Genomic DNA, 72,089 nt, shown 5'->3' with positions numbered 1-72,089 from the left:
TTTAGGGGGTTCCAGTTGGTCCCCGCCCGGCTGATTAGGAGTTGGGAACCAAATGGATCCTGAACAGGTCTGTGACTGTAAATGGCCAACCTACAAGCTTACGGTGCGTTTTAAGCTTGTAGATCGGCTGTTTCCGATGTGCGACAAAGCGTAAATTAGCCTAGCCGCGCGTCGGATAATGCCAAGTCACCAGACATGTAATGGACTTGTAGAACGGCCAACCCCTCGCTGCCTTTGCGCGACGCAGTCACACGACAAAGCAATGTACAGACTCAGAGTTATAAAAATAACTCTGAGCATTTTGAAGTGTAGATTGGAGTCCAAGAGATTAAAACTAAATAAATATCAAAACGGGAGTTTATAGTCTTAATGGATATCAAAAAGGGGTCCTTGAAAAAAAAATCACTGGTCTGGGACACCAAAGCAAACCAAGATGGAGCTAAAGAATATAGGCCCCGCTTTATCGATAGATTTGTGAATGGTGTGAACATCTCTCTAGTATCCACTGTGAGCTTTTCTTCCAGAACATTTGAAATATACAGAGTTTCGTCATTAAATCATTTCACGTTGGCAGGTGTAAATGTGAAGCTCTGTGCGTAAGGTTTTACGGAGCTCACTAACTATTATTACAAGGTTCCTCTGCCGTGGTCAGGTGAAGACCTAACCAGAAGGCTGGCCACCTGCTAAGTCTGGGCACCTCGATATTAACCCATTAAGACCTGAGGCCGTTTCTACGAATGCCTTCTAAATTAGTAATTCTCAAACAAGCTAAATGTACAAGCTCACAGCGCGCCGAAATGTGCTCCGAAATTGTATATATCTGCTATTTGTTTAGTAGCCAACGAAAAAACTAAAATGAGACTGCTGCTTTCCTGGTTTTAATGGGTTCAATTGGCTGTTTCTTCCAAAAAGAATAAACTTATGCTTTGGACAATGGTCTGAAATAATTTGGTGAACGTGATTTGCGCATGCTTTAGCTTAACCTTTGACATCTAAGGCCTAGTATTTCAACAAACTGAGGCCAGCCAAACATGCAAACTTTACATTACTTCAGACCATTTTCCCCAAAGAATAGTTATTCTTTGCTTATTCCCTTTTTATTTTATTTTTATTTTTTGGAAGAAAGAAATATACCCGATTTCACATTGAGGTGCCCAGATTTCTTGGGGTGCCCGCTCTTCTAGTATCCGGTAAAGATACGTAAAAGCTGTTACAAGGTTTGGACTATGTTACAACGACCGCGCAAGCAGTCCTCAGTTCAGGTTTTATTTAGTTAATTTGAGTCGCTTGCCGTTTTCTCTTTTTTTCTTTATTTGTGCTGCATCTGTTTTGAAAGTTTTTTCAAGGCCTATTAATTAAAATTGAAGTGAGTAATGAGACGTTAGTTTACAAAAGCCACTGAAAACCCTCTCAACCAAAGTGTGCCTCAGCAGGCTGAACGAAAATGACTTTGTCTCAAGATTGTGGACAATAAAGCACCATATCCACCCACTCCAAGCCCTGTCCCTGTCCCAAAGTCTTGTCTTTGCTCTGTGCACAGCAGCCATATTGTAAAGAATATTACTTCCTTCAATCCTTCACAGGTGTTACCAATGATACCAAATAGACTCGTACAGTCGATTTGGTTCCATTTGTACTCTGTCCGAGTTATGGTGGTCCCTGAACCACTGTGCTACATTAAATGGAAGAGTAGAGTAATTGGTAACGCCTGTTAAGGTAGGGGCCCAATTTCTTCCCGATATGACTGCTGTGCATAGATTCTATTTAGGCATTTACAGACACTCTTATCCAGTGTGACGAACAAGTACAACTGTCCTCTTGCGTCCCGTGGTCGGCCAGGCCTTGTTCAAAAGCAAGAAATTTACAATTTGACATTGGCCATGTTCATCCAGAGAACTGATGCAAAACTAGAACTGAATAATAGCATGGCATTTACAAAAGGGAAAACCTGTTTCCTCTAGTTCTCCAAGATGATTTTCTGCAACTTTGTGTCTTGAGTTGAATCTGCCTCCAACCCCCTCAGGACAGGACAGAACATGGGAAAGTAATATGACCATTTTATTTTGTTTTTACTGGATAAAAAGTATTCTCTTGTCTAGCTATTAAGTTGTTTCACTTGACTGTTGAGGTGCACTTGATGAGTGGGCTTGCTCGGTGTACACGAGGTTTGTGCTTTCAAGGTTCCTGGCCCAAGTTATGTCGCTGTCGGGTGGAAACCTTGCCGGTTCAATATTTATAAAACCCACAGACGGGCCTTTTCACTTAAAAGAGAACGTGTTGTGAGCTTGTAGATCGGCTAACGTTTTGCTACAATTTGTGTGACAATGTATTGGCGTTAATTTACAAAAACTCAAGTTGAAATGTGGAGGTTCCTGCCCGACAGCAACTATTCTATTCTTTTCCTCTAGGGGGCTCTGTTGGGTTCATCTTGGAGTCTCTGCAGGCTGGAGCTTCCTTGGAAATGTTAAAACTGCTATAATTTTTTGTTCCTCCATACATTTATATAAATGTCTGGACCGTCACCGCAATGACTCGTCATATAATGTGCATATTCCAAACCTGACTGTGTTTACTTTTTTCTTTTTCAGTAGGGTGAATGAATGCGCCAAATAACCTGAGTGTAGAATGTGTTCTTAAATAAACATTGTGAAAATTGATAAATAATAAATAATGCGAAAAGCTGTGGTTCGAAAGCACCAAGTGGTATTTTGTTATAACAAGTCTTCTATAGCTCTAATATTCGCCAGTGAATCCAGCAGGCTTCTACTGAGAAAGACCTGTTCTACCCTGTTTGTCTATCAGCAGGGGAAGCGCTACCCCAGTCCTGAGTTAATAGATGTACCGGTATACAGTCTCATCAACAATGCTTGCTTGGATGGATGCTAGAAGAATATACTGTATGTACCGTCTCAGTCTGAATATATGAATTTCTGTAGGCTACAGCCTGTCAAGTGAAATATGCAAATCAGTTTATGTACAGTTTATCATCGGTGAGTCTGTAAGCAATTCATTTATGAATGGATACACATGTCAGCAGTGAGTAGGCCTATCTGGATGAATTCAGTCTTATCAACAATGAATATTAATTGAGTGAATATACATTATGTATAGTCTTATCAGCAAGTTAACCTATCCTTTAAAGGCATCTGTCAAACCTCTGCAATATTATGTAGGCAGAAGCTGCACACACACAGGTTCCGCTTGACACCGCAGTCATGGTTGCCGCTCTGAGAAATCGTTCTATACTGGCCTGCAGCCAAACCAGCCTCCACTCAAGGAAGGAACCTCTGTCAAGCCAGCCAGCCACCCAGTCGTTTCTGCCTGCATGTGCCCTGCCCTGTGTGTGGTAATGTGGTTCTTTTTGAGCTGAGAAATCCTCTGACAGCAGTTTCCTTCTTTCTTATGTTCCAAACTGAATCATTGTAAAGGGCCTCATTAAAATGTTTACAAAATGGGGGGAAATGGGTTGCTCTCTCTTCTGAATGGCAAGTTCTAGTTGACCGATGGACGAAGAATAGCTAACTTGAAAAACTCCCACTTTGTTATATTCCACACCGATTGGCTATAATTGGCTTCTAAAATTTGCTGGAGGAGCATCATTTGACAAGAAATTACCGGTATACGGAATCGTCATAAAGGCTGGAAGGGCCAAACGCCCAAAGTGCACGTTTTTTGTAGTGAGTAAATTCCCAAGAGTCGGGTTTCAGGTTGCAAAGTAATTTCTGACCTGGGGGATGCTAAGGTCAGAGATATGTCCTTCCTCCATTCTTAGTTCGTAAAAGCATTGTGTAATATGAAAACATCATACTGTTAAAAAAATAACAGTGACAGAAAAAGTTACAGAATATACCAATTGTTCCAAACCACACAGAATTAAAGGCCCTCTGGAATGCTACAAACTGAAACTTTCTAGTGACCAATTCCATCTAATGTGCATTCTGGAGCATTTCAGCTTACCAACCAGTTTCAGGATCTTTTTTTTAACAACAAATTGCATATTTTGTCACGGTTCAAATCAATACATTAATTGCAATGTAAGTCCTGTGAAAGAGGAAGGACACACCCCATAACAACACACATATAAACAGGCAGAAATAGAGGCAGGTGGTTTCAGCTTGGCAGTTTTCATTGAGCTGCTGTGTGTTTGGTCTGCTGTGCTCACAGAAGCTATCAGAGGTTCTCCTCTTTTCTTCAAAGCCAGGCTCAAAGGTAGGCCTATAGATGCATTATTGACTGGCAGCATTCATTTACTCAGGTTAAATGACAACTTTTTTTTACAAGGGTTTATATTTTAGATTGTAATTGGAGAAAAGAAAAGATGAGTGTTAAAATGTTTAAATTTACGTCTAAAAAGCCATAAAAAGACATATTTAGCCACTTGTAAGCATGACCCCCACCCACTGAAATCAAAATCATTAAAATCGCTAAAACGATCTAGCAGTAAATTAAAACATTTTAACACTCACCTCCTACTTTTCTCTAATTACATCTAAAATATGAACCCTTGTTGTAATGAACCAACGTTGTCCTTTAAACAATGTATTCTTTCCCTTTCGCACATTGATTGGCAAAATATACTTAAGCTTTTGCTCTCTCTCTCTCAACGGTAAGCTTGCACTGACATATCAATGAACTATTAAAAGATGAAAAGAAAACAGCAGAGTAGATATCCTCATCAAAGCTGCAATAGCTGCTGCAGAGAAGAGCCCTGGATTCAACATCATAAACGACTATAAGCTCTCCCTAGGTTAGTTGGTTAGTTGCAGTGATGGGCAAGCTACTTGTAAAATGTAGTTACCTAAGCTACAAGTTACACTCGATTAAATATAGCTAAAGCTACAGTGAAGCTATACCCAAAGAAATGTAGTTTAACATAGATCATTTGCATTTCTCTCTCCACAAATACAGAATGTTGATTTAGATAGCATGTTGTTTACAGATGCTAGGTCAATTGTTTATTAATAATAATAATACATGGTGTGTTAAAACAAATCATATGCCTTTGTTTTGTTATGCTAGGTTTTAGGACAGTGGAGATTATGAACACAACTGCCCTGCCCCCACCTGGTCGTCCTCTCTACGTGAAAGCCTTCCCCATCGCGTTAGCGGTCATTTTCAGCCTGGTCTTTGTGCTGGGCGTGTTGGGGAACGGTGTTGTCATCTGGGTGACGGGCTTCAAAATGAAGAAAACCGTCAACACAGTTTGGTACCTCAACCTCGCTGTGGCCGACTTCATCGTCACAGCCTTCCTGCCCCTGAGAATCACAGAAACAGCTCTGGACTGGCACTGGCCTTTTGGAAGATTCATGTGCAAAATGAACGCTCTCATTTTCTATGTGAACATGTGTGCCAGCATCTTCACCCTGGTGGTCATCAGTGTTGACAGATGTGTGAGTGTGGTGTGTCCAGTGTGGGCCCAGAACCACCGCAGTGTCAGGAAGGCGTCTTGGGTGAGTCTGGGTGTCTGGGTGCTGGCCTTGGCTCCCAGCTCCCCTGACTTCATCTTTATGGACACAGAGCCCTCTGACTATGATGAAGACATCATCTTTTGCGATTACAACTATGTACCCAACGGTAACAACAGTACACCGGAAGTGAAGCAGTTGTGGGCATTTAGAGCTAAGGCCACAATCCTAACTGACCTCCTCATGGGATTCGTGGTCCCTTTCACTGTCATCGTCTCCTGCTATTCTGTCATCATCTACCGACTCAGGAATAATCGTTCACTGGCTGGCCAATCAGGTCGCTCCTTCAAAATCATGGCAGCTGTTATCACCACATTTTTCCTGTGCTGGGCTCCCTATTACACCATGGTTGTGATTGACTTTGTGGATGTGATGGAGCCCAGTTTAACACTGAATGAGGTGCTCTTCTTCGGGATCCCCATAGCCACCGGCCTGGCACTCCTCAACAGCTGCCTGAACCCTCTTCTCTACGTGTTCATGGGTCAGAATTTCAGGGATGTTTTCCGCAGCTCTGTCCTGAAGGTGATGGAGAAAGCCTTGGCTGAAGAGCTGCCTCAGACCAACACTTCTACAAACCCAGAGAGCACCAGTCTCGAGACTAACTTGATCGACACACAGGTTTAGAGTTGTCTTTGAATATTCTCTAAAGCTTTTTTCATAGCTAAAAGATCCAGGGCACACCTAGATATAAGGTGTGTACTTTTTGTCCAATGTTTGACCAGTTTTTATATAGTTTGTTGATTACTTTTGATGCAGTAATGGTCTTTTTTCTTTCTTGAGGTATTAAACTGGTCTTAAAAGTCATTTAATTGTGAACCCCCCCCCCCATCTATTGTTCTCCCTGCTCTCCCTCCTTCTATTTTGTCTCCCTTCATAAATAATACAACATAAATATGGAGCTTATGAAGAAATATATATTTCAGCAACTTCTTTAACCATGATGTTTTACAATAACGTTGATTTTGATTCAGGTTTCAGAGTTTGTAATTGAACACAGTCATTAAAAAAAACTTTTAATTTAGTGTTTTTTGTGTTTTATATTTCTACACCTCTATACCTCTTATCTTAATATTAGACACACATTAAAGTAATTTAGAGATTTTAATCCAAAGCAACTTACAATAAACACTGAAAACTAAAATATATAATAAACCAAAATGCAAACTCTAAACACGACCATCTCCCTCCATTGGCTTGATAGTCCTGTAGGTGCGAATGTGCACTTTTTCTATTCCTAGCTATCTTGGAACACAACACAGAGCCAAAAAGAGTTTGCTTACTGCCACAATTGCTGCAAATCAATATAGGCCTACCATGATCAGCAGCCTGTTGAGGGCCTCTCTCTCTCTCTCGTAAAAATGATGGGATTTGTTTGTGATTTTATCTGGTGAAATTGCAGAAGTTGTGAACTATGCAAAAGGTTTGTGAAAAGTTGTGCAATGCGCAAAAAAGGACAACCTTTTTTTTTTACAACAAGGGTTCATATTTTAGATTGTAATTAGAGAAAGAAAAGATGAGTGTTAAAATGTTTTCATTTAGAGCTTTCTATTGTTTTAGCGATTTTAGTATTTTGATTTAAGTGGGTGGGGTTAGGGTAGGCATGTGTACACGTGGCTAAATATGTATTTTTAGACACAATAAGCCGGCAATTTCTTTGTTACTATTTACACTAGCCTCCATAAGTCACATGCAAATCTAAATAATTGAAATCACTAAAACAATAGAAAGAAGTAAATGAAAACATTTTAACACTCAACTTTCCTTTTCTCTAATAACTATCTAAAATATGAACCCTTGTTGTAAAAAAAACAAAGTTGTCCTTTAACATCGGTATGGTCAGACAACGTATTATATGCACACAGGCTCGTCCCTTTGACAAATCCCCCTGTTGTGACACTAAAGCGTTTGTAAACGTTGTTGAGGTGTGAACTTGGGCGTTGTTTTGCATCAATCGATGTCCGTTCGTGTGACATTTCTCAGAAAAGATACTTGATGGCACTGTGGTTAGCACATCATGTGCAGACTGATAAGCGTTGTAAATGCATCCTGCTTCACACTGAACTCACAGTTATCATTCTTAATTCAATTCAAAAACGTTATTGCCATGAGAAAACGTATTGTATGTATACTTTGCATTATCTCATGGACTGGTATCCCCAACCCACAAACTACTGAGAAGCGTCAGTCACAGCGAGATGCATTGTGAGCTTCAAATAGCCGAAATGTATTTAAGGCTGTAATCTCTCAAGAACTATATGTAGTGAAGCGCAGGAGCGGGAATCGAACACCACTATCCCACTCGCCAGTCCGACACACAAACCACTGTGCCAATAGAGCTGAGCTCGATTGGCAGGGCGTTTGCGGGTCGGTTTATTGGCTGGGGCTACAATCACCCCCTCTGTCTTTTGAAGCGCGTCCTCGCGCTTCACACTTCACGCCGCGGACCACCGCTCACGACATCCCTCATGTCCCTCATGCAAGGATATCACGCTCCTCATCCTGCCGACAACGCCAAATTGTAGTGAAGCGCAGGAGCGGGAATAGAACACCACTCTCCCACTCGCCAGTTCGACACACAAACCACTGTGCCAATAGAGCTGAGCTCGATTGGTAGGGTGTTTGCGGGTCGGTTTATTGGCTGGGGCTACATAATAGAAGAATTATAGTTTAGTGATCTGTTAAAAAAACAAAAAAAACAAGCGAAAAACAAATTATTTCACAGAGAAACCCAATTTCTTTACACGCACACTTGGGGGGGGGCCTGCTTGAGAGATAAGGAAGGAACAAACCACCCACACACGACAAACACACTTCTTTCTAGTCTAAAGCCTCTTTTCCACTACGAGGCGGAACCAGGACTTTCCAGAACCTGAGCCCATTCTTTTGGTTCTGGTTTTGTTTCCATAGCGCACGGCCCAGTTTCAGACAAGGTTCTGGGAACCTTTTTACAATCCTGCTCTTGATGTACTACTATATTTGCGTTCTGGGAACCTATGGACGGGGCCAGCAGCTCTGCTTCTCTTTTTTGGGACCTTCCCGGTTAGTTCTGGTTATATGGAAACGTAAGAAGAACTTGGTCCCGGAACTTCACTGGTTCTTGAAAGTTACAGAACATGTTTTGGGGCCCAAACCAAGTAATTTTAAAATCACCATATTTCTGTCTCTGCTTTGAAGGTGGACTGGAGTGATTATACCATACAAGAGAAGAAGGCGCTTTGGTCTGCTTTGCTCGTCCACTTCCCCACTATCCTCATGTTCCCTGTTTACAAGACCATCTTTCGCCAGCAGATCCACAACATCCCGGTGCGCGAGGCAGTGGGACAGCTCTGCAAAGAGGGGAAGGTGAATATGTTCAGGGGGATTTTACCTGCCTTACGGATGAAGAAGGTTCGCCTGATAGTGTACAGTGTCCAGGACAACCTCCTCCACCTGCTCTCCTCCTCTTCACCCATCATCAGCATCCCCCCTTCTGCTCGCCCGGCACTGGCAGGGTTGGGTGCGGGTGTGGTGGATGCTATGATCTCTACACCATTTGAGCGTGTCCAGAATGTGTTGCAAAATGGAGCGTACAACCTGCCTGAACTGAGGAGAGTTCTGGAGAGGCTGGGCTCTCAGAGTTGGGCCTTGGGGTTCTACAGAGCCTTCTTGCCCATGGCGGCCCGCAACGCCTTGGGGAGCGGTCTGTTTTTCGGCCTGAGAGGCCCTATATACGAGGCTGAGGAGATTATGGGTCTCTCCTCGATGGGGCTCCCCCCGATGGCCTCGTCCTTCGTGTCTGGCACCCTGACCGCCATGGTCGTCAGCCTGCCCCTGTACCCGTTGTCCGTGCTGGTGGCCAACATGCAGGCCCAGGTGGGCGGGGAGACGGTGGGAGTGAGGGCCTGTTGGAGTAGGCTGTGGGATTCTCGGCAGCGGAGTGTGGCCCTGCTGTACCGCGGCGGCTTGCTGGTTATTCTGCGATCATGCATCTCATGGGGAATCACCAACATCATCTATGACAAACTGCAAACAAAGGGCGTGCAGCCAGAGATGTTAAGTACCTAGATACCGTAAAAGACAGGAACTATGTATCATTTTATAGCATTAACCTTGCAGTGCCCCCATGATGCATTTATAAGCTATCTCCTAAGTGGGCGCAGCTATCCCACGATCTCACGTCCTGTGATAGTGCTGCCAGATCTAGCAAGATTGTGTTGCTGACACAGACCTGATATGTCTCCCATTTTAATGTCACAAGGTTCATTTCATGGTTATTAATATGTTAGCTCCTCCTATCAGTGTTAAATGGATATTTCACATCACAACTTTTGCTAATTTTATCATCTAATCAGGCTTTTGGGAACACCCATGACAGTTTTTGAATTGCTTGATTCAGTATTTAGATAATTGATAATAATTTTCCCCCATTTGCCCCCTTCCTTTACAAACCCATCATAACTTCAAACTCCATGTTAACCATGATAGATTCAATGAAAACACCCATCCTTTTTTCTGGTGACTCCTGACACCCCCCTATGGGATCCTCAGAGTTACTACAGGGGGTCCTCCAAATCTTTGTGTGATAGAAAACTTTTTTTCTCCTTTTTTATATTAACCACTTGAACCCTAGCGTCCATATTCGTAGAACTTTAGCCAAAAATAGCAGATCTACAAGCTCACAAAGCCTTGCGCTGCGAGGCATTGGGAGCTTGTAGATTGGCTATTTTCGGCAAAGAGGTTTGGTGTAGAGGGGGATAAGAGCAGACCAAATACAGAGTGAAGGTGAAGTTTATTATGTATCGACGGTTCAAGAATCCAAAATACACTGATGATGGTGCTGTCATTGTGCTGTAAAAAGAAAAGATGAAACTATATGGAATCTTTGTGGGGGTCCCTGCTTCATCTCTATCTCAACTAAGGGGTCCTTGGCCTGAAAACGTCTTTTAAAGGCATCTCTGTAAAGGCATCTGCCAAACCTCTGCAATGCATCTGTCTTCTACACTTCTACAATGTAGAAGAAACAGTTACCTCTTTCACCTTCACATTTGTCCCCTGCAGTGCTACTACTGTGGTGCTGTATGTATAGACCACCTTCCAGCGCACTGCCGTGTAGCTGCGATGTCGGCTTACAGCCGTGCACACACACATACCATAGGTGCCGCTTGACACAGCAGCCAAAACCAGCCTCCCCTCAAGGAAGGAACCTCTGTCAAGCAAGCCAGCCAGCCACCCCCTCAATTCTGCCTGCATGTGCATGTGTGTGATAATGCAGTTATCTGCGGTTAAAGCTGAGAAATAATCTGACAGACGTTTTCTTCTTATGTTCCAAACTGAATCATTGTAAAGGGCCTCATTAAAATGTTTACAAAATGGGGGGGAATGGGTTGCTCTCTCTTCTGGACGGCAAGCTTGAGCTGACCGAAGAAGGCAATATCTACTTTAGCTCTCTCTCTCTAAGGTTGTGCTGACATATCGATGAACTAGTTAAAAAATGAAAAGAAGAGAGCAGGGTACATTTTCTCGTCAAAGCTGCAATTGTTGCTACAGGTTTCAACATCATAAAAGGGGGCGGACTAAGCTCTCCCTACAGGGGTCATCATCACTCATCACCATTTAAATGCCAATGACATTTTGATGAATATTTCATTTTAATCACGGACCTACAAAATAACTGGCCAATAATTTTACCAGGAAAAAAAAGGAAAATAAATGTCATGTGGCAAAATGGTTGAAATTTCTATTCCTTAGTTTAGTTATTTTTCTTGGTTCTCTGTCTGCTGGAAATGTCAAGTCAAAATGATGAGTGCTTACTCCAAGAGTTCTCTTTCTTCACCATCACTGAGCAGTTGTTGCTGATGAGACGAATACTTATATGACAGAGCTTCATCCAGTTCCATGTATGGTACACAAATACTGTACGTTTGGCTGAGATTTCACTTCCTTATTTATTTTCCTTTGTGCTGTGTCTGCTGTAAAAGGTCTAGTAGTCTTGTGGTTTGTCAGTAATAATTATTTGTTGTGTATACTATGTCTTTTGTCTCTTCCCAAACTCATTCTACTGCTTGTCTCATTAGTTGCGATTAGATTGTCCATATTCTATACAACAGACCTCTACCTGTGTATATAATACAGAAAAATAATGGACACATAAAACCAATTTTTACCGTTTAAAAGCAATACAACCGGTCAACCGCATACTTAATATCATTAATAATCATTAACAGTCATCAACAGATCATATCAACAGGTTATAAGCTGGTTTCGATACACAGTTATCCACGTAACTGAAACAGAATGCAATTAATACTGATCAATCAGTATATGGCAAGAATATATCAGTGTAAATGTACAGTATGTGTTTTTTTCTCCAATATACATTGTAATTGTAATTGTGTCTGTCCAGTATAAAAATATAGGCCTATACAAGTAGTGTGTTCTGTCCAATATAAAGAACTATAGTGTGTCTGGGGACCTGTCACAATTAGTAAATAATCGTCTAGTCACAATTATTTGACAAAAGAATAGTGGAAATAGCAGTCACAGTGTGACACACTGTGAGCTTGTAGATCAGCTATTTCCACTATCAATGTTCTTTATTAAGTATAACATTATTTCTTTGTATAAGTTATGTGTTATATCTGCCATGTGCAACTTTAAAGCCTAACCAAACAAAAATGTAATTGTCAACGACAAAAACACAATTAGATCGTTAATCACAATTATTTGAGTGACAGTTGTGATAATCGTGCAAGCCCTATGTGTCTGTCCTATAGCTATATCTAATTATCTATAGACCTAGAAGCAGGTATAAATGCAGGGTGTAATGCAGGCACAATGAAGACGTTTGCCCTCAATGCTTTCTGGCATGGCATCAGTGGTGGAAAAGTACTCACATTCTTTACTCCGGAATTCGAAATTGTAAAAAAAAAAAAGTATTGGCAGCCACATGTACTTAAAGTACCAAAAGTAAAAGTTCTCATTATGCAGAATGTCCCATTTCAAGTTTTCAACATCTTTTGAAAATAGCAGCTCTATAAACTCACAATGTGTCGCATCGTGACGCATTGTGAGCTTGTAGATTGGCTATTTTGTAATGGCTGAAATGTATATAGGGCTGAAGTGGTTAGTGTATGTTTTGCAATAATAATCAAAATCTAGAAATTAACTAAGTTAATTAAAAAGGATGGTCAAACAGTATATACGTGTAACATTATTTCATTAGCATGCATGAGTGATATGTTTTTGCATTGCCTGCTTTGTTCAGCTTTGTTCTGGGAAACTTGAAATGTCCTCATCTGTAATCTATAATTAGATATTATTGCAACCGAAGGTTGCAGTTTAGTGTGTGAAACGGCACATCATATCATGTCTCCGTCTGGACGTGTACACTTCTTTACTGTCTATGCGTTTTCCGCTCTGACATCACTGTGATGTCAGGGGAACCACTCTAACAGAATCCCTTTATGCCCATATATGTTTTTCTTTTTGTTTTTCTTTTTTGAGATTTTTCTTTTGAAAATGTGTTGAAATTAATATAATAATTAATAACAAAATGTAGGAAACAAAAAATGTAAGAGACGCATAAAAATTACTCCAGTATCTGGCCTATACTCCTGTTCGCAATTTGGTGTGAGGGGAGTTTCTCACCTGAACTGAGTCAGTGGGTCCCTAGACATGAAAAATCACAGAGGTGCTCGTCCGCCATAGTGCCATGAATGGCACAATGGCCAAATCAAATATGGCCGCCATCGGCTATAATGAAAATCCAACTTTTGTGTATATGCACAAGCAATACCTCCATTCTGACTAATTTGGGTGCGGGGAATTCCTTTCTGATATTGTTTTGACCATTTTGAGTGATTTGGACCTTGAAAGGTCATGGTCAAGGTCATTTTGTAATTCCGAAGACCATGGCCACAACTTGGTGCTGTAGGTCTAAATCAACTAATTCTGACATGTATAATTCATTTCTGGTATTGTTTTGACCATTAACTCTCCTACTGCCAGATTATTTATTTATTTATTGGGTCTGGCGCCATCAAAAAGCGGCTTACCTTTGCGACGTTATAGTAGATAGACAGACAGACATTTATTTATTTTTTTTTATTTTTTTTGGTTGTGCAATAGTGCACTTTGGTCTGCCAGGCAGCAGAGGGCGGCGTCATGCGAGAATGAATGTGAATTTGCCTGTTATGTGTTGAAGAAGAAGAAGACCAGTCACTGGCCACAGAGCCTTACAGCCGGAGGAAATCAACAAGGAAGTGAATTGTTCTCCGTTGATCTAACGCATAATGGATTTTTTACACCATCACCGCGGAAAATGTGTTTACAGTAGACGGCCGCGCGACCCCTCATCAGCTTACAGTCATCAGACGAACGAACCGAACGAGCGCCGTATTGGCATCGAGGTTCTGTAAAAAATGGGGCGAACGTTAACGTTCAAAGCGTGGGAAGAGTTAAGGATCATCTTGTCTTTGAAATATCAATATCAATGCCATTTTTCAAAAACGATTTTGTCTTTACTAGCACTTTTATTTTATTTTTTCATAATAGTTTGTTTTGTTTATAACAAAAGACATACTAGTGATAAATATAAGTAAACACCCCCATTTAACTTTAAAGGGGGACTTTAAATGGGTGTTTAAATGAGCAAATAAGACTATTTACGAATAAAAGTGACAAATAAGATCACATAACAAAATCACACACAAAATTAAATAACAATTTCCCTCAAAGTGCACCATATTGTGATTCTATGTATGCAAGTTAGTGTGATGTGCTTTTACAGGATGGATTTGCCATTGTTCCATCACAAAATATGATGCACAGAACTCCATCACCAAGGCAGCCATAACGTTGAGTGTCACGCTTCAGACATGGCAGGAGCATACTAAAGCCAAAGTGTTCCTTCCATCCATCAGGGCTTGACATTGACTTTTTGAGGCACTTGTCCTTTGGACAAGTACATTTCTCATTCACTTGTCCGGGCACAAAAGTCACTTGTCCGGATAAACTGAGTCAGACATTGAAATAGAATGAATAACAAAAGGACTGCTAATGACCCTCCTTGCTCCCTCCACTCCATAGTATATATAGTATATGGGCAGTCCATAGTCTGCATACAGCACAAAGGACAAGCCTAATGTCATGACCTGATCCATGTTCTATTGGTTCTAGTCTTTCCTCAGGTTCCTTGGCTGTTGCAAGCAGGTGGCAAGAAATGCACTAGAAAGGTGCCTTGTTGGTCTCAGCTGTTTGTACTTCTCTGCTACCAATGCTGTGTCTTGTTCTGTCAAAGTCTTTTCCTCTCAGTCTCCAAAGTTTGTTAGATATATTGTACTTGGTCAGAAGCCATAACTGCATGTTTAATCCCCACTTGGCCCATGCAGTCATCTCCAGTCTCCAAGGCATGGCATCTTCAAGTGCCTTGATCACTGTCTTAGCTCATGGTGCTCCAAGATGAGAGACTGCTCGATGCAGTGGAAGCATATTCCAATTCTCACCAGTGCCATACTGCAGCCAGTGCTTGTAAATATGGGGTGTGGTATAGCAGTTACGCGAAGGAGACAACAACTCTCTGGGGTCCGCCATAATTCCGACATCCCATTATTCCGACCATTAGGTTAGTGAAGGTTAGGGTTAGTTATAATGGAGTCAGTACATGCACCATGTGTCAGCCTCCTCAATCCTATTCAAGATGTCTGGGATCTCTACTCCACCTTTGTCATCTTCATCATAGACAATGGTAAATGGACTGCATTTACAGTAAATAGTGCTTTTCTCCAAAGCACTTTACAATTCACCCATTAACACAACATGAAACCATGCAAGGTTCCAACCTGCTCATCGGGAGCAGTAAGGGATTCAGTGTCTTGCTCAAGGACACTTCGACACATAACCAGGAAGAGCTGGGAATCGAACCTGGAACCTTCAGATTTCAAGGCAGGCGCTCTATACTGAGCCACTGTCGTCCGACAATGATGGTAACATTGCCACAGGCTTGATTGGACACCATATTCCGAACACACAGCTGGAGAACTGTTTGTTCTCCTCAGACACCCAGAATTTGGAAAGTTGCTGAGGGATGGATGTGTCTACTAGTAAGCGCCTCAGGGCGACATGCGTGCTAATTCTTGGCCATCTGGCCAGTGATGTGTATCGGACCAGTTACACATAATGGAGATCCCTGCATGATCAGGGGTCAACAATGTTATGTCAAAACATGCCAGATATGTCCTTAATATTGATGACATTGGGACAGGGATCTCCATATATGGGCATAAAACATATGTTAAAAGCCAAGCAGGGCCTTGGCGAGTTAGGGCCTGGGGATCCCCATATATGAGCACGAGGGGGTACCCTAACAGGGCATCAAAAAGGTAGCACATCCAAAACTTTAAATCAGTGGAGAATAAAGTACTCATGTTTCCACTTTTTTAGCGTTTCGGCTATGAGCCTTCATCAGAGCATTCTGGGTGTGTCTGTCAGCTCTGTTGTCTCTGATGATGAGGGGCTCCCTGCAAAAGGGGCTGGTGGTGAAGAGATCCCAGACCTCGATCTAGATTGAGGAGACTGGTGTTACATGTGGAGTCAATTGGCCCCATTATAACTAAACCTATCCATAACCCTAACGTCAGGATTATGAGTGGACCCCATAGAGTTGTCGTAGTCTCCTTCGCATTAATGCTATACTACACCCTAAACATTCAAGCACTGGGGATGAAGGAGATCTGGCTGCAGAATGGCAAAAGGGGTGCACAATGGCACATGCTTCCACTGCATCAATCAGTCTCTCATCTTGGAGCACCACTAGCCAAGACAGTGATCAAGGCACATATGCCTTGGAGACTGGAGATGACTGCATAAGCAAGGTGGGGACTAAACATGCAGCTATGGCTTCTGACCGAGTACAGTACAATATCTTAAAAAACTTTGGAGAAGCAAAGACCTTGACAGAACATCGTAGCAGAGAAGTACAGTACAACTGCTGAGACCAACAGGGCACCTTCCTAGTGCATTTCTTGCCACCTGCATGCAACAGCCAAGGAATCCGAGGAAAGACTAGAACCAATGGAACATCGATGGATGGAAGGAACACTTTGACTTTAGTACACTCCCATGTCTGAAGCGTGACACTCGTCGATATGGTTGCTGGGCTGGTGGAATTCTGTGCATCATATTTTGCCATGGAACAATAGCAAATCCATCCTGTAAAAACACAGCATACTAACTTGCATCATAATACACAATCACAATATGGTGCACTTTGAGGGAAATTGTTATTTAATTTTGTGTGTGATTTTGTTATGTGATCTTATTTGTCACTTTTATTTGTAAATAGCCTTATTTGCTCATTTAAACACCCATTTAAAGTCCCCCTTTAAAGTTAAATGGGGGTGTGTACTTCTATTTATACTTACTAGTATGTATTTTGTTATAAACAAAACAAACTATTATGAAAAAATAAAATAAAAGTGCTAGTAAAGACAAAATCGTTTTTGAAAAATGGCATTGATATTGATATTTCAAAGACAAGATGATCCTTAATGGTCAAAACAATACCAGAAATGAATTATACATGTCAGAATTAGTTGATTTAGACATACAGCACCTGTTTTTACTCCTAACAATGGCCAAGTTGTGGCCATGGTCTTCGGAATTACAAAATGACCTTGACCATGACCTTTCAAGGTCCAAATCACCCAAAATGGTCAAAACAATATCAGAAATGAATTCCCTGCACCCAAATTAGTCAGAATGGAGGTATTGCTTGTGCATATACACAAAAGTTGAATTTTCATTATAGCCGATGGCGGCCATATGATTTGGCCATTGCGCCATTCGTGGCACTATGGCGGACGAGCACCTCTGTGATTTTTCATGTCTAAGGACCCACTGACTCAGTTCAGGTGAGAAACTCCCCTCACACCAAATTGCGAACAGGAGTATAGGCCAGATACTGTATTAAATGTGTGCACGACCCACAAATGGTTACCGACCCACCAGTAAACTAGCAGACCCTCAATTTGTGATTAACATTTGGCCCCTCCCGCTATCGTTGGAAGCCAATTACAGTCAAACGAAATGAAACAAAATGAACTGTAATATGCTAGGGTTGCTTGCAGATCGTCTGTTTTCAAAAAGCCTAAAAGTATATATATAGGACTGAAATGGGTAAAAGAAAAGAAAACTCAAAATTAATACAGTACTTGATTACATGTACTTAGGTACTGTACAACTCTGCTTTTCCTCAACTAGACCTTAACGACCAAAGTTTCATCATCATTATATGGTCATGACATTCCTACGGTAACTTTAACTACAATCCAAGTTAAGACATAAAGAAAAAGTTAATTAAGTGAGTACTTTGGGAATTAGCTTAGAATGTTCAAAGAAGAGCATGTGTGTGTCTGTGTCAGTACGTGTGCAACACTACATTTCCAAGAGTATCTTACAATGTGATGTTGTTTGAGGTGAGATTTTGAAGAGCAGACTTTTTCTCAAAATCTCCCAACTGTCAGTGGTAGGTCTTCTCTCCTCTATGCATTCTGTGCTGGTGACGTTTGAGGCTACTCCTCTGGCTGAATCTGGTCTCACACTGGTCACAATGAATTCTCTGGTGAACTTTGAGAGTAGGCCTACCGTCATGGCTGAAGCTTATCCCACACTGGTCACAGGCGTAGGGCTTCTCCCCTGAATGAACTCTCTGGTGACATTCAAGATGACTGCTCTGGCTGAACCTGGTCCCACACTGGTCACAGGCATAGGGTTTCTCTCCTGTATGAATTCTCTGGTGTAGTTTCAGATTACAGCTCCTGCTGAACTGTATCCCACACTGGACACAGGTGTAGGGCTTCTGTCCTGTATGAATTCTCTGGTGACATTTGAGGTTACTGCTCCGGCTGAATCTGGTCCCACACTGGTCACAGTGAAACGGTTTCTCTCCTGTATGAATTCTCTTGTGAAGTTTGAGATGACTTTTCAAGCTGAACCATTTCCCTCACTGGTAACAGTGAAATGCCTTCTCTCCCTTATGAATTCTCTGGTGACGTTTTAGAGACTGATATGGCTGAACCTTATGCCAGTGACAAGTTATAATCCACACTCACAGTATCAGGTTTAAGAGTCTTTTTTTAATGCAGAAATAGCAGCAGCAGCAGGCAAACAAACAGACGCGTTTCGGCTACGCCGTCATCAGTGTTAACTTATGCCTTATGCCACACTGGTCACAGGTGTAGGGCTTCTCTCCTGTATGAATTCTCTGGTGACGTTTGAGGCTACTGCTCTGGCTGAACCGTTTCCCACACTGATCACAGTGAAACGGTTTCTCTCCAGTATGAATTCTCTTTGCTTATGTACACTGCCCTACAAAGCCAAAGTGCAGTAACTACATTTTGTGGACACACCAAAGGTCAAGTTAGCCTTCATGATATTGGGAGATAAACAATTACCCCAAGAACAGATATACAATCCATGTAATATCACTTATATGGCTATATCTAATTTAGCTGACCAGTTGAAATTTCTGTACATCTGCTTTCTATAGAAGATGAAAGAAGATAGTTCAGCGACATAAAAACATGCACACACCTATTCTGTGTACATTTTTCACAGGATACTTCAGCATGGCTCGCTGGTAGATCTGTGGCTGTTCCTCCTCTGATGAAGCATTTGAAAAGCTGTTGGACGACGTCTCTCTTTTAAGATCTCCTTCGTTCCGCTTTGACGGTGGATATTTGAGGCCCGGTTAGACCGTTTGGGATCTGACTTTACTTGCTGACATCTTATGGTCTTGAGGTCAGTGGTGTGTTCTAATATTCTTTCACAAGTAAATACGCTCTTTCTAAAAATTCTCTTCATAGCATATGGCGTATGCCCAAATATCAGGTAGAACACAGCAGTGCTTGAGGTCAGTGAGCTGCAGTCCTCTGCTCCGCTTGCTGGATGAAGGCTCCCAGATCAACACAGGACAGAAGAACAGCGCTTACATATTAACCAGGACCCACCCACTCTCCACTCTCCACCCATTCTCCCCAAACTCGCAACATCTGGCAACGAGACATCTAATGTTGTACATGTTGACAAACTCAGAGAGTGAGAAATAGAGAGAGAGGAGACAGAAGCCATTTTGTATTGCCAACTTATTTGTCAATAAACACATTAGTATTGTTGAAAAAGGGAAATAATAGAAAGAGATACAATTATGATTAAAAGCTGATGTCTCTGCTGACCAATAGAATTGTATACGTATAACCAGTAAGACTCCCTAATCGGGAGATAAAGCGACCGTTGGTCGCTTATCTCCACAAATATCACAACCTCCACCTCTCACGTCATACGGGTAGCCATAGTTACACCTGGAATGTTGAATCTCCATATATGGAGATAACCTACGCATCACACAAAGTCTGACCTCACCAGCCCATACTTGGGCATGGACGACTTATATCTCCATATACGGAGATGGCCATATATGGAGATACGATGACATCACAGAGTCCACAGCTGATGATGTGGCGTGATGTCATACAATACACAAACAAGCCCTATATAAAGGGGCAATTCTCACCAGGGAAGAGAGCATTGCCTGGAATGTTGAATCTCCATATATGGAGATAACCTACGCATCACACAAAGTCTGACCTCACCAGCCCATACTTGGGCATGGACGACTTATATCTCCATATACGGAGATGGCCATATATGGAGATACGATGACATCACAGAGTCCACAGCTGATGATGTGGCGTGATGTCATACAATAAACAAACAAGCCCTATATACTGATGCGATACGATGACATCACAGAGTCCACAGCTGATGATGTGGCGTGATGTCATACAATAAACAAACAAGCCCTATATACTGATGCGGAGATATGAGCAGGGCAAAGGTGTGACGTGTGACGTGTGACCGACCGACGGACGGACGGCCGGTGGAGGTTTTCATAGTAAACTGCTCCCTGACGGTCGCAATAATTACTAATTAGGGCTTGGCCTGGGACTCGATAAAATAAAATAAAAATCGAATTCATAGAGTCTTTGTGATTCCTTTTTTACCTTATTTTATTTTATTTGTTTATTTCTTTTTTGTTTCTTTATGACTGCTTCTTCCCCCTTTTGTTATTGATGATTGCGAAGGTCGCATATACTCTGAAGAACCGTGTCGCTTGAGTGACCTTCCTTCCATATCCTCGTGACCTTCCTTCCGTATCCTCTGTGATGTCAGTGTGATGTCAGCGAGTTGTGACATCACTTCCTGTACAGGGCGGCTACACGAAATGTGGATAACACTATATATGGAGATAGTCCAGTCCATCATGTCATATGGGACTACCGTCATAGAAAGTAGCCATTGTTAGGCCGGAGTCAATGGCTGTCTAAACATGGAGATGTGGAAAACACTATATATGGTATGGAGATAGTCTAGTCCAATATGTCATATGGGACTACCGTCATAGACAGTAGCCATTGTTAATCCGGAGTCAATGGCTGACTGTCTGTACAGGAAGTGATGGCACATGACATACTTTTTATGCCCATATATGAGTCCTAACATGGAGATGTGGATAACACTATATATGGAGATAGTCCAGTCCAATATGTCATTATGGAACTACCGTCATAGACAGTAGCCATTGTTAGGTCGGAGTCAATGGCTGTCTGTCTGACTGTCTGTACAGGAAGTGATGTCACATGACATACTTTTTATGCCCATATGAGTCCTTCTGTACCACATCTCCATGTTTAGGCAAACTCCACACAGAAAGGCCCTATTGCCAACCCAACCTAGGGTGTGAGCGATAGGGCCTTTCTGTGTGGAGTTTGCATGTTCTCCCCGTGTCTCCTAGGGTTGATACCCTCACAAAAACATGAACAAACTCCCCCCAGAATGACAACAACTAGAATCGTCAGAGAAACGCTGTGGTTGGCCAGATGGTCAAGAATTGGCGCGACCTCTTGCATGTCATCCTGAGGTCGCATTCCACCCTCAGGTGTCTTACTAGTATCCTATGCAAAGTACTGTGTTCTAAGCGTCTGTCTTTCAATGTTATATGAGATATAGTCCGGCTGCCAGCTTAGCATTTATGCTAAGTTGGTATCATAGGTATGTTATTTGGTATATAGTTTTTTTTATTGGCCTAAAATGTTGTCTATATATATACGTTCATGAAACCACCTGCTGACGGCCTGTCAGCATTGAGCAATTTCTTTTATAGGGGGTAAAAGTTTGGGCCCATCACTTACTATACACTATACTATAAAGGAAAAAAATACGCAATTGTACGCAATAGGTGATTAAAAACGAAATAAATGATAATGATAAAAAAATATATATCTGCACACCATTTATATCACCAGATCGGCTTACCCGAACATATCGCTACACCCCATCTGCCGGAGAGGAGGAGGGGGAACGCTGAGAGGAGCGTGGGAGCTTTTCTCTCATTGAGTTACTGTGTAGCCGCAGCCACTAGCCTAGCAACGCTGACGGAGCCGATCGAAACCAAAATGCATGGACTTACAGTACATACGGAGATCATTGATTGTGCCCACATTGACGTGCACGAAACGCGCACGCGAAGCGTCCCGGGGGGGGGGGGAGAAGCCTCCGCCAAATCCCCACTATATCTCAATGGGGAGCGAGACTCTTCGCTGGTGAGTAAACATTAGCCGACAAAAACAAAACAAAAACAGACACGTGGGATGTGAGGCTGTGCTGATGGCCTGAATGAATGAATGCACTCTAAGATCATAATACAATAATAAAAATTCCCGGCTAAGCTGCAGACAAGCCATTTTAGCGGGCACTGTGAAAAAGTAGCATGTGAGGGGTCAAACTAGGGGTTTATAATTATTCTGAATCCATTGCAAGCATTGGTTTGGCATGAAAAACATTCCTTGGCCTAAAAACAGACGCACAAAAATATGATTTTGTGATGAGTCATCACTTTTGTTGGGGCTGAGGTGGGGTATGGAATGTGGTATATAGTTTTTTTTATTGGCCTAAAATATTGTCTATATACATACATTCATGAATCCACCTGCTGACCGCCTATCAGCATTGAGCAATTTCTTTTATGGGGGTAAAAGTGTGGGGCCCATTCATTTACTATACACTATACTATAAAAGGAAAGAAATACCCCCAAAAATCTGCTTTAAGTAGCATGTGAGGGCCTGAGGGGTCAAACTAGGGGTTTATAATTATTCTGAATCCATTGCAAGCATTGGTTTGGCATGAAAAACATTCCTTGGCCTAAAAACAGACAAACAAAAATATGGTTTAGTGATGAGTCATCACTTTTCACAAATTTCTTGGGGGGATTTCTAAGCCCAAGGAAGTTTTTTCATGCAAAACAAATGCTTGCAATGGATTCAGAATAATTATAAACCCCTAGTTTGACCCCTCACATGCTACTTAAAGCAGATTTTTTAGGGGTATTTTTTTCCTTTATAATATAGTGTATAGTAAGTGATGGGCCCAAACCTTTACCCCCTATAAAAGAAATTGCTCAATGCTGACAGGCCGTCAGCAGGTGGTTTCATGAACGTATATATATAGACAACATTTTAGGCCAATAAAAAAAACTATATACCAAATATCATACCTATGATACCAGCATAAATGCTAAGCTTGCAGCCGGACTAATACTGGTTTCTGTGTAAATAAGCAGAAAAAGCTTAGCCTATAGGATCTCCTTTTAGTTGACCTTGTACTGTCGTGAAACTTTTTTTTCCCCCCTATGCAACCTTCTAATAAATTCTTTAATCAAAATTGCATATTTAATCACGTTTTTTTCTACCTTAGTAAAACGTTGCCAATCTTGACCTCAGCAAAGATATGCTTAACCCTAAAGTTATATCTAAACTTATCCTCAGTAAAACAAATACAAGAATACTAGAACCGTCCCACCGAGCGGTTAGCGTGAGGTCGGAGGAAAGAAATCGGGCGAGAAGGTTTCTTGGCGAGTAGACCGGTTACCCCTGAAACACCAGCTGTAGATAATGTAAGACCAGAATGTAGGGAGTACAGCTCGCAGGTCACACACAGAGGTGTCATTTCAGAAAGAAATAGGGGCAAGCAAAAAAGAAGGTACAATATAGCTCCATTTCTAAGCTAGCAAAAATAGTGGATCTACAAGCTCTCAATGCGTCACTTGGCGACGGGTTGAGAGCTGGTCGGTCAACTATTTTCACCATTTTGTTTGGGGGTGAAAAGAGAAAATGTTGTTGGCCTATAATGACATTCCCAAAATAGGGATTCCATGTTGAAAGTGGTTGATAAAGTAATGGTTGTGTACAATAAACGTGTACAATAAATGTGTCACGTTGATTGCAATGAAATCACACCCATTTAGAACGGGTAGACATTATTGTGTATCATTATTTTATGCTTTAACTATTGAAAAATAGCAGATATACAAGCTCACAGCGCGGCACCGAGTGTCGCGCTGCGAGCTTGTAGATCTGCTATTTTTGAAAAATCTTGAAAATTAGAATTTTGACCCGATTCTATAAGTGTCTTTTGAATCTTTCTAAGGTTTTTTTTTTTAAACTATGCATCTGGCTTTTCACTTAAAGGGGCACTCCACCACTTTTCAACCCATCTTCATATAATAGGTCCTCACTAATGTTCATGATAAAATATCACAATTTTTTTCTACTCAGTTTGGGTCTCATAGGAGAGCTGTGGGTGGGTCAAATCCTTCCTACCGGTGACATCATCAATGGGAAATGCAAGCTAATAGAAACTGCAGGCTTTCTATTCCTGAAAAAGTTGCAACGTTAAAGTGGAAGCCATTGTTCTCGTGATAATACAAATCTTTTTTTTTTTTCAAAATTATTATTATTATTATTATTTTGTCAAACGATGATGTCACCGGTAGGAAGGATTTGACAGCTCTCCTATGAGACCCAGACTGAATAGAAAAAAATTGTGCTATTTTATTATGAACATTAGTGAGGACCTATTATATGAAGACAGGTTGAAAAGTGGTGAACTACTCCTTTAACTGGAGCTCACTTAGTCTGTTCTTGAGAGACTACTATGTCAGTGGTTCTCAAACCTTTTCATGTGAAGGACCCCCAAACTGATATGTATTTGGCCACGGACCCCCATCTCAAAATATTTAGTTACAGGGACCACCCAGAAGCAAAATTTGAGTTACAAATGTTCGCTTTAAAAATACATATATTCAAAGATTTGCACACATTTTCACGACTGTGAGCTTGTATATCTGCTATTTTTCAATAGTTAAAGCATTCAATAATTCTAGGCCTAAATGGGTATCTGCAAAAACAATTCAGAGTTGGGGACACCTTGCATGAAATAACTAAATGTGAACACTAGGGGGTGGTGATTGCCATGCCCTGATGCCCCAAATGACACGCAGCTGCCTGCAGGAGGCCCTTGTTTTACCACTCACACAGCTCAGTAGAGGAGAATACTCAAGTACTGTACTTGACTACAATTTTGAGGTATTTGTACTTTACTATTTTCCAATTTCCAATACTTTTACTTCACTACATCTCAGATCCACTACAATTATTACTTTGTAGATTTTGATTATTATTATACAAAACATGAATTTACCACTTCAGCCACATTTCGGTCATTTGAAAATAGACAATCTACAAGCTCGATGCGATGCAAAGCACGGTGAGCTTGTAGATGTACTATTTTCAGAAGATTTGTATACATTTGAAAACTTGAAATGGGACATTCTGCATAATGAGTACTTTTGCTTTTAGGATTTGATACCAATACTTATACTTATATATTTTTTCTTGTATTCTAGTCAGTAAATTCCGAAGAGTCGGTTTCAAGATGCAAAGTCATTTCTGACCTGGGGGAGGGTAAGGTCAGACCTATGTCCTTCCTCCATTCTTAGTTAGTAAAAGCATTGTGTATACAAAACCATCACCCAAATTGGTGTTCAGACGCTTGATATGTTTCCTCTGTCCGGTTATTTAACTGGCTAGCCTGCTCTGTACTTCACTTTAGACTGATGAAGACTCCGAAGGGGGTCGAAACGTCATGATTTTAATTTAATAAAGAACTATCTCCAACTATTAATCCAGGTTTACAGTCTAAAAAACTAGGTTTAAAGTTTGAAGCAACTCGATTGAAACCTTGATTTAAACCAGGTTAAGGCTTAATTCGTCTTGGTGCAAACAGCCCTCAATGGAGTGTGTCTCCATGTACAACAACAGATGTCACTTCCACTTTTGCCAGATGTTGTGAGTTTGGGGAGAGTGGGTGGAGGAAGGAGAGTGGGTGGAGAGTGGATGTTGAGTGGAGAGTGGGTGGGTCCTGGTTATGTAAGCGCTGTTCTGTCCTGTGTTGAACTGGGAGTGTTTATCCAGGAAGCAGAGGGCTGCAGATCACTGACCTCAAGACCATAACTTATCAGCAAACAAAGTTAGATCACAAACGTTCAAACCGGGCCTCAAATGTCCACCTTCGAAGTGGACAGAAGGAGATCAACTATTTGGGTTTCTTAAAAGAGAGATGTCGTCCAACAGCTTTTCAGCTGCTGTGTCAGAGGAGGAACAGCCACAGATCTACCAGCGAGCCATGCTGAAGCAGCCTGTGATAAAGTTACACAGAATAGGTGTGTGCATGTTTTTGTGTCCCTGAACTCTTTTCTTTCATCTTCTATAGAAACAGATGTACAGAATTGTTGTCGTTAATCGGTGGAGTAATGCACTAATGCTTCCTCACAGCACTAAATCGAATTCAGATAAGCACTTTGTGTGTGTGTGTGTGTGTGTGTGTGTGTGTGTGTGTGTGTGTGTGTGTGTGTGTGTGCGCGTGCGTGCGTGCGTGAGAGAGAAAAAGAGAGAGAGATAGTGAGACAGAGGGAGAGATAGAGAGAGAGAGAGAGTGTGAGAGAGAGAAAGAGAAAGAGAGGAATCAGTCATCAGGCAGGCTAGGAATCTGCCTGAAAGTTGCAGCTCCCATCCTAAATTAAGAACATTATCAGTTGGATATAGAACACAGCTTGTATGTTATGGGTATTGAGTCTATGTAATAACATTGTGTGCTCAATCAATATATGAGATTGTTATATCATGTACTTGTGACATTTTGCAGCTGCAGCCTTGTACGTACACACACACAAACCATGTGGCAGCCAAAGGAATATGATTAGGACATTTGTGGGAAGGATTTGGAGGCGTTCCCAGGGCGTGCTGACCAGGCTTGGCAGGAAGCAGGCATACTGTTATACATATCGGAGGCAAACGGTGCTGAGAATTGTTTCAATAAGAGCAACTGGGTCGGGGTTTCTGGTGTATTTATTGAATCACAAACATAATAAAAGTGTGTGATCTGTTCCATGGCCGCCGAGGCTGTGATGAAAGAGATAGCTCAGCACATAGCATAAGCATACTGTTTATGTCCCGGGTGTCGCAGCTGACATGCAGAGGGGAAGCACCCAGAATAGCAGAAGTATTTATGCATAGATTGACTCCTCCTTGCCAAGGGATGGGAGGAGGGATATAGTTTAAGCTCTGTCACACATGATGGAATTCATATCAAACATGATAGCACAAAGAATATACATTCATTGATTGTCAATCATCAGACAGAAACAATACATTACAGAATGGTACATGATGTTAAAGTTATACCATGTAACTTTTTTTATAAAACAAATCTTAAAATTGTCCTAACTGTTAAATCGCTAAGGTTTTAGAACCCCCACTCCGTTAATTTCAGCTTCTAAAGCCTTCTCTTGATATGTTTTCTATGAGCCGTGAGGGGGGAAGAATTTCGCGGCAAAATGACGTCATCTGCATCATCTGTATACGTTGTGTATACGTTGGCCAATCATATCGCGGATCATTAACACATGGTACACTACCGGCCAATCACAGGCGTATCTGCCGTATCTTCAGGAAGTAGCTTCCCTCAGCTACAGTGTTTACCATGGTGAAGGATCTGAAGGATTCTTAACCTCTTAATCCCCAAATCCTGGACAGAAAATTATGTTCTACCATGGTTCTACCCCTCCACGGATTCGTATCGTCGCGGTGGTTTGCGGCGCCGCTCCGGTGGTCCGCGGCGGTGGTCCGCGACGACTCCGGGCGAAAAACGGCCGAAAAAAGCAATACTGCTACTGACCACTAGTTTAGCAATCTGGGAACCCATCGTCAAAGAAGAAAGGGCGACACCTATCGGTCGGCCTCTCTTCCTTTGACTCTGGGACCAACATAGAAAGGGGCGGGGATACATGGAATTCCCCGGTTGAGAACGAATTTTAAAACTAGTTCCGCTTTGAAGCCTGGTCCGCCCCTTGGTTTGGTTCCCTCCCGAAACTACTATAGCGGAACTGCTACTCTACACACGGAACACAAGTTACACAACAGACAACCACAACAACGCAACATAGATGCTACTGTGGACGAGGAACTGTTTTCTAGCGTGCTTACAAGTGTTTCTCAGTTACACAATATTGAACAATTAAAACCTCTTCAGCCCATTTGTTTTAAGTACTTGATAGATCGGCGACGACGGCGAGATGTTTGGCATGTTTGGCCGCCTGGATCCTTCCTGTTATCCTGCTTTCCCAGAGAGAAGGAACAAGGACCCCATCGTTTTTACCCCATATGCTGCGCTGAATGAAGCTGGATGATCTGCTGATGATCTGCTGCAGACCAGTGACCAAGACACAACGAATTTGCCCACAATAAGCAAACGTTTATATAGCCTCGGATGTCATGGTGTGTTGCAATACAGTGGATTGATGTTTTAAATCAATATGGGATGTTATGATAATGTATAACTGCTTTAACCTCCTACTTTAACCGCCTACCAGGCTTTCTCCCGGCTGGCTAACTGCAGTAAGCTAGCGTGTTAGCATACGGCCGTCATGTTTTCAGCTCGTCTTTTTAAACATTTACAGTTGCCTTATATTACTCTATAAATCTATCTGTGATGTGTGCTTTTACTAATACTGGCGTGCTTAGGCAATGTAGTGGGAAAAGTACTCGCATTCTTTACTTAAGTATCATGCAATACGGGCACAAGTCTTGTATTCAAAATGTAGCCCTTGAGTAAAAAAGTATAAAAGCATTGGTATCAAAATGTACCAAAAGCAGAAAGTAGTACTCAAAGAGTCCATTGTGCAGAATGTAACCAAGGTGTTTAAATAAGTGTAGATTGTACGCTATTTCAATATTTTGTCCTGTCTCACAAAAGATGATGTTATGCTATGAAACAGTTCGTTTTTATTTATAGAATAATCTCTCAATAACAGACTATTTTGTCCCTTTTATTTGATGATGGTTAGCCGTATTGTTTATAGAATAAACCCTAAAGTTATGTTGCATTTATGTAGGCCTACTGTATACTACGTTTACAATGTGTATGATTATCTGTATAATAAACATTTGGTTTGATTAACAAATGTATCGTTCTATGCACAGATAATGTTGCTTAATGTGTATGCCTATGGTACTGTTAATATTTAATGTTAATGTTAGTATGAAGCTAATTATAAAGCTTACATGAATGATGATGGACTGAAAAGCTAATGAGAAGTTGTGACTCTATTAGCATACAAGCAATCTGCATTTAAATAAGCTGTGTTGGAATGTGTCAAACTGTCAACAATGGCTTGTGAAATCAAAGAATGCCACTTTCAATATGAAACCCATTTAGATTGAAATGGTTCACTTATTTATATGAATGATGGATCTGCTGCAGACCAGTGACCAAGACACAACGAATTTACCCACAATAAGCAAACGTTTATATAGACTCGGATGTCATGGTGTGTTGCAATACAGTGGATTGATGTTTTAAATCAATATGGGATGTTATGATAATGTATAACTGCTTTAACCTCGCCTACCAGGCTTTCTCCCGGCTGGCTAACTGCAGTAAGCTAGCGTGTTAGCATACGGCCGTCAGGTTTTCACTTTTCAGGTCGTCTTTTTAAACATTTACAGTTGCCTTATATTACTCTATAAATCTATCTGTGATGTGTGCTTTTACTAATACTGGCGTGCTTAGGCAATGTAGTGGGAAAAGTACTCGCATTCTTTACTTAAGTATCATGCACAAGTCTTGTATTCAAAATGTAGCCCTTGAGTAAAAGTATTGCAAAAGCAGAAAGTAGTACTCAAAGTACCCATTGTGCAGAATGTAACCACAATGCGACGTTGTTGTGAGCTTGTAGATCAGCTATTTTTTAATAGCCTGTCTAGGAATAAAATAGGGCTAGTTGATTAATGTATGTTTTATAATATAATAATTTAATACATGAGTCTTTTAGACTAGAAGTTGCAACGTTTACATTTACTCTATACTAATAATAATACACTAAAATCTAAATTCATATAGGCATATTGCTGCACTTTACTGTGTAGACTAACAAATGTAGTTCGTTATTGTAATGTAGGCCATTCTTCCTTCCATTTAATTCTATTGTTATGCACAACGATTTCCAAAAGCATTCTTTGATTGTGCAAATAGTGGCAATGTGAAACCCATACATTGTGTGGAAAACCGGGTGGGTCAATGAATATTTAAATGGGGCAATTCGCTTGTCTATATAGACTACAGAGGGATTTATTTAGCTGCACAAAGAATATGTACAGTTGAAAGATGGTTGTTTCCACCCGTGAGGGGGAATGCATAGTCAACGCACACATTAGATACCGCCCACTATGTTTGATTGGTCAAAAGCGCTGCCTGTCACCAGACTTGGGTACCGCCCAAAATCCCTTCCGTGAGTTTGGTGTGTGACAGACTCAGTAGCGTAGCGTTCTCTGAGGCTGTTCTTGAGAGACTACTAGTTTAGCAACTTACACAGTATAGCTTTAAACTATTATGAAAATACATACTGTGAGATATACAGATAGATACAGAGCCACAGAGAGAGAGATAGGGAGGGGAGTTAGGGAGAAGGAGGAGGGGTGAGATGCCATGGAAATACAGAGAGAGAGAGAGAGATCAAAGAGGTCAAAGGTTATCTCCCAGGGCAGCTGAAGACAGTGGGTGTTATCACACAGTAGGTAGTAACAGGTCAGGATTGACTGGACTGTGTGTGTCAAGTGTCATAAATACAATTATAACCATTTGCCGTCCATGTGTTGGGAGAGAGTCATACTGCAGTCGTGTATTTATAACCTATATACATTGTTGTTAGCTAACATAAAATTCAACCGTAACATTAGCTCTTACTGATATTACAGATATGAAGGGTGAGACAGCCATACTTACATGGAGGTGGGGTGACTCAAGGCTGTGGTTGCCAAGTCATGCAGTGGTCTGAGCTGGGAGCTATATTGAATAGTGATGCACCGATAAGGAAATTCTTGGCCGATACCGATCTTTAAAATATAAATTTAGCCGATAACCGATACCGATAACGATATTTTGTTTATTCTGTTTTTGGTGTTATAATTTCCCCCTTTTGTGCAAGGGAAACAAATACATCTTCATTATAAGAAATAACTGTTCAGAAATACAGCTTGGTAGACTACAGATAACCAACACACTAACATAACCGGCACAAAATGTGTGCTTATCAACAACACATAAATATCGGCTACTGCCATCGGTTAATGTCAGCTTTATTTCAACTCTCAAGTCTGTCTTGTGTGAGACTTTTCCACAACAGTATGATATTTCAAAACTTTTGTTTTTTCTCTCTCCTCATTCTCCACCCCAGATGTCTTTCCTGCCCAACTCAAACATATCTACCGCGGAAATAGACATCTCAAACATCACCAGTCAATTCATACAGGAGAGAAAGTGTTTCACTGTGACCAGTGTGGGACAAGGTTCAGGTGTAGCAGTAATCTGAAACGACACCAGAGAATTCATACAGGAGAGAAGCCGTTTCACTGTGACCAGTGTGGGACCAGGTTCAGCCAGAGCAGTAATCTCAAACGTCACCAGAGAATTCATACAGGAGCGAAGCCCTACCGGTGTGACCAGTGTGGGAAACGTTGCAGCACAAGCAGTCATCTCAAACTTCACAAGAGAATTCATACAGGAGAGAAACCGTTTCACTGTGATCAGTGTGGAACAAGGTTCAGCATGAGCAGTCATCTAAAACTACACCAGAGAATTCACACAGGAGAGAAACCGTTTCACTGTGACCAGTGTGGGACCAGGTTCAGCAGGAGCAGTCATCTAAAACAACACCAAAGAATTCATACAGGAGAGAAGCCGTTTCACTGTGACCAGTGTGGGGCCAATTTCCGCCATAACGGTAGTCTCGAACGTCACCAGAGAATTCATAGAGGAGAGAAATCGTTTCGCTGTGACCAATGTGGGATAAGCTTCAGCTGTGACAGTACTTTAATAGAACACCAGAGGATTCATACAGGAGAGAAGCCTTATGCCTGTGACCAGTGTGGGAAACGGTTCAGCACGAGCAGTAATCTGAAACAACACCAGAGAATTCATACAGGAGAGAAGCCCTACAGCTGTGACCAGTGTGGGACCAGGTTCAGCCAGAACAGTATTCTCAAACGTCACCTGAGAATTCATACAGGAGAGAAGCAGTTTCGCTGTGACTTGTGTGGGAAAGGATTCAGCCTGATCGGTGGTCTGAAACAACACCAGAGAATTCATACAGGAGAGAAGCCGTTTCGCTGTGACCAGTGTGGGAAATGGTTCAGCCAGAGCAGTAAACTCAAAAGTCACCAGAGAATTCATTCAGGAGAAAAGCCCTACACCTGTGACCAGTGTGGAAAACGGTTCAGCTGGAGGAGTAACCTCAAAAACCACCAGATAATTCATTCAGGAGAAAAGCCCCACCACTGTGACCAGTGTGGGAAATGGTTTGGCACAAACGGTGACCTAAAAAAACACCAGAGAATCCATACAGGAGAGAAGCCCTACACCTGTGACCAGTGTGGGATAAGCTTCAGACAGAGCAGTACTCTGAAACAACACCAGAGAACTCATACAGGAGAGAAGCCTTACACCTGTGACCAGTGTGGGAAATGTTTTAGCACGACCACTTACCTAAAAAAACACCAGAGAATCCATACAGGAGAGAAACCCTACAACTGTGACCAGTGTGGGGCCAGTTTCAGAGAGAACCGTAGTCTCAAACGTCACCAGAGAACTCATAGAGGAGAGAAGACCTACCACTGACAGTTGGGAGATTTTGAGTTAAAGTTTGAAATCTCACCTTAAACAACATCACATTGTAAGATACTCTTGGAAATGCAGTGGTGCACACTTATTGACACACACCTGCTCTTCTTTGAACATTCTAGGCTAACTCCCAAAGTATTCACTTAATTACCTTGTTTTTTATTAGAGTATGGACAGTGGGAATGTCATGACCATATAATGATGATGAAACTTTGGTCGTTAAGGTCAGGTGTAGTTGAGGAAAAGCAGTGGCGTAAAGTAACTATGTACACCTACATGTAATCAAGTACTGTATCAAAGGAGTACTTTGCCACGTTTCAACCTATCTTCATATAGGTCCTCACTAATGTTCATAATAAAATTGCGAAAAAAAGAAAGAAAATCTACTCTGTCCCTCTCTTAGGAGAGCTGTGGGAAGTTCAGAAATCCATAGTCTTGTGACATCATCGATGAAGAATCCAAGCTAATAGAAAAGGCAGGCTTTCTATTCCTGAAAAGTTGCAATGTTAAAGTGGAAGCTATTGTTCTCGCGATAATAAAAATCAAAAATACATATATATTTTTTTAAATATTGTTAAAGTAAAAAAAAAATGTCAAACGATGATGTCACAAGACTATGGATTTCTGAACTTCCCACAGCTCTCCCAAGAGACTTTTTTTTCTTTTGCAATTTTATTATGAACATTAGTGAGGAACTATATATGAAGATAGGTTGAAAAGTGGCAAAGTCCTCCTTTAAGTACAATTTCTTTTTTTTTTCTTTTACTGGAATATTTCAATTTTTCAATACTTTTACTCCACTACATTTCAGAAGCAGTTATTGTACTATTACACCACTGCAATTATTTAAAAGCTTTTTGTAACAGTGGCTTTATAGATTTAAATTCTTATCACAAAACATGCAATAACCACTTCAGGCCTATATATACACTTGTAGGCTTTTTGAAAAACAGACGATCTACAAGCAGTTTATTTGTTTTATTCTTTTGACTGTAATTGGCTTCCAATGATAGCGGGAGGGGCCCAATGTTAATCACAAATTCAGGGTCTGCTAGTCTACTGGTCCCCAAACAGAGGGGTGGGAACCATTTGTGTGTTGTGGACACATTTTTATGAGTCTATGATTTTTTTGTTTCCTCTATTTTGTTTTTAATTATAATTATTTCAACACATTTTTAAAAACATTCCAAAAAAAAGCAACAAAAAAAAGAAAATATTTATATATTTTTTTTAAAACGATGATTTTAAATAATTTCATGAGTAAATCAAATCTAAAGCTTTAGATACATTTGAAATTGGTACGCTGTGTGCTTGTAAATCTGCTATTATTATCATTGATTAAGTTATCAATAGTTGTCTACCAATGAATGATAGGAGATGATTATATATTTTATTTAGCTGTTTTTAAACTTTGTCATGCAAAAGGGAGACGTTTTTCCCAAGGGCTTTCTGACAGAAAGGGGGTGTTTTTAGATTGACCCGTTTACCTCATGGGTTCAAATCCTAACGTGGGTGTGCTTTTTATTTATAGAGGGTATGCGCATGCATAAAGTGAATGGCAAATCGAGTGGCAAAGTGTGTGGCAAAGAGAGTTTAACGTTGTTTAACATCGTTTAATGAAATCAGATAGGACTTTTCTGTTTGGATGTATGGGCTGTCAAGCCCAGAAAGTCGTTTTTTGCCACTCAATTGGTGTACCTGCATAGCTTCCGGGTATTATGATGAAGTCACGTGCATATCCTCTATTTATTTCAAAGTATGTTCCTAGATCTTATAAATACTGCACATTAGTGGAAGTTTGAGGTTAGGCATGTCGTTTTTTATGAGGTTAGGATTTAGGCATAGTTTTTCTGAGGTTAAAGTTGGGTTCAGGCGAGGGTAGGGATATATAAACCGTGCACAAAAAGTAAGGAAACTTGACTTAGGTCCATTATATCTCCCCTTTAATAAAACCAATTGGTATAGTGTTTTATATCATTTTCATTGTTGATTACATTAGCCACCTTTACAATGAGGTAATGCTTGTATAAGCATCATCAGGCATTTGTGGAATGAGCAGCACAGCCAAAAATGTGGGTAGTGCCCCCCTAAAATGTGCCATAATTCAGTTAATCATATCTCCCCTTTAATTATGCCAAATGGTATTGTGTTTGATATCATTTTTATCGTTGATCTGTCACCTTTACAACAAGGTACAGTTTGTAATCTGGCATTCATGGAATGAGCAAAACAGCCAAACGTGTGGGTAGCGCCCCTACAAAAATGGTCAAAATGGCCTGGCAGGCCTGCAATACTGTTCTGTTGATAATTCACCTGTTGCTTGATGCATTGAATGGTTGCACTCACAGTAATAAGGAAAAGAAAAACAACACATAATATGTCTGTCTGTCTGTGTGTGTGTGTGTGTGTGTGTGTGTGTGTGTGTGTGTGTGTGTGTGTGTGTGTGTGTGTGTGTGTGTGTGTGTGTGTGTGTGTGTGTGTGTGCGTGCACGCACGCCTGTGATGTGGGAAATTGCTGCTGACCCTGTCGCTTCTCGCCCTCCACGGCGTGTTACTTTACTTGTAATATATTTTTAGAAATATGTATTTGATTCATCAAATGCTGAAGTATAGGCTACTTATATAGAGCATTCTGGTGATACAATTACAACAAAGGTAATCAAGATTCAACAACAAGACTAATGTTTCCACACTGTATCAAAATTCTGTTCGTAAAATCGGGGCGTTTCGAGAATATTAAAGGGCCTGCTATTATTGACGCTAGGTTTCAGCCAGCCCTCTGAGATCAAATGTACGCAAGGATTGTCTGTTTGGGATGTGTTGATAAATGCTACTTCAACGTTGCCGTACACGAATATTTACTGTTTATTTACTGATTGATGAATGAGGTCCCATGTGTACACTGTCAGAGTTACTGAGCCATAGGTGACCATGCATGTGTTTCCCAGCTATTAATCATTTAGTCTTGGACCTTCTGTAACGCCCTTAAGGACCCCTGGTGGGTCCTCGGACCCAACCTTGAGAGCCTGTGATTTACAGCTATTTTCTGTAACATTTTGGGCGGTTTGCAGCAACACAGATTAACCCTTAACCTGGTGTAAATCGAGGTTTATCTTTTAATCCAGTTACTTGCACCAAACCTTAAACCTAGTTTTCATTAATCAGGTTTAGTTTTAAACCATCCTTTTAATTTTGGTTAGAATTTTCACTGTAAACTTGCACCACTACTTTAAACATCAGTAAGGGATACATTTGAAACCTGCAGGAGAGGTGGTTTAAATGTAAACATGCCATTGACATGAATGGGGGTTCCCTCCTGTGAGAACTCTCTCTCCTATCCCCAGCTGGCAGCGTCCAACTGCACACTGCGGACATTTCATTTATCATTGATTCCCACAGAACACGTATAAAGCTCTGTTTTTCGTGGCTTGTAAAGTTTCTTTGTGTGTGCCGCCACGAGATGTTCTCTGCTTGTTTGGGGAACCAGGAATGAGCACTGCATGTAGTGTGAGGGGGCAGATCTATAAAACCACCACACTGCCCAACTACGCACCACAGACAGAGTGACAAGCTGTGAGCTTACATATCTGTTGTTTTTAGCGAGCTCGCCGTCGTATAACGGAGGCCTGACATTCTCTCAAAAGGTAATAAAAAAGTAACGCTTATGATATTAGGCCAAAGATATAGATTGTGAGTTTGGGGAGAGTGGGTGGAGAGTGGAGAGTGGGAGGGTCCTGGTTATGTAAGCGCTGTTCTGTCCTGTGTTGAACTGGGAGAGTTTATCCAGGAAGTGGAGCAGAGGGCTGCAGATCACTGACCTCAAGACCATAACATATCAGCAAACAGAAAGTCAGATTCCAAACGTTCAAACCGGGCCTCAAATGTCCACCGTCGAAGTGGACAGAAGGAGATCAGCTATTTGTGTTTTTTAAAAGAGAGATGTCGTCCAACAGCTTTTCAGCTGCTGCGTCAGAGGAGGAACAGCCACAGATCTACCAGCGAGCCATGCTGAAGCAGCCTGTGATAAAGTTACACAGAATAGGTGTGTGTATGTTTTTGTGTCCCTGAACTATTTTCTTTCATCTTCTATAGAAACAGATGTACAGAATTGTTGTCGGTAATCGGTGGAGTAATGCAGTAATTCTTCCTCACAGCAATAAATCGAAGAGATAAGAGATAAGATAAGCACTTTGTGTTTGTGTGTATGTGTATGTGCGTGCGTGCGTGCATGTGTGCGTGCGTGAGAGAGAAAGAGAGAGAGATAGTGAGACAGAGAGAGAGAGAGAGAGAGAGAGAGAGAGAGAGAGAGAGAGAGAGAGAGAGAGAGGAATCATTCATCAGACAGGCTAGAAATCTGCCTGGCAGTTGCAGCTCCCATCCTAAATTAATTCAGTTGGGTATAGAACACAGCTTGTATGTTATGGTTATTGAGTCTATTTAATAACATTGTGTGCTCAATATATGAGATTCTGATATCATGCACTTGTGACATTTTGTACTTTGTTGAATATGACAGGAAGGTAGGTAACAGTTCAGGCCAAGGAGACAAGGTAGCTGCAGCCTTGCACGTACACACACCATGTGGCATCCAAAGGAATCTGATTAAGACATTTGTGGGAAGGATTTAGAGACTTTCCTAGGGCGTGCTGACCAGGCTTGGCAAGAAGCATGCATACTGTTTATAGTGATATGGCGGTTTTTGGACGTATATTATAGTACATATCGGAGGCAAACGGTGCTGAGAATTGTTCAGTAAGAACAACTGGATCGGGTTTTCTGGTGTATTTATTGAATCACAAACATAATAAAAGTGTGTGATCTGTTTAAGCTCTGTCACACATGATGGAATTCATATCAAACATAATAGCACAAAGAATATACATTCATTGAGGAGGAGGGGTGATATGCCATGGAAATACAGAGAGAGAGATCAAAGAGGTCAAAGGTTATCTCCCAGGGCAGCTGAAGACAGTGGGTGTTATCCCACATTCTACCACTTTTTGTGGTCACATGTTCAGATACTGGATTCTGATTGGCTTAAAACAGTGGTAAATCAGTCAACAACCTTGGGTTGGCTCATGGACCCCGCCCACTGTTGTGTTGCTGAAACAATTAATGATTGTAAATAACCTTGTAAGTTACAACTGTGTTTTCTATCATTTATATGGTAGAAGTGGTAGAAAAGCAATTTACCATTCGAGGGTCGTGGGTTGTTGGCTGATTTACCACTGTTTCAGGGTTGTTTGGCACTCGGCTTCGCCTCGTAACACAACCCTGAAACAGTGGTAATCCAATCCAGTCAGGATTGACTGGATTGTGGGTGTCAAGTGTCATAAATAGCAATATTAACCATTTGCCGTCCATGTGTTGGGAGAGAGTCATACTGCAGTCGTGTATTTATAACCTATATACATTGTTGTAAGCTAACGTAAAATTCAACCGTAACAATAGCTCTTACTGATATTACAGATATGAAGGCCGAGACTTACATGGAGGTGGGGTGACTCAAGGTTGTGGTTGCCAAGTCATGCAGTGGTCTGAGCTGGGAGCTATATTGAAGGGTCCTGTGTGTCCCTTTCGCTAGCTAACTTACAGAGTCCATGGATACATGCTTTGCACGGATGCAATAAAGCATCAACTCTCAAGTCTGTCTTGTGTGAGACTTTTCCACAACAGTATGATATTTCAAAACTTGTGTTTTTTCTCTCTCCTCATTCTTCACCCCAGATGTCTTTCCTGCCCAACTCAAACATATCTACAGCGGAAATAGACATCTCAAACATCACCAGGCAATTCATACAGGAGAGAAACCGTTTCACTGTGACCAGTGTGGGACCAGGTTTAGCCGGAGAGGTCATCTGGAACAACACCAGAGAATTCATACAGGAGCAAAGCCGTTTCACTGTGACCAGTGTGGGACCAGGTTCAGGTGTAGCAGTAATCTGAAAAAACACCAGAGAATTCATACAGGAGAGAAGCCGTTTCACTGTGAAAAGTGTGGGACCAGGTTCAGCCAGAGCATTAGCCTCAAACGTCACCAGAGAATTCATTCAGGAGAGAAGCCCTACACCTGTGACCAGTGTGGGACCATGTTCAGGCGTAGCAGCCATCTGAAACTCCACCAGATGATTCATACAGGAGAGAAGCCGTTTCACTGTGACCAGTGTGGGACCAGGTTCAGGCGTAGCAGCCATCTGAAACTCCACCAGATGATTCATACAGGAGAGAAGCCGTTTCACTGTGACCAGTGTGGGAAACAGTTCAGCACGAGCTCTGAGCTAAAACTTCACAAGATAATTCATAACGGAGAGAAGCCCTATGGCTGTGACCAGTGTGGGATACGTTTCAGCCTTAACAGTACTTTAAAAAAACACCAGAGAATTCATACAGGACAGAAGCAGTACACCTGTGGCCAGTGTGGGATAAGCTTCAGCCAGGACAGTACTCTCAAAAGTCACCAGAGAATTCATACAGGAGAGAAGCCTTATGCCTGTGACCAGTGTGGGACCAGGTTCAGGCAGATCGGTAGTCTGAAAAAACACCAGAGAATTCATACAGGACAGAAGCCCTACGCCTGTGTCCAGTGTGGGAAACAGTTCAGCAGGAGCAGTAATGTGAAAGTACACCAGAGAATTCATACAGGAGAGAAACCCTACGCCTGTGACCAGTGTGGATTCAGCAGGAGCAGTCATCTTGAACGTCACCAGAGAGTTCATTCAGGGGAGGAGCCCTACACCTGTGACCAGTGTGGGAAACAGTTCAGCCGGAGCAGTACTCTCAAAAAACACCAAAGAATCCATACAGGAGAGAAACCGTTTTGCTGTGACCAGTGTGGGATAAGGTTTGGCCAGAGCATTAATCTGAAACGTCACCAGAGAATTCATACAGGAGAGAAACCCTACACCTGTGACCAATGTGGGATAAGCTTCAGCCAGGACAGTACTCTCAAAAGTCACCGGAGAATTCATTCAGGAGAGAAGCCTTATGCCTGTGACCAGTGTGGGATACAGTTCAGCAGGAGCAGTCCTCTGAAACGACACCAGAGAATTCATTCAGGAGAGAAGGCCCACACCTGTGACCTGTGTGGGACCAGGTTCAGCACGAGCAGTGAGCTAAAAAATCACCAGAGAACTCATACAGCAGAGAAGCCCTACCACTGTGACCAGTGTGGGAAACAGTTCAGCAGGAACAGCTATCTCAAAGATCACGAGAGAACTCATAGAGGTGAGAAGCCTTATGCCTGTGACCAGTGTGGGACCAGGTTCAGCCGGAGAGCGCTTCTCAAACAACACCAGAGAATTCATACGGGAGAGAAGCCTTACGCCTGTGACCAGTGTGGAACAAGCTTCAGCCAGTACAGTAGTCTTAAACAACACCGGAGAATTCATACAGGAGAGAAACCCTACCGCTGTGACCAGTGTGGGAAACAGTTCAGCAGGAACATCAATCTCAAAAATCATCAGAGAACTCATAGAGGAGAGAAGACCTATCACTGACAGTTGGAGATTTTGAGTAAAAAACATCTCTGTAAAATCTCACCTCAAACAACATCACATTGTAAGATACTTTTGGAAATGTAGTGGTACACACACTTACTGACACACACATGCTCTTCTTTGAATATTCTAGGTTACCTCCCAAAGTACTCATTTAATTTCCCCTTTCTTTATTACAGTATGTCTCAAAGTTACAGTGGGAATGTCATCACCATATAATGACGATGACATTTTGGCTGTTAAGGTCAGGTGTAGTTGTAGAAAAGCAGTGGTGTAAAGAAACCAATACACCCACATGTAATCAAGTACTGTTTTAATTAAGTACTTTTTCTTTTACTGGAGTATTTAAAAATGTCAATACTTTTACTCACTACATTTCAGAAGCAATTAGGCTATTGTACTTTTAAATCACTGCAATTATTTGAAAACTTGATGTAATAGTTACATAAAGTAGTTATTACAAAACAAACATACATTAACCACTTCAGGCCTATATATACACTTGTAGGCTATTTGAAACCAGATGATCTACAAGCAACCCTAGCGTATTACTGTTTATTTGTTTTATTTTGTTTGACTGTAATTGGCTTCCAACAATAGCGGGAAGGGCCCAATGTCACAAATTGGCATAAAAGGGATTCTGTTAGTGTGGTTCCCCTGACATCACAATGATGTCAGAGCTTGATGTCAAAGCGCAAACAACTTGATATTGAGGGCAAACATCTCCACTGTGCCTGCATCACACCCTGCATTTATACCTGATTCTATATGCCTATATAGCTATAGGACAGACACATACAGTAGGGCTCACAAGATTATCACATCATCATATCACTGTCACTCAAATAATAGTGTTTTCATCGTTGACAATTACATTCCTGTTTGGCTTGTAGGCTTTAAAGTTGCACATGGCAGATATGACACATATTATACAAAAGAATTGCTTCATACTTAATAAAGAACATTGATAGTGGAAATAGCCGATCTACAAGCTAACAGCGGGTCGTGATGCGACTGTTATTTCCACTATTTTTATGTTGATTAATTGTGACTAGACGATTATTTACTACTTGGGACAGGTTCCCAGACACACCACTTGTTCTTTAGACTTGTTCTTTATATTGGACAGACAGACACACTACTTGTATACTGTAGGCCTATATGTTTATATTGGACAGACACAATTACAATTACACAATGTTTATTCATATATATAAAAATAAAAAACATTTACATTTACATTGATATATTCTTTCCATGATACTGATTGAACAGTCTTAATTGCCTTTGGTCTTCTTGATTTCTTTTTCAGTTACGTAGATGCGTTTGTATCGAAACCAGCTTATATCCTGTTGATTTGATCTATTGATGACTATTAATGACATTAATTAATGATATTATCTGTTAATGATTATTAATGATATTAAGTTAGCGGTTGGATTGCTTTTAATAAACTGTAAAAAAGGGGTTAATGTGTCCATTATTATTCAATTTATATGCACAGGTAGAGAAATACATTAGTCCGTTGTACAGAACAGGATCTAAGCGCAACTAATGAGACAAGCAGTAGAATGAGTTTGGGAAGAGACAAAATACATAGTATACAACAAATTATTTTTGATGGGAAAATGAATTGCAACAACTATGCAGTGGTAGTGAAGAAAGGGAACTTGGAAAGACTCTTTCTGACAAACCACAAACCATTTGACTACTAGACCTTTTACAGCAGACACAGAACAAAGGAAAATAAATAAAGAAGTTAAATCTCAGCCAAATGTATTTGTGTACCATGCATGGAACTTAATGGAGCTCTGTCGTCATTATTAGTATTTGTCTCATCAGCAACAACTGCTCAGTGATGGTGCATCCATTAGAGTATTTCACATTAGAGTATTTCACACTGCACGAGTGACTTTCTTGAAATCGCCTCGTTGTGGTTTTCGCCGACAAGATTGATCACCGACAGATCACCGACAAGGGGTCACACACTGCCAGATATTTCACCAGGATGCATCCCCGATACATAGCCAATATTACATTTGTTTTTATTCTAATTGTTTGTGCGTGTGTACGCGCGCGCGCGCACACACACACACACACACACACACACACACACACACACACACACACACACACACACACACACACACACACACACACACACACACACACACACACACAGCGCACTCCGCACCTGTTCAATGTTTTCATAATAACACCAGCCATGCTGCTGCGTGGTTTTATCAACATATTGTGAGATGCGTTGGTTTTATATGAAACAGCATCTATATTATTATGATGAAAGTCATGAAACAGCAATATTACTAGTGATCTATACGCTGGACGGTCTGCTGCGTTATAATGCCCTCTCCACTCCAGGCTCTCCAGCTCTCCTCATGTTAAATTCTCTCTCTCTTTCTTTCTCTCTCTCGCCTCCGTGCGTCTCCATTTGACACAGAGAGAGAGAGAGAGAGAAAGAGAGAGAGAGAGAGAGAGAGAGAGAGAGCAGTGCGCTGTGACAGAGTCATAGAACCAAATATCTATCTAGAAACGCTCGGGAAGCTGTCGGCGAACGCTGGAATCGCGCACGGATCTTCTCGCAGTGCTTTTCACACACAGCAAGTAAAACCCCGGCGAGCAAAGCTCGATCTTGCGGCAGATCGCCGTTTTTGTCGGCGAGCACCAAAATTGGTCGGCGACAGCATAATCGGCTCAAAATGTCGGGCAGTGTGTTCGAGCCTTAACTCATCATTTTTACTTGACATTTCCAGCAGACAGAGAACCGAGACAAATAAACTAAGGAACAGAAATGTCAACCATTTTGCCACATGAACATTTTTTCATTCTTTTCCCCTGGTAAAATTATTGGCCAGTTATTTTGTAGGTCTGTGACAAAAATGAAATATTGATCAAAATGTCCATCATAAGCTGGCATTTAAATGGTGATGAGTGATAACCCCTGTAGATCTCCGTTTAGTCTCCTTTTATGATGTTCAAACCAGGGCTCTTCTCTGAAGCAACAATTGCAGCTTTGACGAGGAAATACCCTGCGCTCTTCTTTTCATTTTTTAAATAGTTCATCGATATGTCTGCACAACCTTTATAGGTAGCTATTCTTTGGTCAGCTCGAACATTTACATTATGACACTATAGTAAACTAGAACTGCACTCTGTCGAAGGTGCCAACTTCTTGTGCACAAGTATACTTGTGCGCCATACTGCTCTCCTCAATAGGAGACTACTGTCTATATCTCCCCTCGTCATAAGATGCACTTTTCTATAATATCGTAGACCACAACACAGAGCCAAGGCGATTTTACTTAGACTGCACCGGGGGTGCAACAAATGCTACAAATGTCTGTTTAAGAATAAGGATTTTGATATGTTTGCCTGTAAATGGCTTCCAAAGTTTCTAATTCTTAACAAAGATGGAATATATCATTATTCATCATATATTCAGCAGCATGTTGAGGGAAATGTACAGTGAAATATATGTGGTTACTGTATACACCTCACATAATCTGCGCCATTTGGATGATTATGCAGGATATTCTGTGATCACATTTTTCTGACGGGTTTAATACAGTATATATTATATTTGCATTTCAAGGTGAAGGCGCAGAGGCAAACATGGAAGGCCAACGCATAGCCAAGTTGGAAGAGGAAATCACTCACCTCCAACAAGAAGAAGACCATCAGCAATTCAGCTTACAAAGAACAACGAGCTACACAGTCACAGATGAGATGACCAAGTTGGAAGAGTGGAAAACTGTCACAGAGGTGGGTAGTTACATTTACTCAGCTACACTAACTTACTATCAATAGCTACTGTAGTTAGCATCCATGGTCAGTAAGGTCAGAGCTGTAACAGTCCTAACAGTCTTTCATTCTTAGAAAAGGTATTGTGTAATAAAGAAAAGCAACAAAACATCATACCATTTAAAACATATTCACAGTTAAAACAGTGATTTTAAAATCACCATATTTCTGTCTCTGCTTTGAAGGTGGACTGGAGTGATTATACCATACAAGAGGAGAAGGCCCTTTGGTCTGCTTTGCTCTTACACTTCCCCACTATCCTCATGTTCCCTGTTTACAAGACCATCTTTCGCCAGCAGATCCACAACATCCCAGTGCACGAGGCAGTCGGACAGCTCTGCAAAGAGGGGAAGGTGAATATGTTCAGGAGGATTTTACCCGCCTTACGGATGAAAAAGGTTTGCTTGATAGTGTACAGCGTCCAGGACAAGCTCCTCCACCTGCTCTCCTCCTCATCCATCATCAGCATCCACCCTTCTGCTTGCCCGGCATTGGAGCATTTGAGCGTGTCCAGAATGTGTTGCAAAATAGAGTGTATAACCGGAGCCTGCGTGAACTGAGAAGAGTTATGGAGAGGCTCGGCTCTCAGAGTTGGGCCTTGGGGAGCGGTCTGTTTTTCGGCCTGAGAGATTATGAGATTATGGGGCTCTCCCCCGATGGGGTTCTCCCAGACAGCCTTGTTCTTCGTGTCTGGCACCCTACAGATACGACTTGTAATTAGTGTGGTTGCCAGAAGGGCAACAAGACTATTGTTCTAGCTCATTGTTCATAGTTTCCTGGATGCACAATCTGATGTCATCAGTGATGTCATCAGTGATGTCATTGATTCTGAGTATGAGTTCAATGGGGGAGTGGTGCTAGTGGGTATCACCACCCAGTTGGTGACGTCAATCTATGTTTTTATCAAGGGTTTTCCCATTGGATGACGTCACTCTGTGTTTTTTCAAGAGTTTTCCCATTGGATGACGTAGGCTAAGCGCAGACTCACAGACAGACGGACGTAGTCCATGAGCCTGATTTATACTTGGTCTATGACAGTGTCACGTCTCGGAAAGCAGATCTAAACAAGCTCATGTGTCACATGAAAATATAAATTCTCACAATGATCACGTTATGACTCGTTGTGAGCTTGTAGATCTGATACTTTCAACAAGCGACAATCTTGCTGCACAGGTGATTAGCCATGCATGTTTTACCAGAGCCCTGTTAGTCAGCATTACCTGCTTCCACCTCTCACGGCAAGGACGTAGGGTTGAATTTTGAGAGGCAACTTTTTTTTTGGCACCTCAGTGGGTCACCAAGAGCACATACCATACAGTAAAGAAAGCTCCGGTCCTTCCTTCTTCTTACATGCAGCTGACCCCGGTTTGAATCTGCCCAAGGCACATACTGCATGTGGCCATGGTATATGCACTGCTCTGTGAGACACCGCACCGGCCTCTTTTTAATAGATTATTTTAGCATTTTCATCAAACTTTGTATTACTATTATTAAATACACATTTGTGTTTTTTTTCTTTGGTTATTGTAATTGATTATCAGGTTGGTCCTGACCCCAGGCCCCCCTGTCATGTGCATTAAATAAATGCACATGACAGGGGAATCATGGAATCATTTACTGCCCTCCCCTCAGACGCAGCACAAGATGGAGGGTGGATTCTTTCTGGATGTTGTAGTCAGAAAGGGTGCGTCCATCTTCCAGTTGCTTACCAGCGAAGATCAATCTCTGCTGGTCAGGGGGAATTCCTTCCTTGTCTTGGATCTTGGCTTTAACATTCTCAATGTTGTCACTTGCCTCAACCTCCAAGGTGATGGTTTTGCCTGTGAGAGTCTTGACGAAGATCTGCATTCCTCCCCTCAGACGCAGCACAAGATGGAGGGTGGATTCTTTCTGGATGTTGTAGTCAGAAAGGGTGCGTCCATCTTCCAGTTGCTTACCAGCGAAGATCAATCTCTGCTGGTCAGGGGGAATTCCTTCCTTGTCTTGGATCTTGGCTTTGACATTCTCAATGTTGTCACTTGCCTCAACCTCCAAGGTGATGGTTTTGCCTGTGAGAGTCTTGACGAAGATCTGCATTCCTCCCCTCAGACGAAGCACAAGATGGAGGGTGGATTCTTTCTGGATGTTGTAGTCAGAAAGGGTACGTCCATCTTCCAGTTGCTTGCCCGCAAAGATCAGTCTTTGCTGGTCAGGGGGAATTCCTTCCTTGTCTTGGATCTTGGCTTTGACACTCTCAATGTTGTCACTTGCCTCAACCTCCAAGGTGATGGTTTTGCCTGTGAGAGTCTTGACGAAGATCTGCATTCCTCCCCTCAGACGAAGCACAAGATGGAGGGTGGATTCTTTCTGGATGTTGTAGTCAGAAAGGGTGCGTCCATCTTCCAGTTGCTTACCAGCGAAGATCAATCTCTGCTGGTCAGGGGGAATTCCTTCCTTGTCTTGGATCTTGGCTTTGACATTCTCAATGTTGTCACTTGCCTCAACCTCCAAGGTGATGGTTTTGCCTGTTAGAGTCTTGACGAAGATCTGCATTCCTCCCCTCAGACGAAGCACAAGATGGAGGGTGGATTCTTTCTGGATGTTGTAGTCAGAAAGGGTGCGTCCATCTTCCAGTTGCTTACCAGCGAAGATCAATCTCTGCTGGTCAGGGGGAATTCCTTCCTTGTCTTGGATCTTGGCTTTGACATTCTCAATGTTGTCACTTGCCTCAACCTCCAAGGTGATGGTTTTGCCTGTGAGAGTCTTCACAAAAATCTGCATGTTTGCGGAATATGAATTGCTATCTGTACACTTTTCTTAGTTTCTGTTACCTTCAACCAACACTCTGCAAACTGCACTGAATGCTTGAACATACCTTCTCTTATATTGACAGTGATGTCACGGTTATGTCACAGTTCACTATGTCACTAAGCTCCAACAGCTGGCTTTGTCCGTATATGTACACTCAGGGTCACAGTGGCCAAGCTTCGCGGGACACTTAATACACTGCACAGCTGCATGAGCCACATTTATATAAAACTAGAGGTTATTCTCCTTAAAAAAACTGTCCGACAGTGCAAAGGCAGGGCTTTTAGCCAATGAGGGAGCAGCGAGCCCACACTGTTTCATAGGAACAGTATTTCTAGTTATTATTATTATTATTACCGTTCTGACACAGAGAGATGAGTGCAGATAGAGTAGACTACCTTTCTGAAAACACTAGACTGTCAGCTGTCAGGTGGAAACCTCATAATGTCTTAAAACTGTTTATTTTTAGGATTCAAATTCCAAAGTAGCAGATCTACAAGCTAAAAAATGTGTCGCTTCACAATGCACTCAGAGCTTGTAGATCTGACACTTTTGATGCTTTTGTGTGACACTGTAGTGTGATCAAGTACGTTAGCTAGTCATTTATGAAAAAAAAATCAAAACATTTAAATATGGAGATGAGAGGTCATATCGGTTGTGATGAGACTACATTACAGTAGCCTTGTAAACCCGCGGTCGTTTACTAGGGTAACATTACAGATTACAGGTTATGGAAATATAATCCGTAATTAGTATTGTTATTACAAGATCAATATTACTACTACTGTACTCTATCCACCAATCCAGTACATCTTCCTATCGCCAAAATAGAATGCCTGGGTTTCCGAGGCTAGTACACAGTAAGGGGTTGACACTGTGGCACAGAAATAAAACGTTTGGCCATGTGGAGTCTGCTTTAGAGTGGCCCAAACAAGTGCACGTTTGAGTGAAGAGTCTTGAAGACACAACAGTCTTTCTTTTGTAAGCTATAAACAACACGAGATAAACAGCAGATTTCAGCAGGTTTTTTTTTATGCTTTCTGGTATCGGATTTGGTATCGGTTGCTAAGCAGATTTTGATATCGGATATAGTATCGGCACGGAAAAATAGATACAGTAGGTACTTAGGGTGTCAGCCTCAAGAGCAGGAGTAAATCTAGCGTGGTTGTGACTGCTGTGATGTTGCTCTCTGTGCCCGTACCAACTATTCAGTTCAGTTGCATTTGTAGTCCTACAGCAGCCATGTTGAGGACCAACACAGGTGTTCTGATTGGTGTAATTAGTTCTATGTCAGTCAGACAAATAGAAACACCTGTGGTGGTCCTCAACATGGCCCTATTGGTCATGGCAGCCCCTGCCTGACCAATAAACCCTAATTTCTCTCCCGACCAAGTGGGAATTCGCCTTTAGGCTAGTGGCTAAGATGTTGAAATTCTGCGCGGGAGACCCTGTAAAAAAAAAATCCAGGCAGAATTAGCCAGTAGCTATGCCCCTCCCGAAAAGCTTTTGTCCAATGCTAGCCTTCGCAAGCTGCTAGTTAGTAATGGTTGCTAAGGTAGCATTGGACAAAAGCTTTTCGGGAGGGGCATAGCTACTGGCTAATTAAGAAGCACGCTTCTGCGTGTGTAGGCCAATCAGAGGCAGGTTGGGGCGGGTCTTCTGCGTGTGTAGGCCAATCAGAGGCAGGTTGGGGCGGGTCTTTGCTCAAGAACAGCATGATCAGGGGCGCTTGCTTTGGCAATGTAAAAACATTCCAATAAAGCTCCTTCATTTGAATTGAATGGATAAGTCCTGGGGTCACTCTGAGCCCTTTAAGTTGACCCTGGGGTCTGGTCATCAGAGAGAGAGAGGGAGAAAGGGAGAGAGGGAGAGAGGGAGAGAGAGGGAGGGAGGGAGGGGCCTACATAAAGAGAGAGAGGATATTCCATCCATGACAGAAAACGTACTTTGCTGAGAAACAGAACAGTGTTTTTACCAGAACAAAGATGGAGTGCATCATGCATGATGAGATGAGAAGATGTTGCCTTTCCCCCCAGGAGGGCTGACTTAAAGCATTTCCTTCCCAACAACAATGGAACACAATCTTTGCGGATAGCCAATAACAGCCAATAACAAGCCATTGTTCTGTCTGTCCACGCACGCACGCACGCACGCACGCACGCACGCACGCACGCACGCACGCACGCACGCACGCACGCACGCACGCACACACACACACACACACACACACACACACACACACACACACACACACACACACACACACACACACAGTAGTTTCTTAAATGTAAAAATCACACCCGTGTGAACTGAGCGGTGGTTTACCCCCCCCCCCTCCCCCCTTCCCCCCAGTGTGTGTGTGTGTGTGTGTGTGTGTGTGTGTGTGCTTGTGTGTGTGTGTGTGTGTGTGTGTGTGTGTGTGTGTGTGTGCCTGGTCTGGCCTGGCCTGAAAACAGCGCCCCTCCCTTAACATGTGTGGTCAGAAAAGGTACTACACCACAGGCTTGAGGCTACATACGGACGCACCCACCCACCCACCCACCCACCCACATACACACACGGCCACGCTATGGAGACGGTGTGACCACCGCTCAAAAATGGTGCATTGAAAAACAGCCCTTTTACCCCAAAGCGCTTTGTATCGTTTGTGCATTAATTACATTCACCCATTCAAACGTTTTGATTTTATGGAGCACCATAACTCTGAGAGTATATAAAAGGAACCAAATGGACCCCTATGTGTACATTCTCAGATTTACGGCCCCTTATGGCTCTGTAAAGGTTCATTCCCACTTGACGCAATAAAGATAACCATAATATCGGCGTTGACATCAATTATGACGGCTTTACCGTTGTGGTGTGGACACTACCATCCACTTCATTTGAAAACAATGTTTCTTATCGCTATCGCTTAGTAGGCCTACATAACAGCGATTATATATTGGCATTCACATATACAGGCTTAATATTGATGACATCAGGGATCTTCATATATGGGCATAAAAGGGATTTGGTTCCCCTGGCATCACAGGGATCTCCATATCTCCATATATGGGCATAAAAGGGATTTGGTTCTCCTGGCATCACAGGGATCTCCATAAATGGCAATAAAAGGATTTGGTTACCATGACATCACAGTGATGTCAGGGCGTGAGAGTGAATCAACAAAAGAGACAAGAGTAAAGCCCTTTGCACACAGGACAGTTGCGTTTTTTTCGTTTGCGGCATGAATAAAACGCATTGGATTTGGTGTGCAAGGCTGTGCGGAATCGGCGCTGCGGATCCCAAAAGGAGTCATAAAAGGAGTGATGAGTTTTTTACCGCATGCGACAAGACGCACGAATCGAACTGGGTTCGATCGAGAAAAAAACGCACGGCGGCAGCCACTCGTCGCACGGCTAATTCGGATCCGGTGTGCATGAGGTCGTAGAGAATAATTGTTTTCTTTTCAAAAAATGAAATTGTCCGTTTTATCCGTGCGGTTAAACGCGCCTGTGTGCAAAGGGCTTAACTCATACAGACAGACAGAAATGGTCAAGATGTGATGGTGCTGATAGTAAACTCCAGAAAGTCCAGAGTGTCCTCTGTGCACTTGGCAATGAAACGAATGAAAGGTGTGACCTCACCCCCGTTGGCCTTTTTCAGAACTTGGTAATATTCAGGACTTTGTTCTACGCGGACTATAACAGGCGGGTAGCCAGCCTGCATGAGGATCAGGTTCATGAGCAGCCGCGTTGTGCGTCCGTTGCCGTCCACAAAGGGGTGAACGTGTGCCAGTCCGTAGTGGGCGAGGGCTGCCCGCTCCACGGGGTGCAGCCGACGGGCCTCCTCGCCGTTGAGCCACCAGAGCAGTTGTTGCATGTGTGGCTCAACATCCTGAGGGAGGGGCGGGACGTGGGGTCCCACCTGGACCTCGACGCTACGCAGCCTGCCTGCCTCCTCGGGGTCCACGTAGCCAAACACCCTGAGGTGCAGCTCCAGGATGTCTGTGAGCGAGACGACTCCAGCTCTGGACGAACCAGACGTCAGGATGCTTCTCTTCATATATTTAATGGCTTTGTCTACGCCAATGGGCTCGTTCTGCTCGCGCAGGCTGTGTCCCGGGACGGCATGGCCCGTCTTCAGGATGGAGCAGACCTGAGGCAGAGTCAACGTGCTTCCTTCAATGGCCACTGAGTGGTAGATCTGCAGGCAGTGGCTTTCCTCCATTGCCCGTCGGAGGGCAGGACTATCCTTGGGAATCGAGCTCAACCTGTCCCGTTTGCTGTCGATGAGAGCAAAGTGAATTTGGTCAATCTGCTCATCTTTCTGCTTTCTGCTCATCAGAGCCCTGTGATGACGAGGTGAGATGAACAGGTGAGGGTTCTTCTGTTGGGTCAGGACACTGGGCTTCTTCTTCTGTTGGGTCAGGACACTGGGCTTCTTCTTCTGTTGGGTCAGGACACTGGGCTGTTGGGTCGTAACGGGCAGCTGAGGTACAGCAGTCCTTGTATTGCTCAGAGTTGGTGTCTGGCCTGGTTGGCATTTCACCTGATTCTGGGCATACAAGGGCACGTTGGCGTTGTGATCCATGAACGCAGGAGATGCTGGGGAACCCAGAGTAGTGCCCATCTTGTTGGGCCACGACCTGCATTTCAAGGTGAAATCAGTGGGCTGGGCCTCTTCTGCAAGTTTGTGAAGCCTGGGCAAAAGTGTCTCACTCTTGCTTCTACTGCAAAGTATTTCTAAGGTAACACAATAAAGTGGTTCTGGTTCTGAACCATCTCTGGAAGACACTGAAGGTTGGGGTGTGGGAGCGTTGTCCATGATGATGAAGTGATTGAATGTGATTAGAAGATAAAGGCTTGGAGATAGGTAACTAGTAGAGTCATCTGATTGCCTCTGCCCTCAACAGGTAATGGCCAGCCTTTAGCACACTGATGTCACGATAGGTCAGCTACTGTATGTCCAAATATGGAGTCTTAGTCTTAGATTAGTACTTAAAGGAGGCAAAACACATATAGGGTTAGATCTGCCTTTTATCATACAGCGACGTCATTGCGTGCGCGTCCCGCGTCTCTGACGCATTCACGTTGCCTAGAGACGCATTCACGTCATTGTCCTGGGGTCCCACGGACGCATCGCCTCCATTGGAGTCCACGTTAAAATAATTTACCACGTCGCGGAAAAAAATATATTTTAAAAAGTCCACAGACGCCACCATTGTTCATGGGTGAAGGCATGCTACTTTACCCTACTTTAACACAAATGAAATCCGCGTAGAAAGTCTTAAAACAGACGATAGAACTAACAGTGTGTTTTGAACGCCATTTTGTGCTCCTGTGCATGGTCACAGAATTCAATGGGTGCCTGAGTTTTAGCGTAGCACCGGGCCGCTCTCTAACCATAGTGGCACAGCGTGTTAGGTGATACACCAAAAAGGGTTCCCCCACAGAACGTGTATGGCCAGGCACGGCGCAGAAACGTGACGTCTCTACACTGCAGCGACATGCGCAGTGTGGCCACTCGCATCCGTAACAACATTGAATTGCTTTAGTAAACTTGCGTAGTTGCGTTACTGTGAAAATGTCCCACAACTGAAAACATCCGACAATAGCCAATGATGTTATTATGATGATCCAACGGCTATGATCTCCGGTTGGAACTTGTGACAGCGTGAGCATCGATCGTCGTCTCCTCTCCCCACCCCAGTCCCCACGCTACGCTGTGGACCAGAGCTACTCTTCCCCATAGCCTCTCCCCCTCTCGCTCGCTGCTCTGTCTGCAGGCAGCAAAAGGACTGGCACCCTTTCCGTGAAAGCCTTTTTCTGTGTCGTATTAAAAAAAGAATACAGTCCCGGGAGAGATGTGTAGTATGGTACATGAGTCTTTAGTTCCGACCGCCTAGAAAAGGTAATTGATCAGTTGAAAGAAACGTTTTAAGCATGTTTGTGTTTGTTTCGCCAGCACAGCCACCCTGCCTCTGTGTCTGTCAGTAACTCCATGCTGCGCGTTCATGTATGCAGTAGACGCAAACGCGCATTCACGTTCAATGTAGTTGCATTCAACAACGCAGATTGTTGATGTGAGGTTTAAGAATAAAGAGAAGCAAGGTCTTATTGTCACTACTCTACAGGGACAAGAAGCAAAATGCAATGTTGTGATCGAGGTGATAAGAAAAACTAAGATAAGGGATGATGATGATGATGATAATAATAATAACAATAATAAATATAGCTGCAAGCAGCGATAAAGTGGCCAAGGTAGAAAAAGTAGGAAAGCAAAAAAGCATCAAGGGAAAGCAAAGAAGAAATCAAAGAAAAACTAGAAGCAGTGTTCTTCCGAACAGGTCTCCAGCAGGTCAGGTGTTTTTTTTAGTGGTGACTATAATAGGCCAAAGTCAAAAGGGTACCACGTGTTCTTTGGCCTTTCACGGCAATCGGACGCTGCATGCAGGATTTGAGGCATTTTGTTCCAAAAATGGGTTTTGCAAAAATTGACCCGCTGGTGGCGCTATAACAGGCCAATGTGAGAAGGGTGGCATCTGTTCCTTGGCCTAGTGGGAATGTGCGTGCAAAATCTCACACAAATAGCAGGCTGCGTTTGAGACATTTTGTTCAAAAAGGAGCAATCCTGCAAACCTTGGAATTCAATGTTAGCCAATTAGATAGAATATGATATTGGACAAATCTGTCATGATTACATCACTGTAGAGATACTGTGTGCCCATTTGTGTGATTATCGGATAAAATCTGAAGGAGTAATATCGAAGAATGCGTTTTCGGCCTTCTGGTGGCGCTATAAATGACAGAGACTCTGCCGATTTTACACTAATCGGCATAGTTATTGGTAAAAGCACAAATTGACCTCTACACAACATGTATGCAAAAGACTATATGCAACAGACATAAAATAGTTCCAAAGAACTCCTCAAGGTTTTAACTCAATATCTTTATTTTCCAACTTTTTCATTAGTTGTCTTTGTTGAAGAGTTGGTCATCAGGTTGTAAACCTTCAAAACAGAGGGTTAACAACTTAGCCATTTTCAGGCATGTCTTTTAAATCACAATGTTTTCAAATAAAGTTTTTAAACATTAAGTATTGTGAAGTCTGAACCCAAACCAGCACACGGAAACAGTTCTCAAGGTGAAAACGCAATAAGCGTTGTTTTATTCAATGGGGCGTTCCCCTAAAACATGAAATAAAGTTCTTCCCAAAACCGGGGCTTTTAACTGAAAATATGCTTCTTTCCAGAACTTAACAAACAGGGGTTACATTCGAAACATATGTTTCACAGTATGCCGTTGCTTCCATTAACACATGCCATTTCTCTTCCAAGACTCAGATGCAGCTCCTAATTTGCCTACAATGGGAACAGATAGAGCCACCATTAGCAATGTGGCAAAATACAGAGCAAATGTGCGACAGAGGAGAACATAGTGGAGTTTTGCTTACTGCTCGATGGAAGAGTCCCTTCGAGAGCCAGCTACACAGTGAAGCAGAGCTCGGTGGTTAAGAGCAAAAACATTTGGATTGCCTGACTCGGAGAAGCTGTGTTGCGGCCAGGTGCTGACAAATCAAACTGATTGCAACAAGCAGCCATCTTAGCTGCTGCATTCTGGGAAATGTAGTTTTTCTGAAAACCAAACTAAGCCATCAGTTAGATTCAGTTCACATGCAAAAAACAGGGCCTGGATAAAAAAAAAAAGAAAAATCAACTAATCAGCCGATTTACAAGGTTAAAACAAAATAAAGTCAACAGATCTGCTGATTTGGAGGTTGTGATTTGCCATCCAGTTTGCGTGATTTTAGGCCAAAATCTGTAGGAGCATTGTTGAAAAATGTTTTGCAAGAATCGGCCTCATGGTGGCGCTGGAGGGCCATATGAGAAATCAGGCAGCCAAGGAGTGTGTGCAAAGTTTGGCATGGATAGGGGCAATGGTAGCGGAGATATGAATAGGGCAAAAGTATGATGTCACACGGACAGAGTGACAGCCGGTGGAGGTTTCGATAGTAACTGCGACCTAACAGTCGCAATAATACTCACATCTCTTTAGTTAAATGCTTACATTAAAGAAAGAGATGAGGCCACACCCCAAACAATAGTGGACACAGGCAATCATCCACAACTAAACACTCCTGACAATATAAAACACATTCTCACTGTAAACCATAGAACCAAAATAACACAGTAAAACGGTAAAAGAGACCATACAAAACACTTACCGGTTAACAGAGCAGCACACAGCCTCCTCAACTCAGCAGTGTTCTGCTCAAACTGTTCAGATGGATTCAATCGGCCGACGCCCAACAAGCAACCATCTTAGCTGCTGCATTCTGGGAAATGTAGTTTTTCTGAAACCAAACATTAGATTCAGTTCACAGGCAAAAAAACTAAAACAAAAAAAATCAACTAATCAGCCGATCTACAAGCTTAAAACAAAATAAAGTCGACAAATCTGCTTATCTACAAGCAATAATTACATTCCCGAAATGAATCTTTTTACATTCCAATCCCAAAACCAGAAACAAACATTTCCGAGCCACATGTTCACTTACCAATTATCTTAGTCATGCAGCCTCAGTGTCAATATCAGAGTTGGTCAGGTGGATCTAAAAGCAATATAGTGTGGGGTTAAATATAAATGGAGTAATGCTGTTAGAAATTGGAATAGTCTTGAAATGAAATGTGTACAAACCTGCAGCAGCTCCAATGAGGTTACTGAACAAACTGAAGAAAGACTGACTTTATACAGGGTGTGGTGATTACGAATGCTCGGCAGCTGTGACTCAGGGACCGTGGTCAAAACATTGCATGTGAAAAATAAGAATATATTCCATTTGAAAAATAAAATAAAATTACTGTAATTCCCGCTGAACCGTGGGTTACAAGTGCACAAGTGCACAGTGCACTAACCTACATTATTGCAAAGTGTGATTAAAATGTGACTTTGAATTTATGTTTTAGAGGCAGAAGAATAATTTGCCAGCAGCATCAACCATGCTTCCAAACACACTGAGCACGCACGCACGCACGCACGCGCACACACACACACACACACACAAACACCTGTGCCTAACCATTCTGCATTAGAGGTGGGATTTATGGCTCTTTGAAGTGAGACAGTACCATCGATCTGGCTCACTAAAAAGAGCCGTTCAAAAGACTGGCTCATTTGGCTCCTTGTATATTTATATATTTTTAAGAAGAATTTGTTTAAACATGAATCCACAAGGTGGCACCACATTCCTCTGCTGACAGTTGAGATCACAATTTAGTATTTACCCTTTTCATAAAATGTGTGTGTAAATTAAGCTACCTTGACTTTTGTTATTCATAAAACACCAAAAAAACAAGCAGGCAACAATGAACTCGCTCCTCCACTTGTTCTCTCTCTCTCACTCACTCACTGTACTCAGTCAGTACTCAGTGGAGTAGCAAGGAGATGTTGAATTGGGGGGAGGGGGTCTCCCCCCCAAATGAACGGCTCTCTACTGCGCGAACCGGATCCCAACGTTCACTTCAAAGAGCCGTTCAAAAGATTCGATTCGTTCGCGAACGTCCCAGCTCTATTCTGCATCTAGCCTAAGGCCCAGATCATGGGAAAACCCTACTCACGTCAGGGTGGGGGGTCCCCAGTTCAAATATGATTCTTTTTGGTTTCAGTGATATTTGGACTTACCCTCTACAGTAGTTCATCATGAAAATTTTACTTTGCATGTATGTTTTAGAGGCAGAAGAATAATTTGCATAAAACTTGCAATGTTGATTGAATTATTAAAAAAGCATGTTTCAATTTTTTTTTTTAAACGATCTGACAGATCTTTAGATATTGGTCCAAAAAGTTCATGTAAAAAAAGTTCCGTGCACGTGACGCGAAAGTTCCGGAACAAAAGCGGGTTTAAGTGTTTTACAAACTGCTCAAAATGGCGGAAAATCTAAGGGCGGAGCTTACTTAACAAAGACACAGATGTCTTCCGCTTGAGTCAAGGCACGCGTGTAAGCAAGTTGCATGTCTTCAAACGAAACGAGGCATGACGTATGCCCCTTTAAAGTTTGAGTTTTCAAACGCTTCGTATAGCGCCCCCCTTTGGCCAATTGGAGTAAGATTGCTTTCAGTGATATTTGGACTAACCCTCTACATATTTGCCAAATGCCATGAATGTGTCACTTTGCATGTATGATTTAGAGGCAGAAGAATAATTTGCATAAAACTGCAACATTGAGTGAATTATTAAAAAATAATGTTTCGCTTTAAAAGAAATCCGGCCGCTGTGCGATGACCGCATTGGTCCAAAGTTCATGTAAAAAAAGTTTCGCGCACGTTACCCAGGAGGAGATACATTTTGACTGTTTTTCATATAATTCAAAATGGTGGGAGAAGTAAAGGTCAGAGGTCAAAAGTCAGAGCGTAAAAGTTGTTCGGCATGAGGAGACGCATAAGTGTATACAGGTTTCATTGCTGTACTTGAAACAGAGCATGAGCTTTACCTGTTCAAAGTTGGCATTTTTCAAAGGCTTCCTACAGCGCCACCCTTTGGCCGATTGTTGCGAGCTTCGCGTTTTAGCCGTTTGGCATAGTCCTCTGCCATACTGCCGAGTTTCGTAAAAAGCGACTGCACGGTCTAGCCGCTAGAGAAAAAGTGGCGGAAGAATAATGATGAAGTCCAATATCAATGAGTGGCCATTTGCCACTTCGTGGCCTTGGCCACTAATAAAATAAAATAGAAACGTCAACAGTATAGCCATAGAATAGCTGTATAAAGAATGTGTTCTATTGCAGACATATGTATATATGGGTGGGTGACGTGACGTAACGTTTTCGCTGTCCTCGGTGTCAAACATGTATAAATAAAAAATATATTTGTCAAAAACCTTCTGAATATTGTGCAGGACATTAAGCTTTATGTGAACTTACTCAAGATTAAAACATTTCATTCCTCATTTCTTCAGAATGTTCAACCAAACATGGCAAAACTCATATGGTGTGACTGTCCTGACCTTGTTTCTCAAAGTGGGAACTTGAATAAAACTAAGAAAAAGAATTGCTAAAAATCATTTGAAAATGAATTTAGGCTAAAAAAATGTCTATTTGTGAGCCTATATCTTTTCAAAGTCAAAGCATAATGTTTTCAGTCATTTCTGATCAAAAACATTTTGTCCCCCAAACCAAAATCATTTGGTGTGACACTAGTTTGGACAAATTAAACAGGCAATTATTTGGACACCTATTGGCTAGAGAGGTCCTTCTTCTGTAAGGCTATTCAGCACTCCCAGCACAACTGCAAGACAGGTGTCTGAGGTGAGTTATGATTTTAACATTTTCATGAAATGCCATCTTGTTGAAACTTTGACAAACTCACCACTTTGGATGTCTGTTGGTGTGACACCTTTTCATTAAAAAAAGCTTAAGTTATTTGAAGTTTTGGTCATATTTCCATGTAGATCTAGGTTGCTTTGTTATAGCTAGCATGCTGTTAGCATGCTAATGTGTACATAGTAGCCTCAAGGTAAACCTAAATGCAGAAAAACGTAATATGGTGTGACACTTAATCATAATGGTGTGACATCTGCTTGTCACGCCATATGACTTGATTGTCACACCATATGATTTATACTGTATTTAACTACAGATATAACAATAAATAACAAAGTTCCATGTTTCTTTTGTACATTTAAACATTTGTTTTAAACATTTTTACATAAAATGTAATTTAGCTTCATTCAGTGATACTTCAAATTCATCAGACAGAGCAGAAACCCCTTCACAGAAACCTTAACATATTGTTTCAATCTAAACAATATTTTCTCTTTGTCTTAAACTATACATTCCATTTTCTTTTGTCAGCTGGAAAATGACAAGTGCTGAGAGAACGAGAAAGTACAGGGAGAAACTAAACAATGACCCAGCAAGGAGAGAGGAGCCAAAGGGGCGAGACTGCATTTTCTACGAAGAGCAGGAGGTTGTCTGTGGCATAGAAGAACCGCAACAAGGCAGCCGGTTTGCTACCCTCACCAAATACGACTGGCTGATGTACAATACAGTCTAAATGTATAATCTAATCTGATCTAATACTTTTGTACTTTCACTCACTGGACTGGACAGTGGACAGTGTTAAGGTAAGACCCGAGACAAAACTAGCGAAAATAGCTGATCTACAAGCTCTCAACACGTTGTGCTGCGAGAGCTTGTAGATCAGCTATTTTTGGAGTTGCGCAACCCAGCACTCTTTAGCTAGTGGAGATGTGGTGTAATGTCATGATTCCTAATTACATTTGTTCAACACAAAATGCTGTGTTCAAGTTCAGGAGACTTCGGAAAAAAGCAATTTACCTGAATGCTCAGTTCTGTTTCCACTAATTGGTGTTAATAAAATGTTGCCTTGGCTCCAAGTGTGGCTATGCGCCTTATTGTCTCTTTAGGATCCTTCTGCCGTGGGCCGGCAGAAGACTTAGGTGTGCGTAGCATTCCTGTGCACATCCTCATCATCCATCTACTACTACAATTCTTTCTTATCCCATGTTAAAGCCCTACAATAATATCCTGTTCAGAAATATTAAGGCCATGTTATCCTGGGTAATTGTTTAATCAATCAGTAAAGTTCAGTACTCACTAATAGGTAGGTTAAAACACAGTTTGCTTTGACACATGAAGATATGATCATACGGTGTGACACTAAATCATTTGGTGTGACATTCCAAATAGTGAAAAATCATGGCTTTATTAATGATTAAACCAAAAAAATGTTTATGGATTACATAGAGAATATTATCAGGAAGAGTCACAAATATTTGTGTAATTTTAGAGAAAGTTTTGACAGAATACATTTAAAATATGTTGTAAGATCATGAACATGGGCCTCACACAGAGTGTCGATTATGAAAAAAATATACAGATATAATTAATTTTCAAAAAACTATAGTGGATCACTGGTTAGTTATGATAAAGGACTTTGATAAAGTGAGTAACTTAAGAAAGATGTACTCCATTTTCATTTTATGAACAATTATTTTCATGTCACACCATATGACGATTTTAGGCACAAGTACAACAAACTGCTGAATAAAGTCTGATTCCAATAAAATATCTAAAAACAAAATGTATTTCCATAAGGTTGAGAGTGAGTAGAACAAAAGTAAATAACTTTTATGCCTGCATTTTAAAGTTTTTTTGAAAACACATTTTTTTGGGCGTCACGTCACTGACCCATATGTATATAAAATAGCAGCCATAGTAACAGTAATAGTAGTTCCATCAACTACAGTAAGCCTACTACTTGACATGACAATGGCTGAACCACTGTCTTTAGACAGCCTTAATAACCTATTGTGGTGTGTAAAATAGCCTATAGAAAAAAGTTAATAATAATAATGGTAATAATAAGGGTAGTAATAATAATAATAATAATACATAAAAAAGTATTGAAAACGGTATCGAAAAAGGTATCGTATCGATTCCCAGGTATCGAAAAAGGTATTGTATCGATTCAGAGGTGAACGATACCCATCCCCGCCGGCGTTGAATTTTTGTGGGACCCATAAAATATCCCTGGGACTCATCCGAAAGACCCTTCTTGGGTCCCGGGACTCATTACATTAAAAACCTATTAACATCACTGATCATACCTGCTTTAGTCGATTTTTTTCATAGCTGCCCCTGTTGCTAGATTTAGTGGGCCTCTCATAATGAACACGGTGGATAGACATTATTTTTATGCAGTTATTTCTTTAGCTTTTTTTATTGGATTGTGTTTACACAACGTCCTCAGACCAACCAAACCGCTGTTTTGACCTCACAGGCACCCTTACTTGTCAAACAGACGAGAAGCTCCTCTTCTCCTCCCCTCTCTTTCTAGGCTCTCCTCTCTCTGCTCTGGTGCAGAGCAGAAGCTCTCAAGGTTGGGTCCGAGGACCCACCAGGGGTCCTTAAAGGCGTTACAGTGGCCCAAGACTAAATGATTAATATCTGGGAAACACATGGTCACTTATGGCACTGTAACTTTGAAAGTAGTGTACACATGGGCCCCCATTTATCAATGGAGTGTAAAAAACAGCATATTTCTCCCCCAAATATTGGTGTACACCAAAGTTGAAGTGGTATCTATCAACATATCCCCCCCCCCAGCTAAATGATTGAGAGCTGTGAACCAAATGGTCACTTATACCCATAAGTTGCGAAACCAGGGGGACAGAATAGTAAATCTTCGTCCCCGCGACTTTCGGCACCTCCACGCGGTCCAAGTGAACACAGTGGAGCACTCCCTTCCTCCGATTCAGCCAATCACAAGCTTCCATAGCTTCCATAACTACCTTTCCTCCTAGGGAAAGAAAACCTACCTGTAGGGTACCGTGTCCATGACCTTGTCCTCCTTGAAGTGAAAAAGGTTTGAGAATGACTGCAGTAAATGTTTTACCCAGTAGGTGTCACTCTTTAACCAGTTATATTTTATGGTGAGGGTGCGTTCAGACAAAGTGATATAACTTATCAAAACCTTATTAGAACCTTATCAAAACCAATTATGTTTTGCAGGAAGTGGGCGGTGTCTACTGCATAGTACTGTGTTCTATCAGTCATTCAATGTTGTATGAGATACTTAAATGGTTTCCTATGGAAATAAGCTTAGTCTTTTCTAGGATCTCCTTTTAGTAGACCTTGTACCAGTGAACTGTACCGTCATGAAACTGTACTTTTTCCTATGCAAACTTCTTCTAATAAAGTCTTCAATCAATCAAAAAATCAAACCTCGGTTCGAAGTGAAGCAGTGAATCTTAGTATAGAATTGTCTGGAGAGCCGGTATGACAGCCGGTATAATAGGTTTTTAAAAAATATATAAAAAATCCTGCTTGCTGGTCTCTTAGTTGTTTGTCAACTGCATCCCTCTATAATTATTTCAGTTTCTGTTATCTTTGTGGCCTACTACATTTTTCAACTTCTGCAAGATTTTCAATGTATTTACTCTTGTCTGCCTTAATGCTCCTTTTTACCATTCTGTTAGCATCTGTATATTCTTATTGTGCTTTTGCTTTTGCTCTTATGCGGCTATTTGTCATTGCTGCAATAGGTGAGACCTATTGCATGTACAAGACAGATAAAACCTGAAGGCCAAATTATCATGTGAAGCTTGACCAATCCTCAAAGTATCCATTCATCTGACCGGGAGGGACACCGCACACATATTCTGGACGTACAGGACAGATAAAGCCTATTCATTCTGAACTGAAATGACCATATATGGACATGGGACACACATTTTGCTTTTTGAAAAAGCCTATTCATTCTGGACTGATATTCTGCACGTACGGGACAGAAAAAACCTGTTCATTCTGGCCTGGAGTGACCATATATGGACATGAGGTGACATACATTGTGTTTTTGAAAAACCCTGTTCATTCTGGACTGAGATCACCATATATGGTAATTAAACGGACATTCTGTTTTTGAAAAAGCCTGTTCATTCTGGACTAAAATGACCATATATGGGCGTGGGACACACAAAGCCACTCATAGGAAGCGGTTTTCACCGCTTCAAAAACTACAAGTGAGATCCCACCCAGTGGCATCTCAGCACAGCCCTATTGGCGGTTGAACCCCGCCCCTTTGTCTCATCAAGGCTTCTCCCAGCAGCTTGGCTGCTCCTAGCAGCTGGCCTACAACTTACCTAATGAAAACCTTATGAAAACCTTTTCCCTTAAAAACAGCCTTAAGGAAAGCTTAACGGAATCTTCACCCCGCCGGGGACTGCCCATTAGTCAGAAATCTCATTAGTCCGAATTTAGTTAGAGTTAGGTTTTAGGGTTAGGTTTAGGCATAGTTTTACTGAGTTTAGGGTTTGGGTTAGGTTTAGGCATAGTTTTACTGAGGTTAGGGTTTGGGTTAGGTTTAGGTTTAGGCATAGTATTTTTCACCAGGTTAACATCACCAGATTCTGACTAATGGGATGTAGGAGCAATGACACTTCTGACCAATGCCATGGCACCATTATTCATTATATACACATGTAGAGATCATCATTTGTGTGTGTGTGTGTGTGTGTGTGTGTGTGTGTGTGTGTGTGTGTGTGTGTGTGTGTGTGTGTGTGTGTGTGTGTGTGTGTGTGTGTGTGTGTGTGTATCATCATTTATCAAAAACCTGGGGGGAGGCGGGGCACACATGCACACACACACACACACACACACACACACACACACACACACACACACACACACACACACACACACACACACACACACACACACACACACACACACACAAATGATGATCTCTACATGTGTATATAATGAATAATAATGGATACATAAAACCCTTTTTGACAGTTTATTAAAAGTAATCCAACCGCTTACTTAATATCATTAATAATCATTAACAGATAATAAAACTAAAAGAGCGTGGTGTCCCCTTATATTTAATAAGGATCCTACAGTTTTGGTATACACAATGAGTGTAAAACTGGTTGCATGGTGGGTGATAACCTTATTAATCATATGATTTACGCTGATGATTTGGTAGTACTGTCTCCATACAGTGCTGGCCTACAGCAGCTACTCAGGGTCTGCTCTAAATATGGCATGAGGTTTGACATAAAGTTTAATTAAAAAAAGAGTGTGGTTATGATCTCTAGAACTAAGGATGATCAGAAGCTCACCATTCCCTCTTTCTCTTTAGCTGGTGAAGTACTGGAGGTGGTTAAAAAGTTTAAATACCTGGGTCATGTTATCAGAGATGATCTCTGCGATGATGAAGATGTTCAGCGCCAGTGTTGTAAATTATATGGACAAGCCAACATGCTGGCTCGAAAGTTTCATATGTGTACAGATGATGTAAAGATGGCTCTTTTTAAAACATATTGTAATCTCTCGAGACCAGGGGCGTAGCACCAAATTCTGGGCCCCTAGGACAGAAATCTGTATGGGCCCCACCACGCAAGCGGAGAACCGGCCAACCGGGAACACTTTGAACTGTTTTTTTTTTTCTTTTTTTTTTTTTTACTACAATGGTGTGTATGTATCATATTTTCATTGTGTTTTGATCAGTCAGCAAAGCATGATTGCCATCATGCATTGTGGACTGATCAGAACTCAATGAAAATAATATGTAGGCCTACCAATTTCCAAAGACCTCTTCCAACATCTTTTTGTTTCTTTTGTATTATTCCCTTTTGTTATTAATGATATTCTATGCAAAGTACTGTGTTTTATCTGACTTTCAATGTGATGAGACAGATACATGAAGTGATCACGTTGTCATGACACTAAATTTTCCTATATGCAAACTTCTAATAAACTAATCAATCAATCAAACAAAGTCCAGGAATTCTAGCTTGATCTAACCATGATCACTACACATAATCATACATTACATGCACACTCAGATACAGCTACTGTATTGTTAATACAGTATAATCCACAACAGTCCCATGAAATAAAAAGTGCAGAACATCATCACCAGCAAGTGAATGAGACACCAGAACTCTGACTTGAGCCCAGCCTCCCAAGCCAATATAAAACAGTATAACAATAAAACACTACCATTTTTAGTAGCAGCTTAAATATGTGCAGGTGTTGTGCAGAATATACAATCAATAGCAGCAGTGCCCAAGCAAATGCACAAGAGGAGTGAAGCACATACGGTAGGCTATACATAGGAAGTAGAATAGGAGAAACAAAGAAGCAGTATAGGACTATTAAGAATGGGTGAAGTATGAACATGATTAGCCTACATGCAAAAATGAGTCTGCATGCAATCAGAACTTTGTCTAGTTAGCTAAAGTATGGAAAACACGGGTTGGCTATAATGATCTGAGAATATATCTACTGTATAACAGGCTAGATCATATAGGCTACATAACAGGACATTCTTGTGTGTACTGTGTGTATGCATATACATGCACATACATTGTTTTAACAGCAAAGTCAGTCAGTGTGTTTAATCTACAGCAAGATCCTGTGAACATTTTGGGAGTTCACAAAACAATAATACTGTGACTGACTGAAACAATAATATTGTGATGCCTAGATTGTTATTTTTATATGACATAATCATGTGACTACTAGATAGATGATGGGATATTATACAATTATTGTTATTACTAGGGTCATCCAGCAGTTTGTCTTGTCTCTCCAGCAGAGTTTCTAGTGTCTCCATCTCTCTCTGGAAGAGGTAGCACATGAACTCTGCAGCCGCACTGAGGCGCTCAAACACAAACACTCTGACATTAATCCTCACACTACTTGACACTATTACCATACTTTAGATAACTAGTCATTGTTGCAACAAACCAAACAATTTTTCACTTTGATTTGGGAACCTACATTACAGATTCATAACGTGATCAACTGATCATGTCACTAGTTTGGGAGTGCTTCCTTCCAGAACTTAGCAAACAGGTGTTTCGTTCGAAACACTTGTGTTTATGCTTAAAACGTTATCCATGCGTATTGCTTAATGTTGTTGGATAAAGAAGGAAGAAGGAAGAGGGGAGAATATTTTCTGTTGCATGCTTACCCACAGACATCAGCTGTTTCCTTGAGTGTAACAGACAGTCATGGCTCTCCTCTCACTCTCAGTTTACGGTAATCAAACATGCCGCTCTACATTTGTAATTTTTTTTCTCTCTCTCTCGCTCTCCCTGTCTCTGTTCAATGCCTGTTGTGTGCTCAAGAAGCCGGAGGAGGGTGGGGAGAACAGAAGTGAGAGTTGATCTTACGGTTGCAGTCTTTTTTTTTTCTTTTTTTTTTTTTCTCCCTGTCTGTTCAATGCGTGTTGTGTGCTGAAGCTGATCTACACTCAGGACCGGGGAGGGTGGGGCGAACAGAACGTGAGAGTTGATCTTATGTGCAGGGCCAATGAAAAGACTTTTCCATTTACTTCAGATGATCATAACTGTCTAGAGCACACCTAAGTTTCACAACCATAACATGATGCAGGCGGACGCACAAACCGCAAAACTACTGTAGGTCTCAAAACAACGTGATAGCAGGAGAAACCATTTTAGCTTTGTAAGGGGTGAGTATACAATATAGAGATCCTCAATTATTTAAATTGTATGCAACAGTCGCTCATTGGTTTTATTCCAGCGGTAATTTTACGTTTTTAGACACAAATTATATATTTTTTTATTATTATTATTATTGGGGGAAAAAACGTTTTAATCCAGACTTTTCGAGGGCCCTGGCACCTTGGGCCCCCCTACCTCAGTCTAACTTTCCTAGGCCCTTCAGCGCCACTGCTCGAGACAGCCTCAGAGAATGCTACACTACTGACAAAGGAAGAGAGACAGACCGATAGGTGTCGCCCTTTCTTCTTTGACGATGGGTTCCCAGATTGAACATATTGTACTCCATTATATACAGCCCACTTGTGGTGCCAATATAGCAGGGCAAAAATTAAGAAACTTCAGGTGGCATATAATGATGTTTTTAGAATATTTCTGAAACTTCCAAGATGGACGAGTGCTAGTGAAATGTTTGTGACTAGTAACATACCAACCTTTCATGCAGTACTAAGGAATTTCATGTTTAAATTTATGTGTAGACTCATTGATTCAAAGAATGAATGAATTATGGCCTTGACGGATATCACACAGAGTGATATAAGATATATGTCCTGCTTCTGGAAACACTGGAGGCAATGTTTATATGTTTTTTAAAAACGAATGTAAACAGTCTGGAACTGTAGATATCTGTATTGTATGTTTGTTCTTTGTATATATGTTTTTTATGGACCATGTGTCTGAAATAAAGTTTATCATCAATATCATTAATTAATGTCATTAATAGTCACCAACAGATAATATCATATCTGAAAAAGATTTGAAAAATAATAATGATCAAGGAGACCAAAGGCAATCAGCATGCATCATGGCAAGAATATATCGGTGTACTTGTGTTTTTTTCAACATAAATTGTGTAATTGTAATTGTGTCTGTCCAATATAAACATATAGGCCTATATAAGTAGTGTGTCTGACCTATATAAAGAACTATAGGTGTGCCTGGGGGCCTGTCATACATAATCGTCTAATCACAATTATTTGACATACATAATCGCAATTATTAGTGGAAATAGCCGATCTACAAGCTCAAGTTGTGAGCTTGTAGATCGGCTATCAATGTTCCTTTTTTAAGTATGAAGTTGTCAAATATGTCAGTAATTTCTTCGTATATTTAGGTTACTAGACCTTACCCGTTCAAAGATATGTGCTCCAAAATATGTGCAGAGTGTGGGTTGTGGGGAAAGTTACTGTAACTGGTGCGTGCGTGAGAATATGTGCGGGAGCATCATAATGTAAGGAGCAGCTCATGGAGGAGTGTATATTTATTTACCCGTTGGAAGATGAGACACACACCAAACAAGCTGTGTGTGTGTGTGTGGGGCTACAGATCCCATGGCCTGGAGGAACGGACCGTAACCCTGGCAACAGAGAGTAGAAAACGCTAATAAACTGCTTTAATTTGGGAGAAATGAAATTCGGGCTCCGTCACCGTTGGTATAATGCTAATGACCAATACCATGTGAACTTTGGGATCAGTTGCTGAAGCGAGTGAATAGATAAACGTAGATAAGCGTGAGCGTTAGAGCGTGAGTGTGTGAGTTTGCTGGTTTAACAGATAGATGTGTCATATCGTCAACGTCAAAAACACAATTAAATAGTTCATCGCAATTATTACATCAGAAATCTCCATGTATGTGCATAAAAGTTTTTTTTTCTTTTTCTGGGAATGACCATATATGGACTTTTTATTTTATAAAACCATATATGGACTTTTATACCCTGAGAAATCTTGTAGCTTGTCTGACTGTCAGTACAGGAAGTGATGTCACGTGACATCCTTTTTATGCCCATATGAGTCATTCTGTACCACATCACTGTGACTCACTGACATCACGTGACATCACTTCCTGTACTGACAGTCAGACAATACTGACAGTCAGACAAGCTACGAGATTTCTCAGGGTATAATGCGATCTTCGGTCGCAATAATGCGATCTTCGGTCGCAATAATGCGACCTTCGGTCGCAGGCAGTTGAGACATCACATCTCCTGTCATTCATTGGGTATAAAACTATTGTTAACTTAATCAATGATAAAAGCACACAGCGCACCGCTTCTCGCTGGCTATTTTCACTACTTAATTTTAAATGTATGTAAAGCTTTAGATTTTATTTATTCATGAAATTATTTAAAATCATAATAAAAAAAATTATAGTGATTTTTTTGTTTGTTTTTTATTTTTCATTCTTGAGAATGTTTTTTAAAATGTGTTGAAATAATAATTAAAAACAAAATATAGGAAACAAAAAATGTAAGCGACGCATAAAAATGTGTCCACGACACACAAATGGTTCCTGATCCCACTGTTTGGGGACCAGTGGACTAGCAGACCCTCAATTTGTCATTGACATTGGGCCCCTCCCACTATCGTTGCTTGGAAGCCAATTACAGTCACAAAAACAAAATAAAACAAATAAACTGTAATATGCTAGAAGAGCATGTGTGTGCACAATGCACATGTGTGTCCTGCACAAATTCTCACATAATGTGGGCCCTGACAGTAAAAAGACAAAAATCATGGTATTCCAAAAAAGACAAAACCGCCTAAACCACCAATTCCTCCTAAATACCACAGCACTAGAACACACAAAAAACTATACATACCTTGGCCTAAACATCAGTAGCACAGGAAACTTCCACAAATCTGCAAACGACCTGAGAGAAAAGGCGAGAAGGGCTTTCTATGCCATCAAAAGGAACGTTAAGCTAGATATCCCAATAAAAATCTGGTTAAAGATACTAGACTCCGTTATAGAACCCATCTCCCTCTATGGCTGTGAGATCTGGGGTCCCCTTGCCAACCAAGAATTTGAAAAATGGGACAAACACCAAACTGAGACTCTGCACGCAGAACTCTGCAAATCTATACTCCGCACCCAACGGAAAACAACAAACAATGCTTGCAGGGCAGAATTAGGACGATACCCACTCATTATAAAAGTAAAAAAGAGAGCACTTAAATTCTATAATCACCTAAAAGAAAGCAATCCAGACACGCTCCATAACATAGCCCTCAATCACAGTGAAACCTACAGGGCTGCCCCTCAGCCAGCTGGCCCAGGGACTCTGTACACAAACAGAAGCACAACTACCAAATGGAAAACACTTTGGACCAAACCAGATTATAAGAAAACAAAAAGAAAGCTACCTAACATACTGGAAAGAGACAACCCAAAACCAAAGCAAAATGGAATGCTATCTGGCACTAAAAAGAGAATATACATTAGCAGAATATCTGAGCACAGTATATGACCCAAAACTCTGGAAAACCTTGACTAGGTACAGACTCAGCGAACACAGCCTTGCAATAGAGAAAGGCCGACACAGACAGACCCCGCTCCCAAGGGAAGATAGACTATGCACCCACTGCACACAAAATGTGGTAGAAACAGAGCTACACTTTCTAACCATGCATGCACCCTCTATACCAAGACATCAGAGACACATACCTCCCACAGATTACACACACCCAAAGTGAGTTTGAAAACATGACAAATGATGAAAAACTCCCATACCTACTGGGAGAAATACAACAATGTTCGAACACAGCAGCAAGATGTGTGAACTGTTGCGACAAAAGAAGGCTAGAAACACAACCACCCTAAGGACTATAAACCATGGATTTACATCTAGACACTGCAATACAGTATGAAACAGAGCTGCTACCTTTAAATGCATTTTGAGAAAAAATAATGCTGTTATTTGTTCCAAAAGCTTTATACCCTGTATATATAAAATGTCACAATGCGACATAGCTCTGTTGTACCCCCCCCCCCCCCCCCCCTTGCCAAAGCAAGTGTGACACTTGCTTTGGCAATGTAAACGTATGTTTTCTCATGCCAATAAAGCTCCATTGAATTGAATTGAATTGTGTGTGTCAGTACGTGTGCACCACTACATTTCCTAAAGTATCTTACAATGTGATGTTGTTTGAGGTGAGATTTTACAGAGAAGTCTTTTACTCAAAATCTTCAACTGTCAGTGGTAGGTCTTCTCTCCTCTATGAGTTCTTTGGTGACGTTTGAGATGACTGTCCTGGCTGAAGCTTATGCCACACTGGTCACAGGTGTAGGGCTTCTGTCCTGAATGAACTCTCTTGTGAAGTTTGAGATGACTACTCCTTCTGAACAATTTCCCACACTGGTCACAGTGAAACGGTTTCTCTCCTGTATGAATTCTCTGGTGACATTTGAGAGAACTGATCTGGCTGAACCTTATGCCACACTGGTAACAGTGGTAGGGCTTCTCTCCTGTATGAATCCTCTGGTGTTTTATTAAAGTATCGTTACGGCTGAAGCTTATCCCACACTGGTCACAGGTGTAAGGCTTCTCTCCTCTATGAATTCTCTGGTGAACTTTGAGAGAACTGTCATGGCTGAAGCTTATCCCACACTGGTCACAGGTGTAGGGTTTCTCTCCTGTATGAATTCTCTGGTGTTTTTTTTGTTCAGTGTTCGTGCTAAAACATTTCCCACACTGGTCACAGGCATAAGGCTTCTGTCCTGTATGAATTCTCTGGTGAACTTTGAGAGAACTGTCATGGCTGAAGCTTATCCCACACTGGTCACAGGTGTAAGTGTACAAAAGGCTGGCTCTCAACGAGGTGCGTGCCTGTGCGTGCGTGCTCGTTGAGCGTGTGCGTGGAGCGGTGGGTGCGCGCACACACCTGCACGGAGCAATCAGCGGACTGCCTTTTGATCTGCCAGAGCGCAGCGTCAGTGTCAAACAGACTGTTCCCCGTACGAGGCAGAGAGTGCAATTCAGTTTAGTTTGTCATAAAGACGTTCTCTTCAACCCTTACACGTTGTGTGCGTCCATGACGATACACACACACGTGATGTTGTACTGTACTGTGCTCCTTGAAGACTAAGTAAAACCCTTATTGCGAAAAGTGGTCTGTCCAGTGTGTTCTAACCGACACCCCTGGGTGAAGTGGGGTATCTGGACCAGCCAGATAGTTTAATACAGTCCTTCCCTTTAACCCTCACCAACATTGAGGTCCTTCGAGCCGGAACCACGCTTTAATTCAGGACAAGGATGGACCAGTACAGAGGTGATACCCGACCGAAGAGGGATTCACATATACCACGTCACCTGGATGAATATGAGGTGGGCTATCCAAGCCATGCACCACAGGATAATCATCCATTGAGCACAGTACAGTATGAAGATGAGAACCAACAGATGGAGGAGAGAACAGCCAGGTTGACCACTCCCAGCTGTCGTCAGGCCACTCCTTCACAACTCCAGCATGACAGGGACGAACGAGAGTCCCATGGCTCATACAGCCACGACGGGGAGTTGGAGGTTATGCGCGAGGAGAACATGCAACTTCACAGATCTCAGCTGGCAATCCAGCAAGACGTTGCACAGCTGAAATCACTGAAGGACGACATGAAGTGGCTCATGGAGACTGTAGGCCGCCTAGCAGTTAGTGGTAGCCACTATACACAGTCCAACAAGGAGCCAACTAAACGGTCTACCAACTGTCCTTCACCAGGACCATTGTTGTCTTCAGAAGAAGAGGAAGATGACGAAGAGGATGAAGAGGAGGAAAGGGCAGAGTCGTTGCACAGAGTATCACTATCACATCGGGCTAAGGCTGAAGAGCAGCTACAAGGCCACAAGATCGTCAACCCTACAGATAGGGTGACACAGCACCTGGATGCTCCACGCAACACTGCAGCTGGTGGCATACCATCAACAAGTGTCCCTCTGCCTTCTCTCACCCGCCATCCATACAACGTGGGTCCATCCCGGGGTTCTTTGGACTCTCGTCCACAGGCCAGGTCCACACCAGTTCGACCCAATACAAGTCAGCAGACCCATATGCCTACCGTACATTCGGCCTCCCCCCAACAGACAGCCTCCAGGCAACAATCACAGGCCCAGATGCCTGGTTCAGGACAGGCATCCATCGGGCAGTCCTACAGTGGACCCTCTCAAGCAGAGTCAACCTATCGGGGGCCCAGGCCCACTATACCGAACTTCAGTCAGCGCGACCCAAGTCAGTTTGCCAAATTGAAGATCGCGCTAGAGAACTTGTTGCCAGCTGATGCAACAGAGCTCTTCAAGTACCAGATACTAACAGATCACCTCAAGCTGGAGGAGGCGAGTCTAGTAGCGGATTCATATCTCCACTCTCTGACTCCATATACGGACACCATGGCAGCTCTGAATGAAAGGTATGGGCAGCCGCACCAAGTGGCGCTGAAGAAGATTGCCAGCGTCATGGATTCCCCTGACATCCGCCGCGGTGATGCTGCTGCCTTTGAGAGGTTTGCCTTGCAGGTTCAGTCGTTGGTGGGACTGCTGAAGACCCTTGGCAGAGACGGCGAGAGTGAGCTGGGCTGTGGGTCTCATGTAGTACGTCTGCTCACCAAG

General features: G+C 41.9%; 6 protein-coding genes across 7 annotated transcripts in view; 5 read left to right on the top strand and 1 right to left on the bottom strand.

Annotated features, from left to right (window-relative positions):
* The window catches only part of prps1b (phosphoribosyl pyrophosphate synthetase 1B), a 13,405-nt gene extending 10,787 nt beyond the window's left edge, over positions 1-2,618 (top strand). For both annotated transcript variants that reach the window (XM_080745696.1, XM_080745695.1), the window contains exon 7: positions 1-2,618. This exon is cut by the window's left edge and continues 391 nt beyond it. The gene's annotated coding sequence lies outside the window, so the exon portion shown is untranslated.
* Positions 2,619-5,039: 2,421 nt separating this feature from the next.
* Positions 5,040-6,089, top strand: LOC308302309 (chemerin-like receptor 1; the record flags this gene model as incomplete). The annotated part of the gene is made up of 1 exon (XM_080746565.1): positions 5,040-6,089. One exon carries the CDS (start codon positions 5,040-5,042, stop codon positions 6,087-6,089), a length of 1,050 nt encoding a protein of 349 aa, XP_080602691.1.
* A 533-nt stretch (positions 6,090-6,622) lies between these two features.
* Positions 6,623-9,509, top strand: LOC308302308 (solute carrier family 25 member 53-like; the record flags this gene model as incomplete). The annotated part of the gene is made up of 2 exons (XM_080746564.1): positions 6,623-6,670; positions 8,640-9,509. The coding sequence occupies 2 exons, from the start codon at positions 6,623-6,625 to the stop codon at positions 9,507-9,509; spliced, it is 918 nt and encodes a 305-aa protein (XP_080602690.1).
* A 16,347-nt stretch (positions 9,510-25,856) lies between these two features.
* On the top strand, positions 25,857-33,095 carry LOC308301597 (uncharacterized protein). The gene is made up of 2 exons (XM_080745636.1): positions 25,857-26,059; positions 31,130-33,095. Exons 1-2 carry the CDS (start codon positions 25,957-25,959, stop codon positions 32,566-32,568), a joined length of 1,542 nt encoding a protein of 513 aa, XP_080601762.1. The 5' UTR covers positions 25,857-25,956; the 3' UTR covers positions 32,569-33,095.
* Positions 33,096-36,373: 3,278 nt separating this feature from the next.
* LOC308301601 (uncharacterized protein) lies at positions 36,374-41,490 on the top strand. The gene is made up of 2 exons (XM_080745640.1): positions 36,374-36,613; positions 38,299-41,490. Exons 1-2 carry the CDS (start codon positions 36,511-36,513, stop codon positions 40,065-40,067), a joined length of 1,872 nt encoding a protein of 623 aa, XP_080601766.1. The 5' UTR covers positions 36,374-36,510; the 3' UTR covers positions 40,068-41,490.
* An 8,717-nt stretch (positions 41,491-50,207) lies between these two features.
* Positions 50,208-51,284, bottom strand: LOC308302307 (protein adenylyltransferase FICD-like; the record flags this gene model as incomplete). Its single annotated transcript, XM_080746563.1, has 1 exon — positions 50,208-51,284. The coding sequence occupies one exon, from the start codon at positions 51,282-51,284 to the stop codon at positions 50,208-50,210; it is 1,077 nt and encodes a 358-aa protein (XP_080602689.1).
* Between the last annotated feature and the right edge of the window lie 20,805 nt (positions 51,285-72,089).

Source organism: Nannobrachium achirus (assembly GCF_963921795.1).
Source record: "Nannobrachium achirus genome assembly, chromosome: 17".
NCBI lineage: Eukaryota > Metazoa > Chordata > Actinopteri > Myctophiformes > Myctophidae > Nannobrachium > Nannobrachium achirus.
Note: the sequence above shows the minus strand (reverse complement) of the source record. Positions and strands in the feature narration are given on the sequence as shown.

Bases quoted from the DNA above. Each gene is read 5' to 3' on its own strand.
- LOC308301597 (XM_080745636.1), top strand. From the start codon at position 25,957: ATGTCGTCCAACAGCTTTTCAGCTGCTGTGTCAGAGGAGGAACAGCCA. The intron at 26,060-31,129 runs GTGTGTGCATGT...TCTCCACCCCAG, and splicing joins GATAAAGTTACACAGAATAG to ATGTCTTTCCTGCCCAACTC.
- LOC308301601 (XM_080745640.1), top strand. From the start codon at position 36,511: ATGTCGTCCAACAGCTTTTCAGCTGCTGCGTCAGAGGAGGAACAGCCA. The intron at 36,614-38,298 runs GTGTGTGTATGT...TCTTCACCCCAG, and splicing joins GATAAAGTTACACAGAATAG to ATGTCTTTCCTGCCCAACTC.